This window comes from Tenrec ecaudatus, chromosome 13 (assembly GCF_050624435.1).
Source record: "Tenrec ecaudatus isolate mTenEca1 chromosome 13, mTenEca1.hap1, whole genome shotgun sequence".
In the NCBI taxonomy this organism is placed as follows: domain Eukaryota; kingdom Metazoa; phylum Chordata; class Mammalia; order Afrosoricida; family Tenrecidae; genus Tenrec; species Tenrec ecaudatus.
The window spans coordinates 10737931-10810019 of NC_134542.1; the positions used below are offsets into that span (position 1 = coordinate 10737931).

Consider the following 72089-nt stretch of genomic DNA (forward strand, 5'->3'; position numbering starts at 1 on the left):
ACTGGGAATTGCACTGGGAAAAACTGACATGAAAGAGATCTTTAAGGTGTTAAAAAGCAAATAATATCCCTTTGAGATGTATCTGCCCAAGCTGAGGTATTTAGTCCTGTGACAGCCGGAAAAATGAATAAGTAAAACCAATGAAGAATTGATAACATTTCAATTATAGTGTTGCTGAAGATAACTGAGTACACCTCAGACTACCAGAAGAACCAGTCTGTTAGAAAAATTTCAGCCACAATACTGAATGTAAGTCTGGATTGTCTCCTGTCTCTGTATAGATTATCACGAGGGAACGGGACCTGGAGGGCACATGCTTGATAAAGCAGAGGATCCTTTAAAAAAAAAAAAGTAAAAAGGAAGATCCTTCAGGATGTGGATTGACAAATAGGCTGCAACAGTGAGTTTGGCCACAGCAGGGACTATGGAGATGAGGTAGGAAGCAGGCAGTGTTGTGTTCTGTGGCAGCCACGTCAAGTCGCTAGGAGTCAAAACCCACTAGAAACAGTATAGCAACACAATGTTCACATGTTTCCTATCGACTTTATCACGTTCTTTGAACCCAGAAAGACATTGTTCTGAAGACACGTTCATCTGTTTCCCACGTGTTTTCTCTGCAGCTTATGGCAGATAGAGTCTATTTTCTTTACTGTGATGGCCCTGATAGGAGACGGCGGCTCATAAGAAGGCCAAGAGTTTCAACCACCAGCCACTCCCATGGAGATTTGCTGTCTTGGAAACCCACAGAGGCAGTTCTCTCTGTCCGCTGTGGTCACTATGAGTCAGCATCAACTCGATGGCAGTGAGTTTATAGCTTTGTGGTAATTTTATCCTAACGCCACAATAAGGATAGAAATGTGGGGGGAAATCACTAATCTCTGGCCAAGGGCATCATGGAAGGATCTTCTTGTATTTTCTTACAAGCTTGTCCGGAAGAATTCCAGCGCCAGCTTCCCACCCCAGCTCCAACCTTCTTTGCCAATGGGCAAAGGGATCAACTAACCCTGCTACTGCTTGGCTTCATGTCCTGATGAATGCCATGACCCCTGGTTGACACTGTTTTCTCAGTTCAGGTGAAATGATGTCTAATTCAAAATACTCACTATTCATCGATTGGTTTATCACACTGTGGAGGCTGTGTATCGTGGTCATGTTTGAAGCTATGCCAGCAGTAGTTCAAATACAAGCAGAGTCACTCATGGGGTGCCAGTCTCAGCAGCGCTTCCAGAGCGGGACAGGTGAGCAAGTAAGGTCTGCTGGTCTCCTGACAAAAGTGAGCCTATGAAAACCCAATGGAACACAGTAGAATATTGTCTAATGGAGTGCTGGAAGAAACCCCCTTCCTGCCCAGGTTGGAAGGTACTCACAAGACACAATAACCTCAACAATGGGCATCAGAAGTCAAGAAGCTGGATTTTGTTCACCAGCACTCAACAGACTTCACTTTTGTTTTTGTGCTTTCAGCTCTCGTCCACTTTTTAAGGAGCCTGGTGGCGTCGCAGGGTTTGATTTGAGCTGCTAAGCAGAAAAACGGGCAGCGGTTTGAGACCACCAGCCATGTGTCAACCCATCTTGTGACGACCTTCCTGTAGGGAAGGTGAGGCCTCCTACACCCGGATGCAGTTACTTATAGATGTGGTGTCCACAGTGACTGAGAGCACGTGCACCCCTCTTGTCCAATTTCACAGTCACCCCGGGTACTCTTCTGACCCATATGACCCATGTATTCTTTCCAACAGCCCGAAAGGGAAGAATTCACAATAAATCCTTTTGTAGACTTCAAGGGGCTTTTCCAAAACTTGTCTACTTTTCAAGAACATTATTACATAGCATAGTCCCCTTTCACATTTACGTAGGGCAGTGGTTTTTCAACTGGCTGTGAGGTTGTGGTGTCCAGAGTGTATTGGAGCTTAAATTCTGAGCACTCTGGTTGGTAAAAAGCTATGAATGTCAGGAGAAGCCCAGAATTCATTTTCAGCGTCCCCAAATAGTTTAAGCCTCCACTGAATTTTTTTCTGATCATCAATTAAGTGTGTAAATAGTTTGTGTGCCTAAGAACGTAAAAACCTTTTTCCCGCCTTCTCCAGACAGCCCAGGGAGGGCAGTCTCTCTCTTAGGGGGCTTATCTGGATGTGTCCTTGATGGACATCACCATACTGAGGGCAGTATAGTCATGGGGTTAAATAGTCATGATTCATGCCACATCAGTCTCGTTCAACCTGCCTTGGTCAAAAGACCCTGGATCCATCTTATAAGCCTCTCTATCTAACAATGTGTGTGTCCTCATCATGGTTCCGATTCTGCGTCTGAAATCCCACTTAGAGCTGTGAGGTGTGAATCTGCCATCGGTCATGAATTTGCGACTGTTTTCTTTGTTCCTACTCTATTGATCTAGCTCCCTAAGACACCATTTTTACCTCATGCTAATGACCTCCCTCATCCTAATTTTTTGCCGATGTCTTTGTGTTCCTTGTCTCTATGAAGACAAAAAATTACCATGGCCTGTTGAAAGGACACAACCACTGCACTTGTGTTTGTGTTTGTTTAATTAGTGGACACTTCTGGCAAAGCTTACTAAAGATAGAAAGGAACAAACATCAATAGCCAGGATGAGGAATGAATCAGGGCCAATAATAACAGACCCCAATGAGATAAAAAGAATAATTACAAATAACTAAGAAAGGCTGTATTCTAAAGAATTCAGAAACCTGGAAAACATGGATAAATATTGTGGATTAAAAACATGGATAAAAACAGTCTCTCCCTAGATTATCTCAGACAGAGATCAAGAACCTCAACAAACCCATAGCGAAGGAAGAAATAGAGAGGGTCATCAAATCCTGCCAAGGAAAAAGGACCCAGGGCCAGATGGTTTCACAACAGAATTCTACAAGCATTCAGGGAAGAGTTGACACCAATCCTCCACAAAGTATTCCATAACATAGAAGAGGACAGCAAACTCCCAAACTCATTTTAGGAAGCCAGCATTACTTTCATACCCAAACAGGGCAAAGACCCCACATGTATAGAGAATTATAGACCGATATCTCTAATGAACATAGTTGTTTAAAATCCTTAACAAAATATTGGCCAATAGAATACAAAAGTATATAAAACATATCATCCACCACGACCAGGTAGGATTCATCCCATGGATGCAGGGATGGTTTAACATCTGAAAATCCATCAATATCATACATCATATTGAGAAGAAAAATGATTACAAAAACACATGATAATATCCATAGATGCATAAAAAAAGCATTTGACAACATCCAGCACCCATTCCTAATCAAGACACTCATGAAGATAGGACTGGAAGGTAAGTTCCTCAAGCTCATACAAGCTATCTATGAAAGACCAACAGCCAACATCATAGTCAATGGAGAAAAGACAAGAACAATACCACTGAAAAGGGTACAAGACAAGGATGCCCCCTGTCCCCTCTTCTATTCAATATCGTTTTGGAGGTTCTGGCTAACAACATAAGACAGCGGAAGGACATCAAAGGTATCCAAATGGTAGAGGAGGAGGTGAAACTATCACTATTTGCAGACAACATGATCCTGTACATTGAAGACCCCAAACGCTCCACAGCTGGAGTGCTTATAGCGATACAAGAATATGGAAGGGTAGCAGGATACAAGATTAATAAACAGAGGTAGGCAGGTTTTCTATACACATCAGGCAGGGCCATGGAAGATGGGATGAAGAGGGAAGTAGCCTTCACAATAGCTAAGAATAACCTGAAATACTTAGGAATATATTTAACAAAATATATTAAAGACCTATATAAGGAAAACTTTAACAACCTATTACAGGAAACCAAAAGTGACTCCACAAATGGAAGAATATCCTCTGCTCGTGGATTGGGAGGCTCAACATAGTAAAGATGACAGTCCGACCTAAAGCACTTTACAAGTTCAATGCTATACCAATTCCAATACCATCAACCTTCTTCAAAGAATTGGAAAAAACTGACCACCAATTTCATATGGAGAGGGAAGAAACGCAGTTGGAGGACTCGCCCTACCCAATTTTAATGCCTATTATACAGCAACAGTGGTCAAAAAGTGCGGTACTGGCACAACGATAGACACTCAGACCAGTGGAAATGAATAGAAAGCCCAGGAGTAAAATCATCAGCATATAGACAACTGATCTTCGACAAGGGTCCCAAAACATCAAGTGGGAAGCAGATGCCCTTTTTAACAAGTGGTGCTGGAAACAATGGATATCCACATGTAGAAAGATGAAACAAGACGTTTAGCTCACCCCATGCACAAGAATACACTCAAGGTGGATCACAGACCTATAAGTTAAACCACAAACCCTCAGGACCATCAAGGATGGAATTGGGACTAACCTCAGAGCACTGGGAGCTCATAGGCTCACTGCAATATGAAAGGGGACACACACAGGTGAACTGGAAATCGACAAATGGGATCTAATAAGAATAAAGCACCTGTGCACCTCGAAAGACTTCACCAAGAGGGTGACCAGACAACCCACAGACTGGGAGAGGATTTTCAGTAATAACACATCAGACAAAGGGCTCATTACTAAAATCTACAACACCATCAGGACCCGCAAAAAGAGGAAAATAGTTAACCCCCTAAGGAAGTGGGCAAAAGAACTGACAAGAACTTTCACTAGGGAGGAGACCCATATGGCCAATAAGCATATGAGAAAGTGTTCGAAGTTCGTAGCCATAAGAGAAATGCAAATCAAAACAACTTTGAGATACCACCTAACACCCCTGAGGCTAGCCCAGATCAGCAAATCAGAGAGCAACAAGGGTTGGAGGGGCTGTGGTGAAGTAGGAACCCTCCTCCACTGCTGGTGGTCGTGTGGATTTGTACAGCCACTGTGGAAAGCAATCTGGCGACACTTAAAGAAAATGGAAATTTATCTACCTTACGACCCAGCCATCCCTCTACTGGGCATATACCCGGTGGAAGCAGAAAATAAAACACGACAAGTAATATGCGTTCTAATGTTTATTGCAGCACAATTCACAATCGCAAAGACTTGGAAACAGCCTAAGTTTCCTTCGATAGACGAGTGGATTAGCAAACTGGCACATACACACAATGGAGTACTATGCAGCTCTGAAAAGCAGGGATGCGAACATGAAACATGTTATTTCGTGGGAAGAGCTGGAAGGAATCATGTTAAGCGAGGTAAGCCAGACTCAAAAGGACAGGTATAACATGAGTCCCCTGAGGTAAGTACAATCAGCATGCCAGGAATAGAAGAATAAACACCTATCTCACAATAAACGGGTGGAAGCATAGATAGTTGGAGGGAGGGCAGGCCACACTTAAGGAGGTACATGAGAGCCCAGCATAAAGAAGGGGAAGTGGGGCAGGGGGAGGGAGAGCGGGGTGGGGAGAAACCTAGTGGATGGTATGGGGGGAACAGGGCACTAACCCACCCAGGGGAGAGTACTGGTTGTGTCCCCACAGAACTAGAACATGCATACGGACCCCATCATGACACACACCAAACTAGGAGGGCAATGTAAAGTACGGAAGAATATGCAAAGAGACTGGACCATAAGCCGGGCCCATCCAAAATTAGCTCGACCCACACAATCGAAGGGAGTGCCACAGAAAATGGAAATAGATCATCTGGTGTGGGAAAGGAACTGACCTACCACACCACGCCCAGAAGGAAGCTGAAGCAAAGGAAGGAGGAAGAACGGAGCGGAGCACACCTGGGCCCACCAAGCTCAGAGGACGACAGCCCGGCTCAAAGGGCCCATTGTACAGAGAGGACCATACCGCCGGCCTCACAGCGAGATGTGACATCCTGCACCGACCCATGGTCCTACACGGGACAGCACCTGGGACACAGTGGGGTATGTGACTGAGCTGACCCCGCCACACTGAGACAAACACTGGGGGTGTGCAACGGAGCAGCAGGGGAAGCAGAGCAAGGAGATCCCGAGGGTGTATAAAGGATGGACTTTGGGGCCAGGACGTGGCACCTCACCAGACTCATCCGGAAAACACTCCTAAAGGCCAACAGACCTCAAATTACTAACATAATTTATTTTTTGCTGGCTTTTTGGTTTTTTTTTTCTCTTTTAAATTTTGTATGTTAGTGGTTTTTTTGCCTGTCAGCGTGACAGTGTTGTTGCTGTCGATGCCATGTTCTCATGGGCCACTTGGATGCTGTCAAAGCAATCTGCATTTGTATGCACATATTACTATATCAGCAGGTCCACCTAGATAAGATAGGCTGGACAAACAGTGTGAGAAGAAACTAACAGGACCAACAGTCCGGGAGGGACATGAGAGCGTGGGAGGTAGGGGAAGGGAGGAGGTGTTGGCCAACACAGGGACAAGGGAACAACGAGTGGTTCAAAACCAGTGGAGAGAGGGGATGGGAGGACTGGTAGGGAGTGACCAAGAGCAAGGTAACTGAGAGGAATTACTGAAACAGAACATGGTAGTGGGACACGAGGAAAGCGCAAGGAAATAGAGGAAAGGAGTAGGAAGCAAAGGGCGTACATGGAAGCCTAAATACAAACATGTACACATGTAAATATATTTATGATTATGGGGGAAATAGACTTATGTGCACATATTTATAGGTTCAGTAGTAGGGTAGCAGGTGGACATTTGGCCTCCTCGCGCAGACTCCTTCAATACAATAGCACCCTGCTCAGCTAAACAGTCATTCCATGATAACCCCCTTCCCGACATGATCACTGAAGACAGACGTGTGTATAAGCAAACGTGGTGAAGAAAGCTGATGGTGCCCGGCTATCAAAAAGACATAGCATCTGGGGTCTTAAAGGCTTGAAGGCAAACAAGTGGCCATCGAGCTTGGAAGCAACAAAGCCCACAGAAAAGAAGCACACAGCCTAAGTGAATACAAGGTGTTGAACAGACCAGGTAGCAGACACCAAGGAACAAAAACCATCATTGTGTGATCACCTTCCTCACATAAACGCTGAAGACGAATGTGTGCATAAGTAAGTGTGGTGAAGAAGGCTGATGGTGCCCAGCTATTGAGAGATATAGCGCCTGGGGACTTAAAGGCTTAAAAGTAAACAAGCGGCCATCTAGCCCAGAAGCAACAAAGCCCACATGGAAGCAGCACACCAACATGTGTGATCATGAAGGGCTGAGGGGACCAGGTTTCAAACAACAAAGGCGGGGGCATAAAATCATATCACCGTGAATGAGGGGAGTGCATGATGGGGACCCAATGCCCATCTGTAGACAGCTGGACATCCCTTGCAGATGGGTAGTGGGAAGGAGATGAGTCACTCAGGGTTCAGTGTAGCAACAATGAAACTCACAACCTTCCTCTAGTTCCTGAATGCTTCCCCCCTCCCAATTATCACGATCCCAATTCTACCTTTCGGACCTGGTTAGACCAGAGGATGCACAGTGATGCAGTAGGGATCTGGAAACACAGGGAATCTAGGACAGATGAATCCCTCAGGCCCAGCGGTGAGAGTGGTGACACTGGAAGGGAAGGGGGTGTAGAAAGCGGGAACCGATCTCTGGGATCTACATGTAACCTCATCTCTGGGGATGGGCAAAAGGAAATTGGGTGAGGGGAGACGCCGGGCAGTGTAAGATAGGATAGAGTAATAATTTATATGTTATTAAGGGTTCGTGAGGGATGGTGGAGTGGCAATGGAGGGGGAGGGAAAAAAGGAAAATGAACTGATTCCAGGAACCCATGTGGAAGGCGAATTTTGAGAATGATGAAGGCAACAAATGTATAAGGATGCTTTACTCAATTGATGTATGTATGGATTGCGATAAGAGTTGTATGAGCCCCAATAAAATGATTTATTTTAAAAATAGTAATAATTAGCAGACACTTAAAGGGAGGTGCAAGAATAAATCCTCTTTTGCAACCCAAAACTCATGGTGCAGTATAAGTTTGGATACAGTTAAGAAGGGACATGTCAAAAAAAAAGAAAAGAAAAAGCACACAACGTTCTGTCTATGGCCAGAGTGAGCCATAAAGGCAAGGGTGGTAGATATACGGTCACGACTGATCAGTCCTGGAGAAAGACATCCTGCTGGGTAAAGTGGAGGAGCAGTGAAAAAGGGAACGGCCATCAAGGAGATGGATTGGCATCGTGGCTGCAACAATGGGCTCAAGAATAGGAACAATTACAAGGCTATAGCAGGACCAGGCAGTGTTCCGTTCTGCTCTGCATGGGGCCGCTGTGGTTCAGAACCAACTGGATAACACCTAACATCAACATGTGTTCTCTTTACAAAACATTTGAGATGAGGTCTCATTTGTACCCTGAAATAAGAGACATCTTGGATTGTCATTGTTTTGGGGGAAGATATGCTACAAGTGACTGGTGAACAAAGGACAGGGATTCTGCTTTATGTCCAAAAATGTACAGGACAGTCACTGAACACAAAGAACTCAAAACCCAACCTCAATGGCATTGAGTCAGTTCTAGCACATAGGAACCCTATCAGATAGGGTGGAACTAGCCCCTGGGGGTTTCCCTCGCAATACCTCTTTAAGGTAGTAGAGAGCCTCCCCATGAAGCAGTTGGTAGTTCAGAACTGCTGGCCTTGTGATTAATAGATGATTGCGCCACCAGGGCTACCTACAAAGAACTACCAGTCCCAAATACCCATGTCTTTGAGGTTGAGAAACCCTGCCATAATGTCTAGACTTTCCAGAGTCCTCCCTATCTTTTAGGACAGAAGAATCTAGTTTTTTGAGAGTCACCGAAAAGAAAATTATTCCACAGTTGACTTAGAAAGGACTTATGGAGACCCTGGTATGTACAAAGTACTGTGTTGGGGACATTTCCTAATGGAACCTTTGTGCCAATACTTGTTGTATTCAACCTGTGAGTTGGGAGCAAGGCTGGTCCAGAGGGCAACGGAGAGCACACCACAAACTATGTCAAGAGTTATATACCTCGATGAAACATACAAATGTCTTCTAGTTGTTTAATGATTCCTCCCCTTCCACTATCATGATCCCATTTCTACCTTACAAATCCGGCTAGACCAGGGGATATACACTGGTACAGAGAGGAATTGGAAACACAGGGAATCCAGGACAGATAAACCCCTCATGACCAATAATAAGATACGCAATACCAGGAGGGGAAGGGGAAGGTGGGTTAGAAAGGGGGAACCAATCGATGGTTCTACATATAAGCCCTTCTCTGGGGGACAGACGACAGAAAAGTGGGGGAAGCGAGATGTTAGACAGTATAAGACATGATAAAATAATAATAATTTATAAATTATCAAGGGTTCATGAGGGAGGGGGTGGGGAGGGGAGGGAAATGAGGAGCTCATACAAGGGCTCAAGTAGAAAGCAAATGTTTTGAGAATGATGATGGCAACAAAAGTACAAATGTGCTTGACACAATGGATGGATGTTGGATTGTGATAAGAGCTCTATGACCCAAAATAAAATACTTTTTAGATTATAAAAAGAGTTATATACCAGTTATTTTCAGACACATCTTGAATCATATATATATATAGTTAGGCTGGGTTCTCTAGAGGAACAAAATCAGTGCCACTCAACTATGTTCAAGAAAGAACTTTCTAGAAGGAATTCCATATCCAGAAGGCATCCCAGCCCCGTCCAACTCAAATTCCTAAGCCCCATCCTAGCTAAGGCCCTCTACAGGCTCATGTAGCTGCAGATCAATGAAGGAGGAAGGTGAAGCAGGAAGATCACAGAGCAGTGGGTACAGTGTAACATGAACCCAAGGTCAATGGAAACATGGGAAAGTGACAACAGCATTCAGGGTTGTGCAGCCCAGATGGGGCTGCCTCTCTGGGTAGGCAGAGCGCCAAGCAAGCAGGAAGGTGAAGGAGCAGAGATGAGAGAGAGAGAGAGAGAGAGAGAGAGAGAGAGAGAGAGAGAGAGAGAGAGAGAGAGAGAGAAGCTCCATTTCTTTCTTAGGAAAAGGCCACCCCCCACGAAGGAGGCTTTATTAGGCTGATTAAGAGGTTGAACTCTGCCCCTAGCCAGGAGTGTCTAGTTGACATAATATCTAACTACCAGAGATGGCTCCACAGAGGCAGCCCTGCCATTTGCTAGCTGCTTCTGCCTGTAGCAGCCTTCATCGTTCTTGTTCATTCCTTTCCATAGCTATTTCTTGATCATCCATGTTAGTTCCTGTTAAACAGACAGACATTGAGTTCTTACACCACTGCCAATATATTTATATCACCATTGCTAGTAAAATTAATTACTGATAATAATAAATACTACAATTTCAATATTGCACACTGTACTGCCTCATTGTCTATTCTGGTTATATTTTCTTACTGGTTTTCTAGAGTATGTAGTTTTCCCTCGCACCTATTGTTTTATTTATCTCAATTTGTCTGTCACTGTCGGCTATATTATTTGGCATCTAGATTTTCTTCTTTGATATTAATTGATTAAAAAATGTTTTTTTACTTCCTAAGCACCTAAATTCATTTCTCAGTCAAATTGCAAAATGTTTCCTAGAGAGAGGGGGGGGGGAATGAGGAGGTGATACTAAAGGCTCAAGTAGAAAAAGAAGGTTTCAAAAGGGAGATGGCAACCTATGCACAAAGGTGCTGGACACAGTGGACGGATGGGTTGCTATCAGAGCTGAAAGAGCCCCAACAAAATGTTTTTTTAAATGATTTTGTATTTTATGTACAGTATGAATTGTGTCTGAAAAAGTTTAAAAGATGGATCAGTGCAAACGCCTCCCTGTAATTTCTCCGGAGTGTGGATCTCTGAAAGCAGGGACCAGCTTCACTGGAAAAGAGAGTGAGACCTGCCTTTGCGAGGCAGCCAGACCTGCTGAGAGAGACAGGGCTGCTGGGGCGCTTGGCGGTGTCCACTGAGCATGTTGCTACTTCCTCTCTCAGGTGACTTGATCCTTCAGTAAGAAGACTCTAGCCAGGAAGAGCTCACTCCCTCAATCTGAGGTGTTCCCACCCACTCCAGCCCAGCATGTCCCCTTCCTGAGGCATGCCCACATGCCTGCCTCGGGAGGCCATTGCCATTAGGAGCATCCTTTTCCATGGCCCTGGCCCAAGGGATTTTTAGGGCATATGACTTAGAACAACAAACAAAACGGGTCATCTACTGGACCGAGTAAATATCCAAAAGGGAAAGATCAAGGATATTGTGAGATTCCTTCCTAACTACTGAGTCAGATAGCAACATGGAAAAGATCACGTGTCTTCCTTGTTCCCCCCTCAGAGCTGGTATATAAGGGCCACACAATCCAAGGTGCATCAGACTTCTCCTCTCTCACCTCCTGCATCCTCTCTCCTCACCTCCTCTGAATCCTCTCGACTGACACCATGGGTTGCTGTGGTTGTGGAAGCTGCGGTGGTGGCTGCGGTGGCTGTGGCGGCTGTGGTGGCGGCTGCGGTGGTGGCTGCGGTGGCTGTGGTGGTGGCTGTGGGGGCTGCGGTGGCGGCTGTGGCAGCTGCACCACCTGCAGGTGCTACCGTGTGGGCTGTTGCTCCAGCTGCTGCCCCTGCTGCTGCGGCTGCTGTGGGGGCTGCTGCAGCACCCCCGTGGTCTGCTGCCGCCGCCATACCTGCCGCTGTGTCCCCTGCTGCTGCAGCTCCTGTGGCTGTGGCTGCGGGAAGGGCTGCTGCCAGCAGAAGTGCTGCCAGCAGAAGTGCTGCTGCAAGAAGCAATGCTGCTGCTGAGAGGGCAGCTACGGCCTGGGGTAAGAGACGCTGGGAGCTTTTCTCAGGCCATTTGGCTCATCACGTGTCTGCTTTCTCCCTGCCTTCCCCTCCTGGTGTCGCAGAGTTGATGATTTTGTTGCTCGTGTGTCTAACCCTCTGAAGTTGCAGTTGTTTCTGTCCCTGCAGGATGACAGCATGACTACATCATGTTCTGTTTTCTATTAACTGCTGGAACTTGGCCTCTGGACGGCATGTTTTCTGTGATATCTCGGTCATCCTGACGTCATCTGAAGTAATACATGAAAGACCATGATATATTATCGGTATTAGAGTTGAGAGTATAGCTATCCCATGTAAAGTTTTACTTAGAGGATGAACTTCACAATTATAAAAGGTATCTAGTATTCATTTTCCCAAGAAATTGCTCATAGTTATATTTTTGTTCTGTTATATTATACATTAACTAACTTCCTTTCTAGGTCTTTCTTAAATTTCATAAGGCCACGCTGTTGAAACAGGAAATATAAAAGTGGGATGAGTAATGTTATCATTGGATATGGCTGTCGATGACTGGAAACAAAATGTGAACGAAGTATTGAATCAAATGTGATTTGCTTATTAATCCTTCACCCAATTTATAATCAAAAGTCTTCTTAAAAACAGGTTGAAAAACTTTTCAATTAAAAAATTCATGTTTAACTTTTTGGGGTGAAAGGGGGCCAACTCTTTAATAAAAACAATAAAATCCCTAAAAACTGTCTTGTCTTGCGCCTTGTTTCTTTGTTCTATAAGATGGGGGAGGTCAACTTCCAGTAAAAACTAGCAGCCTAGACGGAAGAACGACAGACAGTCTCTATAACAAATACGGGAGAATATCGATAAGATGGAAAAACTGGGGAAAGAGTGGAAAGCTAAAAGCACTAAACTATCCTTGCAAAAACCAGCAGGTGATGAATTCCTGGGGCTGGGAGTTTGGAAGGAGTCGAGAGGGGTGAGATAGAGCCCACTTCACCATACCTGGAGGCTTCTGTACTGGGACCTGGGCTGGGTCTAATTATCAAGGGCTCTGGAGGACATGGAGGAGTGATGGGCCTATCATTCACTTGGCGGAAGGGAGTGCCAGGGGGGCTCTGGAATGTCTTCCTTCCTTCCTTCCTTCCTTCCTTCCTTCCTTCCTTCCTTCCTTCCTTCCTTCTGTCCTTCTTTCCTTCCTTTCTCTAAAAAAGAAATAAATCGACCTATGAAATAGGACAATGGGGCAGGATTTCGACTCCCACACTCTGAGAACTGCCATCACCAATAGCCCTAGACTGCCAGATAAGGCATTTTGTTGTTTTTGTTGTTGTTATTTGTCCCTTTGCAGGCACCAGAGGGACAACCCTCTGGCCCTAAGATAGTTACCTAACAATTCAACAATGTAGTAGGGTATGAGATGACACACAAAAAGTAATCAGATTCCTGAATACTTACAAAGAAAGCACTGAATAGGAAGTCAAGAAAGCAATACCATTTACTATAACCACCCCAAAGATGAAATACTTAGTAATTAACCTAAGCAGAAAAACAGAATGCTTGTACAAATAAAAACTACAAAACACTACAATAAGAAAACAAGAGAACTACATAAATGGAAAAAGATACAATGTTCATGGATAGGTAGATTTACCTTGTGAAAATGCCAATACTATCCAAATCAATCTTTAAATAAAAAGCAATGCTGACCGAGCTCTCTGCATCTTTACTCAAAGAGATGGAAACATTAATCACCTACTTTGTGGGGAAAGGAAAGAGACACAGGCTATGCAAAGCATTCCTAAAGAAAACAAAATAGGATACTTCTCACTTCTCAATCTCAAAATCTGCACAGTAATTGTAGTCAAAATTGCTAGTACCAGTACAATGATAGAAATATCAATGATAGGTACATAGAGCAGTAGAACACAGTAGAGAACACAGGATGATTCCATCCACCTACAGACAACTGATTTTTGACAAAGAGTTGAAACATATTAAATGGGGAAGAGAGAGTCTCTTCAACATCAAATGGTGCTGGCAAAACGGGATTCCCATTTTCTGAAGATTGCAGCAGCACCCACGCATCACTCTATACACAAAAGTGGACTCAATAGGATGAGACCTAAATGTAAACCTAGAACTAAAACGATGATAAATGAAAAAATAGAGACACACTTAGGGGCTCTAAGGCATGGCAGAAACACACAATAAAAATACACACCACCGAAGACAAAATAGATACTGAGCCCTCTCAGAAATAAGACACTAAAGTACATCAAATATTTCTCCTTAAGAGTCCAAAGAAACCACACAGAGGGTGAAAAGATTTTTGGCAATGAATAATGTATCAGACAGGGACAAATCTCTAAACGTTATAGAAAACTGTAATACTTCAACAAGAAAAAGATGAATCACCAAATGAAAAAAAATGGGCAGAGAACATGAACAGTAAGCTTGCCGAAGAAGCCATTCAAGCAAACAAACAAAACTCAATGCTTTCCAATCAGTTCTGATTCATAGCCACCTTGTAGGACAGGGTAGAAATTCCCCCCTGAGTTTCCAAGACTGTAACCCTTTAAGGAAGTAGAAAGGCTCATCTTTCTCCCTGGCAGCTGGTTAGTGCTTTTGAACTGCTGACGTTGGAGTCAGCAGCCCAACATCTAACCACCAGTGGTCCTCAAAGAAGACATCTCAGCAGCCAACAAACATAGGTAGAAATGCTCCTATTCACTAACCATTTGATAGATGCAATTAAAAACAATAGTGAGATACCACCGCACCCTGGCATTGATGTCAAAGTTTAAAAAAGTTTGAAAACATCAAATGCTAGCGTAGGATGTGGGGACTTTGAAACCCTCATATGCTGCTGGTGGCACTGTAAACCATACAACCTTTGTGGAAAGAGGTGTGACATTTCCTCAAATGATTGGGAATATAAACGTCATATGACTCTACAATCATGCTATTTGGGATTTACCCTACAGAAATAAGCAACAAAGCACAGCAAAAATATACACAAACAAGTTCATCACAGTGCTATGTACAATCAGTGAAGCATGGATAAACACCCTCTGGCATATGCACACAGTGAAAGAGTGTGAATCGCTGAAAAATAAGGAGGAAACTGGAACATCTTATGCTATAGATGGACTAGGAGTACAATACGCTGAGTGAAGCTAATCAATCACAAATATTACATGAGACCACTCATATGGGGGAAAAATAAGAAAAGGTTTCATACCATAAGAAATAGACTTCAGTGGCTACCAGGGCTAGAAGGTAAGAGAAAGGAGGAATTAATAGGTTAGAGGGGAGTTAGGCGTTAACTTGGGTGAAGGGGGAGACAATATCCTAAAAGGAGAGAGAAAAGTGGTGGTGGGGTTGGGGCAAATCGAGAGGAAGGCAGGTAAGTTGGTTCAGCTGTGGAAGGCAAAATGGAATAAGCGGAGAAGTAACACCCAACCACATTCACAATAAAGGTAAATTTAATGAATGAAGAGGGAAGTCAACCATTAGAACAGAAGACAACGCATGGTACTTCAATAGATGGAGATGGGCTTCAATGAGTGGGTGACTGGCCCCGTGCATTGCTCTAATGAGTTTGACAATTCTCTGCAGCTTACACACTTGGATTGTGGAAGGACGCAGTCCACAGTTGGAGCGCTGGCTCCATTTGGGGCCTCGGCATCAGTTCACAAGCCATTCTGGTTTTCTGTGTTTCTTCCCCAAAAATTCTAAATATGAACACACCTATGCTGCCATGCTTGCACAGTTTATCCTCAGCACGAGTACAATAACTAATACAATAAAAAGGTGCTCACAAAAGACTAACTTACAACAGATCAAGTCCAAACTTACTCACAAGCAAATTCAGAAACATAATAGTCCTATTAATGGTTTCTGATATTTAATCTTTATAGGAGCACACAGCCTCAACTTTCCCCTGAGGAATGGCTGGTAAATCTGAACCATTGTCCTTGGGTTAGCAATTTGATGCTTATCCAACAGTGACACTTGGGCTCCGTACAACAAACAAGGCTTTTAGATAAAGGAAATTTCCTGCTTCTTTCCGGGCGAGCACGGGTGGCGCAGTGGATTATTCAGGAGGCTGTTAGCAATAAGGGCAGCAGTTTGAAACCACCAGCAGCTCCACAGAGAAAAGTAAAGTTTCTACTCCCATAAACAGCTACAATCTCGGAAACCCACCGGGGCAGTCTGCTCTGAGTCAGCATTAATTCAAAGGTAGTTTGCTTTGCCAGTGATTACCTAAAAAACAATCATCGTAAGTCAACAGCTTCTGGCAATCGTAGGGAAAGGTGAGAGGCCTATCACATTTCAATCTTCAGGGTGGATTACAAGTCAAAGAAAGTAAAACAAAAATCCTCACAAGAGGACCAGTAGCCGCGTGGAGAAGGTCCAGCATTTCATTTTGCATGGATGTACCATCAGTGCTCATGGAAGCAGCTGTCAATAAATGACACTGGGAATTGCAGTGTGAAAAGCTGACATGAAAGAGATCCTTAACGTGCTATATAGCTAACAAATTCCCTTTGAAGATTAAGTAAGGTGTATCGGCCCAAGCTGAGGTATTTAGGCCTGTGACAGCCGGATAAATGAATAAGCAAAACCAATGAAGAATTGATAACATTTCAATTAGAGTGTTGCTGAAGATAACTGAGTACACCTCAACGTATCAGAACAAGTCTGTTGGAAGAATTTCAGCCACAATACTGAATATAAGTCTGGATTGTCTCCTGTCTCTGTATAGATTATCAGAGGGAACGGGACCTGGAGGGCACATGCTTGATAAAGCAGAGGATCCGTTAAAAAAACAAAACAACAACAACAACAAAACACTGTAAAAAGGAAGATCCTTCTGGAGATGGATTGACAAATAGGCTGCAACAGTGAGTTTGGCCACAGCAGGGACTATGGAGATGAGGTAGGAAGCAGGGAGTGTTGTGTTCTGTGGCAGCCACGTCGAGTCGCTAGGAGTCAGAACCCACTAGAAACCATACAACAACACAACGTTCTCATGTTTCCTATAGACTTTTTCATGTTCTTTGAACCCAGGAAGACATTGTTCTGAAGACACGTCCATCTGATTCCCACGTGTTTTCTCTGCGGCTTATGGCAGATAGAGTCTCTTTTCTTTCCTGTGATGGCCCTGATAGGAGTCGGCGACTCATAAGAAGGCCAACAGTTTCAACCACCAGCCACTCCCATGGAGATTTGCTGTCTTGGAAACCCACAGAGGCAGTTCTCTCTGTCTGCTGTGGTCACTATGAGTCAGCATCAACTCGATGGCAGTGAGTTTGTAGCTTTGTGGTAATTTTATCCTAACGCCACAATAAGGATAGAAATGTGGGTGGAAATCACTCAATCATCTGGTCATGGGCATCATGGAAGGCCCTTCTTGTTCTTTCTTACAGGTCGTCCCTGGATCTTAGTCTGCAACGGAATTCTCGCTTTAGGGTTTGCAAAGCCCCATCATGATGTGCCACCCCTTTACTGCTCCCAGCCCCCACCCCCACTGCAGTTCTTTTTCACTCTCATTTATTCAGCAAACATGTGACTTGGTGGCACTATGGAATGGCAATTGGGTTGTTAACTACAAGGTTATCAGTGCAACGCGACTAGCCACTCCTCTGGAGAAAGGTGAGCCTATGTGCGCCCATGAAGATCTTCAGCCTGGGAAATTCTATACGGAATCGCTATGCATCAGAATCAACTTGACGGCAATGGGTTGGGCTTGGTTTGGATACCTGATTACACCATCTGTATCTGCATATTCAAGTCGATTTTTAAGTATGTCATTAAGTATCAACCAGGAGATCCTGATTGCTTTTATTCACTAAACTGTCCACGTGGGTATTTTTGCATGCCACAGTGTTTGTCACATGGTAGCCCAGCCACATAGACAAACTGACCTTCTTCCTGGGAGATGCCTCTCCGCTCTCTAGAGCACCACCCTGGCCAGGGCTCTTGTTCTTGCCCCTGCGGCACACGCCACCGATTCTTTCTCCACTCAAGAGCTCATGGGCAACCAATTGCTTTTGGTTCAGTGACTCTGGGTATCCCTTCCATTGTCTTTGAATGCATCCTTCAATGTTTCGGAAGGGAGGAGCGGAGGAGACTGGGCTTGTTTATCTTGTTTATCTTTCTATTCCCATCAACAGTTAAGAGGCTCAAACTCACAGGGACAGTTCTATCCTGTCCATGGGGCTGTTATGAGCTGGCATCGGCTTCTTGGCAGTGAGTTTGTTTGGGGGGGGTGTCAATATTTTGCCCATAGAATCCTTCAATATTTCCTCTCAAAACTTGGGTTTTTCTGTTTTGCTTTGTTTCAATTCTTTCAGCTTGAGCTACACCAACATGAATGTGATGCTTGCTCCCTTCCGTTTTCCAGCTCCTGATATTTGTGCACATTTCATGATAACATGTTACTCCAACTTCTCAAGCCATCCTTGGAAACTGTCTAACTCTTTTTTTGAACATTTTATTAGAGATTCATACAACTCTTATTACAGTCCATACATATACATGCATCAATTGTATAAAGCACATCTGTACATTCTTTGCCCTAATCATTTTCACAGCATTTGCTCTCCACTTAAGCCCTTTGCATCAGGTCCTCTTTTTTCCCCTCCCTCCCCACTCCTCACCCCCTCATGAGCCCTTGATAATTTATAAATTATTATTTTGTCATATCTTGCCCTATCTGGCGTCTCCCTTCACCCCTTTTCTGTTGTCCGTCCCCCAGGGAGGAGGTCACATGTAGATCCTTGTAATTGGTACCCCCTTTCCAACCCACTCACCCTCTAACCGCTAACCTCCCTTACACCCCTGGTCCTGAAGGCATAACCCACCCTGAATTCCCTGTGCCTCCAGCTCCTATGTGCACCAGTGTACAACCTCTGCTCTATCCAGACTTGCCAGGTAGAATTCAGATCATGGTAGTGGGGGGAGAGGAGGGGGAGCATTTAGGAACTGGAGGAAAGCTGTATTCTTCATCGGTGCTACTTCGCACCCTGACTGACTCATCTCCTCCTCTAGACCCCTCTGTGAGGGGATCTCCAGTGGCTGACAAATGGGCTATGGGTCGCCACTCTGCACTTCCCCATTCATTCACTATGGTAAGATTTTTTTTTTTTTGATGATGCCTTATACCTGATCCCTTCAACACCTCATGGCTGCACAGGCTGGTGTGCTTCTACCATGTGGGCTTCGTTGCTTCTGAGCTAGATGGCCGCCTGTTCACCTTCAAGCCTTTAAGGCCCCAGACACTATCTCTTTTGATAGCCAGGCACCATCAGCTTTCTTCGCCACATTTGCTTATGCACCCGTTTGTCCTCAGCGATCGTATCATGCAGGTGTGCACCCAATGATATGATTTTTGTTCTTTGATGCCTAATAATTGATCCCTTTGGAACCACGTGATCACACAGGCTGGTGTGTTCTTCCATGTGGGCTTTGTTGCTTCTGAGCTAGATGGCCGCTTGTTTATCTTCAAGCCTTTAAGACCCCAGATGCTATCTCTTTTGATAGCCGGGCACCATCAGCTTTCTTCACCATATTTGCTTGTTCACCCGCTTTGGCTTCAGTGGTTGTGTCGGGAGGGTGAGCATCATAGAATGCCAATTTAATAGAAGAAAGTATTCATGCATTGAGGGAGTGCTTGAGTAGAGGCCCAAGGTCCTTCCGCCACCTTAATACTAAATCTATAAATATAGGCACATAGATCTATTACCCGATCCTCATATATACATTTGCATATACATGTCTTTGTCTAGACCTCAATAAATGCCCTTTGCCTCCTAGCTCTTTCCTCTATTTCCCTTGACTTTCCTCCTGCCCCACTATCATGCTCCGTCCCCACCTGGGTTACAGCTATACCTCTTCGTTACGTTACCTTATCCTTGATCATGCCCTACCAGGCCCCCCACACCCTACTCACCACCAATTTGGATCCCATGTTGTTCCCTTGTCCCTGAGTTTGTTAACACCACTTCCTTACCCTCCACCTCCCCCTATCACAAGTCCCCCCAGAACTGTCGGTCCCGTTGTTTTTCCTCCAGATAGTTCATCCAGCCTATCTTATTTAGACAGACCTGTGGAGATAATAACATGCACAAAAACAAGACAGAGGAAAACAAAGCAACAGTATATAACAAAACAACAACAACAAACCACTGGCAAAGAACAAAACAAAACACATTAAGAAAGAAAAGCTTGTAGTTAGTTCAAGGATCGTTTGTTGGCCTTTAGGAGTGTTTTCCAGTCCAGTCTGTTGGGGCACCACGCCCTGGCCCCAAAGTCCACTTTCAGCATTCCCTGGGGATCTTGCCGCTCCATTCCCTTGCTGTTCCGCTGACTCCCCCAGTGATTTGCCTCGGTGTGGTGGGATCAGGTCAGGCGCAATTCCTACACTGTGTCTCCGGTGCTGTCCCCTGTAGCACCACGGGTCAGTGAGGGCTGTTTAACTCTTTTACCTCATCGTTCCTCCTTTTCACTGTAGCAAGTTTCAGAGCCTCTTCTCACATCCATTTTGGTCAGTACTCATAGATTTTTCCAGGTACATCTTAGCAATTATATCAGATTTGGGTCAAATGACAGAAGTTTGAGAATAGAAAATGCATGATATTACGGCACCGGCTCAAGATTCCTTGGAAGATTTCAAATGAAGCTTCAATTCAGCTAACCAGCAACTGCTGGCCGTTAGAAAGGAAGTAGTTTTTAACCTTCCAGGAAGATTTCCCATTTCTACCAACAGGAGTAAGTAAACACACATGCAAGTAGCAAGCCCCTGCTGTGGAGTTGATAGGGACTCAGGACAGCCTAGAACTGCTCCCAGGGTTCCCATGGCTGTAGACCCTTGCAGCAGACTGCCAAGGCCTTCTGCTGTGGAATAATGGCTGGTTTGAACCTCCAACCTTTCAGTTAGCAGCCCAACACTTACCCCACAGCACAACTTTAGATCAACAAAAAGCGCTCCACTTGAACTCATATGAATTTGTAAATGCCTTTTTTTAGCAGAAACTCTTCTTCAGAAAAGTTATTACTTCAATAAAGGAATTGTTCCTATTAGAAGATTCTCAAAACTCTAGGTACTTCTCTCTCTCTCTCTCTCTCTCTCTCTCTCTCTCTCTCTCTCTCTCTCTCTCTCTCTCTCTCTCTCCTTCTCTCTCTCTCTCTCTCTTTCTCTCTCTCTCACACACACACACACACAGAGAGAGAGAGAGAGAGAGAGAGAGAGAGAAATGTGCGGTGATTTAAGCAATGGTACTCGCTTTCTTCTTTCTTTGTAGGCAGAATAGGGGCCCGAGCAACACCTTTCTTTAAGTTTTAGGGAAATGAAGGGATTTTAGAAAATGACGCCTGTATAAATAGAACAAAGGATCGCCTGTGGGTTCAAGTCATCCTAGGTATGCATAGGGACGCTGGATATCACATTACCTTCCCTTGCTCCTCAAAGATGAAGACCGCAGTGGGTTACACCCTGGACCAGTAGCCACAAGATCAAGGGGTTCGAACCCACCAGCCACTATGCTGGAGAAAGACGAGGCTGTGGGATCCCCAAAAGTTTTCCAGCCTCAGAAACCCTAGGAAATGAAAGAACTCGGTCCCCACGCCTTTTGCAGACTGAGTGGAGTACTAGCTCAGTTCCGGTCCCGCCTCCAGGCATCCGATTAGCATATGCAAACGAGGGGCGTGCCTTCTGGTCCCGGCCAGCAGGTGCCCCTCCAGCCCTGAATCCCGCGCCTGGCTCCCCGACGGCGGGGCGTGCAGGTCCTGGACGCGGTGGCCCGGGTTGTGAGCCCGGTGGCGGGAGCGACGCCTTCCAGTAGGTAAGGTCACTACTGCAGAAACACCGCATCCCTCTTTGCCAGTTGCTGTGCTCGGGGCGGGGGAGTGAGCGGAGCTCCTTCTAGTGTCCCCTGGGTCCCGGGCTGCGGCGCGGCCGCGCGTCCACGTGGAGGGATAGCGAGTGCGCTCCCCGCGGCCCCGGCGGAGGACGAGCGCCCCCTGCCCACAGCGGTGGCCACAGCTTTTACCCAGCGGAGAGCTAAGCAAGAATCGCCCAAAGGTCCAGGGAGGACCTGAAAGGGGACTTTGGGTCATTGGCCTGAGTGCCAGCACTGCCGGAGACTAGTTCATTCCATCTCACAGATCCCCTCCCCGCAAAACGCTCTGCGGTCTGGGCGATTCTGTCTCATAGAGACCCCAAGTGACAGGCTAGAACTGCCCCTGTGGATTTCCCAAGATTTTGAAGATCATTACAAGCACAGAGAGCCTCCTCTTTCCCTCTCTGACAGGCTGCCAACCGCGTGGGTGTGGTTTAACAGCTCAGTGGCATAGCCCACTATGCCACCACATACCCTGCCACCCTAGATGGTAGACATGAAAATGAACACACGTTAAAGATCTGCGCCCATTGATAGGAAAAGATAAGACTGTTGCAACCAGATCAGAAGTGCATTGACTGGATCCGGAATATTGAAAAGCGAAAGTGATTTTCAGTTAGCAGCCAATTGCAAGCCACTTGCAGTTAACTTCAATTTACAGATGTGTAATATCGCCCGAGCAGGGGATCGATTGTGAGGATGACGCAGGGCTGGGCAGTGTTTTGTGGTGGTGTGCATAAGATCTCCATGGGTTGAAGCCTGACCACTAACAACAATAACAAAAATAGCTCAAACAATGTGTCAGGTTTTTTTTTTAGGTCACATTTATCCCCACCTCAGCGCATTTCTGTGGCTGCAATGCGTGACGGACATCTGTTCAAGCTGTCAACTGGCGTGTGGTTGTACTAGGCATATTTCTCCTAAGATTAGATTAGATCTAACCAGCAGCATTAGGAGAATTAACACGGTCTGGAAGGGGAGCATGAATTCATCAGCAAATGCCTTAGATGCAAGCATTTTGCATGCATGATATTATTCACTGATAGGATGTTATCTGAAGTGTGTATCTCCTAAAGAGTGTCATAACCACTCTTGGTCTTTGACTCAAAGCAAGCTTTTTTTCTAGCGTGCGTACTTAAATGTGGGCCTAACTCAACCGGTAGACGTTCCTTGGGTGTTTCATTCCTCTGTAGACACCCCGTGGGGGAGGAGGGGAACATTGTGAGGGGTGAGACACAGGATTATGAATCCTGATGGCATAGTGGGTTGAGCTGCTAACAGCAAAGTCAGCAGTTGGAACCTACCAGTCGCTCCGTGGCAGAAAGATGAGGCTGTCTGCGCCCATGGAGGTTTGCGAAGGGCCAGAAACCCAAGGGAGCGGTGCTACTCTGTCCTACAGTGCTGCTGTGAGTCAGCGTCAACTCAGTGGCAGCCAGTGAAATGGGATTCCTTCCATGGGCGCCTGCACAGAAAGGTGTTTTGGTTCCATCTACCTTTCTTGTCATTTGTTTTTCAGAAGACTGTAAATCTGAGTGTCTTTGTATGCTTTAATGGGATTGTAGAGAGGGTGGCCGCAGAAGGCGATGGGCGTTGGTGTAGATCACGCTGCTGAGAAGGTGCTGCGATCACCACGCTGCTGAGAAGGTGGTGTTGTGATCAGCTTCCCCTGGTTGGCAGCAGGAAGGAGCAAGGCTTGGATCTCAAGGCAGGAAACTGGGGACCCGGTCCCAGAGGTAAACAAACTCAGAGCAATACCGGGTAAGCCCTACTTTACAGCCAGCTAGCAATGGGAGAAAGCCAAACAGGGTGGGGTGGAGTTAGCTGAAGGCATAATGGCCTGGTCAGCTGCAGAAAGTTAAAATGGGACCAGGTTTGTCAACTTGTCTTCGTTTGGACCCAGTTTCCAAGAGCCTGTCTTGTTCTCAGCATTGCCCTGTTGTGGGATTTGGAAGACAAACCCAGTGTCCCAATCACTAGGCTGTGGGGATTTGTCAGTACATGGTCTATACTTTCAGGGAGGGTAGGTAGGATTGTTTTTTGTTTTTCTCACATTAAGGCATCACTTACATCCATACATCCAATCCCAAACCACCACCAACAACAACAACCAAATCCATTGCTATCAAGTAGATTTCAGCTCTGTGGGCAGAGTAGACTGCTTCGTGGGGTATCCCCAAACTGTAAATCTTCATGGGAACAGAGAGCCTCATCTTTCTCCCACAGAGTGGTTGGTAGGTTTGAACTGCCAGCCTTGCTGTCAGCAAGCCCACTACTTCACCCTCTGGGCCACCAGGGTTCCTAGCTGTCTGCATCCCTGTGTCAATTCTCCCCCCCCCCCAGGGAGTTCTCTGCCACCCTTGCCACTCAGTTACCACCCACCCCAACCTCAGAGGTGGATTTTGATTGTGTTCCGTAGTTGTGTCTGTTCTTGGACTTGGCGTCAATGGAATCATACAGAATGTTCTTTTTGTGTCTGAATTCTTCAACACAGCACAATGCTTTGGAGATTCATCTCGGCAATGTGTTTTCCTTTGTCTTTACTGGGGTAGTTTGATTAGGATGAAATGCACCAGGTATGGTAGCCTGTAAACCGGTTTTGGTACATGGATAAAAGGGTTTACCCGAATCAGCTCTGGCAGAAAGCATTTTCATCGCCCCCACAAAGAGCTCGCTTCTGCCTCCTGCCCCCAGGCAACCCTTGAATGATTTCTTCACTGTAGACGACTTTTCTTGTTTTTTAAACGAAAAACGTTGCCATGATATGGGTTCTGACTCATGGCGAGCCTGTGTGTGTCAGGATTGACCTCCACGTCACAGGGTTTTCTGATTTTCAGAAATAGTTCCGAGGACTTTCGTTCAAGGCCCACTATTCTATTAGCAACCATTGTTTGTTCTGGGACTTAGTGTGTACGTTAACTAACGCACGCATGTTTGTGTCTGGATTAGTCTCTTGCATAACAATGTTTTTAAAATTCATCAGATTTGTTGACTGTGCCAATGGTTCCCTTCTTCTTAATGCTCTTCGTCTTCCTTTTCAAGAATATTCTATCTTTCAAATAAGAAAAAACAAACACCGGAATCATTGCCATTGAGTTAATTCTGCCTCGCAGTGACCCTATGGGACGTGGTAGAACTGCTTCTGTGGATTTCTGAGGCTCTAACTCTTTAGGGTAGTAGAAAGTCCCATCTTTCTCCTACAGAGGCTGGTGGTTTTGAACTGCTGAGCTTGTGGTTAGTAGCCCAACGTATAAGCCACCAGGGTATAATCCAGTCCTCATTTAGCAGGGTTTGTGGTTTCCCAGGTTTCTCTGTGCAGAACAAATAGACCTGTGGTGCACGTTCTAATCCTGTTCGCCATATAGTAAGGAGCTCTGGTGACACAGGAGGTTAACCCTGGGCTGCTACTGCAGGGTCAGTAGTTCAAACTCATCAGCTTCACCTTGGGACAAAGAGGAGGCTGTCTGCTCCTATAAGGTTTTACAATCTCCAAAACCTAATACAGAGCCCCTACGAGTCCCAATTGACCTGACTGTCACTGTTTGGGGTTTTGCTGTCGTTTCTTTGGAATCCAGAAAGATGTGCAAACTTTGTTCCGAAACTCTTCCTCAAGACCCCTCATCCTGCCATACGGCTATTGTTCTTCTTTTGGATGTATTCATTCCTGAGTTACAGGTGAGCGATAAACCACACTGGTTTCGATGAGAGAGAGTTCTCCCACCAAGAAATACTAGCTATCAGGACTGGGCATCCCTAGTCCATATGAAATGTGCTGTGTGAGGAACAGGTCATGGAAGAGAGGCTTACAAAGAATCCTTTAGATTGTCATGGCAAAATACACCAATTTTCCATGTGAATCAATAGGAGAATATTTCCATGAATTTGGGCACTGGGATTTGTTTGGATTTTTTTGGCCAAGTTCTTCCCATGCTGGTGGTCGAGAGCACAAAGAAGTGCTCCCATCAGAAGGTCAAAGACCTAAGAAGTTCAAGTTCATTGACAAAGGAGGGTTAGACTAGTTCACTGAAGGAATTTTATTTAGAGCAGTTACCTTCCCCTGTGAATGAGACTATCTTTTCCGCAAACCTTTGGAAATCATCAGTTTTGTGTTACGTCTAAGAAACCCAAAGAGATAAGCACCAGTAGGTTTTGGCTTTGTTTCCCTTTGCCAGCCATGGATTCCCCGCCGAGTCATTCCTGGATTTATCCTACCGTGATCCTCTGCCTGTTTGGATTTTTCTCCATGATGAGACCTTCAGAACCCTTCCTCATCCCGTATTTATCGGGACCAGACAAAAACCTGACAAGTGAGCAGGTAAGTTCAGCAGCATGTGCGTCTCTCAGTGTGGTTTCCATGTCTGCGGGACTTGGGGGAGGGCAGGGAGCCAAGAGCCCCATCCATTGGGGGGAGATTAACATGGTGACCTCAATGCGTAATGATTTTCCTATTAGAACTGCTCAACTACTCTTCCCTTACATTCAAAAACATGGCTGAGAAACACCCAAGTATCTTTACACCTCAGAGTCCTGACATGAGTCTTCATGCTTGGCAACATTTCAGGTGTCCCATTTCCATGACTATTTCCATTATATGAAACCTAGCTTAAAACCACCAGCCACTCCTCAGGAGAAAGATGAGGCTGACTGCCCCCGTAAAGAGTTACAGTCTAGAAACTCCAGGGGTCAGCTCTACTCTGTCCTTTAAGGTTGGTAGGAGTCAGGATTGACTTGATGGCAGTCAGTTTTTGAGTCTGAGTATAACTAGTCCCTGTGCATGGGAGAAAGATAAGGTTCTCTGCTTCCCTGAAGAATTCCAGTCTTGGAAACCCACAGGAGCCATTCTACCCTGTCCTGCAGGGTTGCTATGAGTCAGCATCAACCCGATGGCAGGGAGTTTGGAGTGAGTCGGTAAGCTCTATGCTGCTGAAGCACAAGCAGACTTGTCTCTGTTAGAGAATGGTAGCATTTCTTCAGAGACATCTCTTACTGTTTTTGGAAAAGTGTTTCCCAGCAGATAAGACGAGAACAACATTATCTCTCAGCCCTACTCTCAGGCCCAGAATACCAAAAGATCAACTTCCTTTCCTTGTATTACAAGTCAGAGGAACAAGCATCACCATGAGGGCTCCCGTTCGGAGAAACACTGGTTGGTTTCGAATGAACTGTGTTTAAACATGTCGCTGCCATTGGTGGTTGACTGCAGACAAGTTCTCCTCTTTGTCTAGTGAGGGGGGCTTCCAAAATAAGATCCAATCAAAACAGGGGTTTCCTAGGGAATCTGTGGACCCTGATTAATTCAAGGCAGAGAGGCCAGCTCAGAAGGGGATGGTGACTGGGTATCCAAAGGATGGATTTTTCTCAAAGGACACAAGACAGCTGCAGAGTTTTCTCAGGAAGAAATGTTAGGAAAACAGAAACCCACACTGATGAGGAAAAGGCCAGAGAAATTGCACTGAGGAATTTTTTTCCCCCAAACACGAAGAGGCACCTGCTTCTTTTTGGAAGACGGCAAGGGTTGTCCTGGGCAGGTGTTGTTGGGAACCCCTACCCCATCCACCCTACAGCCCTGCTCTTGCCCCTGTCTGACTTCTTGGTTCCTAAAATTCTAAAGAACATTCACCAGAGGGCAATGTGAGCCCTGGAAAAATACCAGAACTGTGTGGCGTAAATCACAGATGCAGGATTCCCGGGCAGGGCTGGGAGGATGGGAGCAGAGCGCTCCGAAGGGTGTGTGCTCCCACATGGAGGCTGTGTCAAACAAGAGCTTCCCAGGCTGACATTTTTGCATGATGACAAAGGGTTTGGTGATTTTTGTAGCCGTACCGTTTGATTCGAAGAAGCAATAAGAAATTGCACTGGCCCAGCTGGAGAATCCCATGGAGTGGCTATAGTCTCCAGCCGAGTCATGAAAATGCTGGGTAGAAAGTGACCTCACCAGGCCCAGCGACTGACCGGTGCTTCTTTGCTAGGTGGCCAGTTTCAAGGACACAAAGGTGAGCATGTTCTGCTGTGATGTCCCCAACACATGGGGACAGCTGTGTTTCCAAGTGGCCTGGATTGAATCTTATCACAATGAAGACTCAAACAAAAGGCAGATCTGATTCAGAGGCAGCCCGAGCATCTGCTCAGATAGGCACCTGTGGGCCAGTAAAGAAACTCAACTGGTAACTGCAGCTAGTCACGCTGGGCCTTGTGGGCCTGCGACTTTCTACAACAGCCTCTGAGAAGAAATCCACATCAAGAGCTAAGTGGATTCTGACTCATAGTAACTCTGGCACAGGGTAGACTTGCCCTATAGAGCTTCTAAGCCGACTCCCCCAGCCTTTGATTGGAAGGTAAGGGTATAGCCACTGGGGCACCAGAGCTCCTTACAGCAACTGCAGTGAATCTAAATTTCAATAGAGAAGATGGTTTGGTGACTTTGCAGGCTTCTACTCTCAGCCACCATGCAATCCCAGTGAGCATTGGCCCTTCCTCCTGTGAAAATTGGGTTCCATGCAGTTCCGACGAACCTCTGTGAGCTGAACAAGATACACGCAATAGAATGGGTGGGGAGGGCGGTATTGGAAACCCAGCCAATGGGTCCAGGAAGGGGATGAAACACACAAACTCTGCCACTCTCTGATCCTCCATGATCAGGTCATGGAGGATTGTCATGGAGGATTGTCATGTGGGCAAAGATGGAGATTCTTCTAACGTGTGAAGTCTCTTGACTTGATGTTGACCATCTTTTGACCAAGATGGCATATTAGGAAGCATTTCCCAGGCAACAGAGCCTGGACAACTCAGAAGCATTTTGAAGAATGTGTGACACATTTAGTCATCTGTGATCATTTATTGATCAGATTGAATGCTAACCTAATATACTCTTCTAGCCAGAAACATGTACATGAGCATAGAAACTGGATGTTGGGGGGTGTTTCTTTGCTTGTGTTTGGTTGGTAGGGCTCTCTTCTCTTACTTCTCCACAATATGAAGAAGACTAACTAGGTGCATGCAGATTTGCACATTGGGCAAGGCACACTAGTGGAGTAGGCAGCCTTGCTGCTTCCTAGAGCTCCTGAGTCACGTGATCCATTCTTACAACTCTGCAGATCACCAATGAGATACTTCCCGTTTGGACGTACTCTTACCTGGCACTGCTGTTTCCTGTGTTCATCCTCACCGATTACGTCCGCTACAAGCCAGTCATCGTTCTCCAGGGGATTAGCTTCATGGCTACCTGGCTGCTGCTCTTGCTTGGCCAAGGAGTGATGGCGATGCAGGTTGTGGAGTTCTTCTTCGGAATGGTAACCGCCACCGAGGTGGCCTACTACGCCTACATCTACAGCGTGGTCAGTCCAGAGCATTACCAGAAAGTCAGCGGCTACTGCAGGAGCGTCACCCTGGTGGCCTACACAGCGGCCTCGGTGCTGGCCCAACTCTTGGTCTCCCTGGCAAACCTCTCCTACTTTTACCTCAATGTCATGTCCATGGTGTGTGTCTCCATGGCCTTCCTTTTCTCACTTATTCTGCCAATGCCCAAGAAGAGCTTGTTCTTTCATGCCAAGCCCAGCAAAGACTCCCTTAGCACAAATGCTGGTGGTCCAGACATTCAAGAGGAGACTTGCATTACAGACTTTCCCACCCTCTCCAGGACTGTGGAGGCCAGCCAGTTGAGTAGTCCAAAGGCCAAAAACATGGCTGTGAGAGTCTTTGTACAGTGGGTCCAAGATGTGAAGCAGTGCTATGCCTCAAAGCGTCTGTTTTACTGGTCCCTGTGGTGGGCTCTTTCCACAGCGGGTTTTAACCAGGTTTTGAACTACGTTCAAATGCTCTGGGATTACAAGGTCCAGTTTCAGAACTCTTCCGTCTATAATGGGGCAGTAGAAGCCATCGCAACTTTTCAAGGTAAGACAACATTGATGTCGCTCCCTTTTTTTGGCAGTAGCAGATGAGCTACCATGTCGAGTTGTCAGCCACCCACACTGATTTCATCCAAAACTGGAAATCAGACTCACTGCCATGACTTGATGATGACTCATCGCAACCCTCCAGACCAGGGTAGAACTGCCCTGTGGGTTATTGAGATGTAAGTCTTGGAAACAGAGCAGAAAGCCTCCTCTTTCTCCCACAGAGCACCCTGTAGGTTTGAACTGCTGACCTTGTGTTTAGTAGCCCAGTGTGTAGTCTACTATACCATCAGGGCTTCTGTTCACTTACTCCTCACTGCAAATCCCATACATATGAATTTCTCCACGGTCAGTGGGTGCTGTTCAGAAGGCACACAGGTGTTTGCAGGGCTAGAAGGCACCAGAAAATTTTAGGAGGACAGGACACTTTAGTGAGTGGTTGTTGCATCGTTCAAATGAGTAATTCCAAAGTTTGGGACTAAGCCTCAAATGATTCTGTTCTACACTAAACCTACAATTCCCTCTGATCCTTGGAAAGTGTTGATAAAGCCCCTATTCATGTGCAGAGGAAAGAATTTAAATTGATTTGCTGGCATCTAATAAAAACAACTCACTGCCTTCAAGTTGTTCTGACTCACAGGGACCCTGTGGGTTTCTGAGACTGTAACTCTTTATGGGAGTAGAAAGCCTCATCTTTCTCCCAAGGAGCAGATGGTGGTTTCAAACTGCCAACCTCAAACTGCCAAAGAATAACCCACTGCACCACTGGGGCTCCCAAGGTCACTTGGAGTCAGAATCGACTTGATGGCAGTGAGGTTTTTGGGGGATTTTATTTTTTGGATAATAACAACCACATATAGAAGTAAAGAGTTTTATTTATTTTCAAACATGAATGGGATTGTTAATGCTTCCTTATGACCCCTGGTTAATAAACAATTTGACTTAGTTTCACAGTCCCCACTTCGGACAAAAATACCCCCCAAACTTAGCTTTAAGGAGGTTTGCTGGAGGATGGAGGACATGGGAAAATCAGGTGTCCACAATCAGGGAACAGCCAGTCTTTGAAGCTGTCTCTGATGTAAATATTTATATCTTGAAAAATGGAAATGACAGTGGAGACCTTTGAAGATATTTTCTAGGAAGTGGATATTCTCCCACACCCTTATTTACCAAAAGTTTCAGAAAACCTATTCTGATTTATTTATTGTCTCCAATTTCAAAGGCTTTTGACATTCTTCTTACGTTGTAATTTTAGAAGGGAGGTGAGACAGATTTTCATTTTCTTTTGCCGTAGTTCTTACCTAATTCACACTAATCAACTTAATTTGAAACATATTGTCAGGTTATGAAGTGAACCCTAATTACTACAATGTATTGTGCGTCTTCGCATATATGTATATGTGTCATGCATGTGTAGGATATAGGTAGACAGTGTTATTAGTTACTGAATCTCCAAACTCTACAAGTATTATATTCCTGACTTTCATTTATCGACTCTCTGGTTATCTATCTGATCATTCATATTTACAACCACAGTAAAACAATCTGCTATCCAACTTAGTAGCGTTGGCAGTAAAGAATGCCAAGGTTCGGGGCACCAGTCACACTGGCTGTGGTGGTTAATGTTATGTGTCAACTTGGCTTGGTCATGATTCTCAATGGTTTGGCAGCTGTGCTATGATATCATCGTCTTCCGCTTTGTGATCTGCGGTGATCACCCTCATTTCCACGTAACAGCCTGGCCTTTCAAAATTAACCATATCAATAAGTGAAGGGTGGGTATGTAAATCTATACCCGGAAAACCTTGAGGTCATGCCTTGGCCACACCAAGATGGAAATTGGAAAACAGATGAATATGAATTAAGAGTCATGGTAAAGATGAATAAAATGGACTACCCAACTGAACACATTGAGTGTTGCCCATGACTGGAAAGCCCTTTGGGATTGGGGGATCATGTTGATGCTTGCCATGTGCAGTCATTATGTTGATCTATCTTGCTTCTTAGCGGCCCTGGCTGCCTTTGCCGTCGGTTATGTGAACGTCAACTGGGACCTGCTGGGCGAGCTGGCACTGGGGGTCTTCTCCGTGGCCAATGCGGGTGCCTTGCTCCTCATGCATTACACCGCCAACATCTGGGTGTGCTATGCTGGCTATTTGGTATTCAAGTCAGGCTATATGCTACTTATAACCATAGCTGTGTAAGTATTACCTTTCTTTCAGCTCCTAGAACGAAACCAACACGGTCTCCGCTTTCCTGTGTTGTTCTGTGGTTCCTCTGAGAGCAGAGGAATTTTAATTCATTGCGATACTGAAAGTAGAACTACAAAGAACTCTGCCATTGAGCGGATTCTGACTCATTGCAACCCTGTGGGGCAGAGTAGGTCTGCTCTGTAAGGTAGCTGAGGCTGTCCATCTTTAAGGAAGCAGACTGCTCGGCCTCATCTTTCTCCTGTGGATTGGCTGGGGTATTGGAACCCCAACCTTTCAGTTAGCAATCCAACCCTTAACCCACGCCTTAAACATGACTACTTAAATGTCTGGCTACGTCTTATTAAATTAGATGCAACTCATCTAGATTTTTAATTTGCTCTTTGAATATTGCTAAGATTAAGCAACAAAGAAAACAGACCCAAAAAATCTGTAGGTTTATAAATGGGAAGCAGCGCTACATTATTTTAAGCGATCTGCCACACCAAGGCAGGATGCGCGCTAACTTGGAATGATTGCATTTTGGTTCCAGCCTTCATTTCACTTGTAATGAAGTGCTTCATAATCCAAACCACCTATTTTTGCATAAGATGAAAGATTCTTAGGAAACTTACAGAGTTTGATGCTGAAGAAAAAAAAAAAGGAGATGCAAAGGTTACAAGAAAAGCTAAATTCTAGAGATCTTACACATGCACTCACACACACACAGCACTGAAATATGTAAGTGCTCGGGGCATAATAGAACATAACACAAATAAAGAAGATGCAACGTGTTGGTAAGTTCATATATTTATCAAAATGTCTCCATTTCTTTTTGAGGCAAGGATTTTATTAAAGGGAAGGGATTGCTTTCTTGCATAATTTTGAATATATTCATAATCAAAAGATTTTACTTGTATCCCAAAGAAGAACTCTAAAAAATGTACATTTTTTCTCCCCCAAAAACCAAACTCGAGTTGATTCTGACTCATAGCAACACTCTCAGACAGAGCAGAACACTCCCTGTTTCCAAGGCTAGAAATCTTTCTGAGAGCAGAAATTCCTGTCCTTGTCTAACAGAGCGGCTGGTGGGTTTGAACTGTTGACCTTGACTGGTAACCCACTACACTACAAGGGCTCTTGGAATTTTTTGCTATCCTTTTCATAAATGTGTTGTCATGAGATATTTAAATCTATCTGAAGGGTTGAAATGTATTATAAGACTCACAAAATGGTACAACCACTTATGGTTAAGAATTTCCAAAGAATAATTCGTTTATTGAACATGGACGCTGTCAATTTAGACAATTGGAAAAAGAATGAATAAAATTAAAATAAGCCCACTGCCCTCAAATTGATTCTGGCTCTTAGCCATCCTATACAGAGCAGAACTCCTCCGTAGGGTTTCTGAAACTTGTAAGAGAAAAGACTGCCTCGTTTTTCTCCTACAGAGCAGCTGGTGGGTTTGAACCACCGACCTTGCTATTAGCAACCTAACAGTTGAGCCACTGTGCCATATGAGCTCCTAACAACAATAACTCTCAAAAAAATCTGTCAGATTGGGCAATGTTTTGTGTTTCATTAAAACTCACTGCTAAACCAGATCTGAAGTCAGATAACTTACTGCCCTCGAGTCAATGCTGACTCATACTGGCCCTATAGGACAGGGTACCCCTGTCCCTGTAGGTTTTTGAAACCATAAAGCTTTGCAAGAATAGAAATCCTTATCTTTTTCCTGTGAAGCAGCTGGTGATTTTGAGCTGCTGATCTTGCGGTTAGCAGCCCAAGTCATAACCCACTACCCTATGCCGCCAGGACCTTAAATCAAATAGCATCGTATATTCTCCAGTTCTGAGAAATTACAGTCATTAGGCTAAATTTCTGGAAGCATTACAATGGGTTGGTTCAGGAATGTTGCCATTTATAATGAAAATATCCAGCCTAGTTTTTAAGAGTGTAGTATATTTATCTGTATAAAAAGTAAACACAATGGATCTGGAGTGGCCATAGATTCAACTTAAAGAAGCCTTGGTGATGTCGGATTATCAAACAAGCTAAAGTTTACTTGCTGTTACTACTGCTCAGCATCTGTTCAGAATCATTCTTTTTCACCATTTTAGCCTGGTAGCGTGTTTGGAATTGATTCAGTGCCAACAGCCTTTTTAAAAAGTTTTCCTGGTGAAATGAGTTGAGGTTCACAGAGCAGATCATTGTTTCCAGTCTGTTGTATCTCACTCATTCCACTCCCCTTCATCAAGCATCCTTGATCCCACTTCTTCCCTGTGTTTCCTGTTTCCATTCCTCTTTCCCCAATCAAGAGCCCTGGTGGCGTAAGGGTTATGCATTGGTTTACTAACAGCAAGATCAGCAGTTCAAAACCCCTGGCCACTCTGTGGGAGAAAGCTAAGGCTTTCTACTCCGGCAAACAGTTCCAGGAGCAGTGCAACCCTGGCCTCTAGGGTTGCGATGAGTTGGAACTGATTGAGTAGCAGTGGGTTTGGTATTTTTTATTGTTACTATTTTCTTTCCTTACCTTTGGAGCTTTGTCCTTGGGGAAATGCCGCCTTGTCGTCTCCAATGGTTAAGAATTCCAAGGTATAAACTGTTCCTGTGAGTTTCCAAGTCTCACTATTGACGGGAGCAGAAAGCCATCCTCTTTCCCTCCAAGAGCTGCTAGTGGTTTTGAACTGCTGTCCATGCATGTAACCAAATAACCGCAGGGCTCCTGAGGACCCAGTGGCCACTGTTTAACCCTCTTTCTTTGCGCTGTCTCTTTGTCTACACTAGAGATTGGGACAAGAATGGCTAGTAAACACTGCTTACTCTTTGATTCCTGTTTTTGAATAAGGAATATGTGTACTCCCCACCCCCCACCCCCATGGATTCTTGTTAAATGTGTTTCCTGACCATTTCATGCATGTCCTGGTAGATTTCAGATCGCAGTTAATCTCAGCGTGGAGCGCTATGCACTGGTATTTGGAATCAACTCATTTGTTGCCTTGGTGATCCAGACCATTGTAACCGTGACTGTGGTAGATCCCAGGGGGCTCAACCTGCCCATCAGCAGTCAGGTAAGTCGCCCTACTTGTCTTTCTACTGATGTCGTGGGTGAGAGTGCAGATTTATGAGGTAACTTCTTCAAAGGTTCACACACACACACCTAGGAACTTTTCTTCACATTTTTAAAAACTAAGTGTGTTAGGCTGGGTTGGCTAGAGAAATAAATCCAGTGATCCTCATGTATGTGTAGGAGAGAGCTTTATTTCAAAGAATAATTGTTTATTAAGAAAACATCCCAGCCCAGTCCAGATCAAGTCCATAGGTCCAGTATTAGCCCATATGTCCAATACTAGTCCAAAATTCCTTCTTCAGACTCATGCAGTCACATGCAATGATGCAAAATACGAAAAGCTCACAGACCAGGGGTGCCAATTCTTGTGGACCCAATGGGGCGGGGGGGCAGAAGTATCTCAGCACTGGCACAGGTCTCCACATGGCTCATCTTGTTCTCTGAATGTGGCTCTTCAACAGGATAGTGAAGCAGAGAGAGAGGAAGTTCCCTGAATCCTCATGAGGAGGCATCATCAGGCTGTGACCTTATTGACAGGCTAGACTCCACCCCTTCACTTTTAATACCCTCAAGTTGACACGGAAATGTATATCTACCACACCAAGTATATTTATGTGTCTCATTTAAACATATTCAATACATATCAATACAATACTAGTCAAAAGTATAACTAATATTCATTTATTTTAAAGACCGTACACATTCTGGATTTGTTAAGATCCCCTGTGTCCATCCACCCTTAACGCATTATGTTTGAATACCAGGTTGATTATATCACAGGTATGCATATGCTTCCTTAATATCAACAGTGAGTAGCAGTTGAGAAACATGGACTCCCAAAGACCTTACAATTATAGTCGAGAAGAGCATTATATTGCAAACCAATAGAGTTTCGAATGAGTTTGCATCATCAGACAAAAATATATACATTTGACATGAGCAACTAATTTTTATTAAAGCAGTCTTGCATGCATGTCAGCAGTCCAGACAGAACAGGACAGACCAAGAACATCATGCTTGCTAAATTGGAGGGGCAGTGAAAAAGAAGGCCCCGATAAAATGGACTGACGCCACGGTTACCACAATGGGCTCCGACGGAAGAACAGTTGTGAGGACTCACGGGACTGGGCAGTGTCAATTCAGCGGTACACGGGGTCACCGTGAGTCAGAGCCGGCTGCAGGCACCTAACAGCAATAGCAAACATACATTGTTCTGTGGTGTTTTTCTTTTGTAAGGATCCCTGATTATGGGATATGCTCATATAGTGGGCTATTAATCACAAGGTTTGAAACCAGCAGTTTGAAACCACCAGCTGCTCTGAGGGAGAAAGATTAGTATTTCTATGCCTGTGAAGTTTCAATTTCAGAAACCCTCCCCCACAGGAGCCATTCTACCATGTCTGATAGGGTCACTATGAGTCAGCATCGACTCAAGGGCAGTGAGTTCTTTGTGAACTGTTTCAGATATACATTTTTATCTTTATCACAGAGATATATGAAGAAGCACTTTGAAAAATAACTTTAAAATTACTGATATGGCATCCAACTCTTATCCTGAATGTTACAACACAGGTTTATGTTTAAAAACAAACAAAACATTAATCATTAATGTATTCTACATAAATGATAACATCAACCTTTTATACAAATTTTTCATTTATTTTAGTTCAAAATTCTATGAAATAGGGGTTTACTTTGAGCAATTGTTTAACATTATCCCCCCGCCCAAACCTTTAAATTTCTAGACTAGGAAAATTTAAACCCAGCAGTTCCCTAATAGTTACAGGCCGAGTCCCCCAGGGGGTGTAAGCAGGTTGGTGATTGGAGCTCCTTCCGGTCATACCAAGTGTCTCTGTACGGTGATGGCCTAGAAGGGCTCGTGGAGCCGTTCCACCCCTCCATCACACAGGGGGTGGCCAGGAGTCCTCTCAATGGCAATGGGTTTGGTCAAATTGTGTTGGTACAACACACTCTGAAGGGCTTCAGGACAATAGACACAACTGGATTGGAATGGACTGGATGGCCATGCGTTTGAGTTTAGAGTTTGATATTTACTTTTGCTCCTAAAGCTATACCTGGTGACAGTGCCTCCATCAATGTCCACCCCCCATGTGTGTCCCCTGATCATCGTCCAGTTCTGAAGCTTCCTGAGATTTTCACCAGAGAGGCAGGCATGCTGACCCTACTTGTTGCTCCACTGCATACTTGAAAACGAGCTCAACCCCACGTTACATGTGTGGGTCTGAACAAAGAGGGGCAAGGCAGGTTCAAGGTCACCTCACTATCAAAAGTTTCTTCTCAGAGACATTGCATGTATTATCCTTCTGGTATAATCTCGGGTGGGTAAGTAAGATTTAGGTGCTAAGAGGTAGGATTTAGGTGCTAAGTGGTAGGCACTGCACCACGTACACTTTCATCCTGGGTTCTTCTGAACATGGGAGAGAAAGGCTTTATATGAATCTAAATGACTCCTGTGAGGTCCTGGGTCTCGGCTACCCCACAAGCCAAGCAAACAGCATCCGGATGCATTACCAATTATATCACACCCCACTGCCGCAGCATCAGCTCTAACTCAGAGATCTTACGTCGGGTTTCTGAGATACATCTTTATGGGAGCAGGCAGCCTCATCTTTTTCCCAAGGAGTTCCTGCAGGTAATTTTGAACCACCAACCTTGCAGTGCCACCCACAGAGTCACCAAGGCTGCTTACCAATGACACAGATGGTCAACTTTTAAAAAATATTTAATTAAGTAAATATTTTATTTACTTTTGTGGCATTATACACAACTCAATACACTTCCACTCACAGTTTTTACATGAGCAACAACAGTTCAGTGACATTGGCTACACACTTTGCATTGTGTCACCATGGGTTAGGCTGGGTAGACTAGAGAAGCAAATACAGGGACATTCACATATGTATAAGAGAGAGTTTTATATAAAAGAGCAAGTGAATATTGAGAAAACATCCTAGCCCAGTACAGATCAATTCCATATGTCCGACATTATCCCATCTGTCTGATACTTGTCCATAAATTCCTCTTCAGACTCACGCAACACATGCAGTAATGCTGAATGCAGGAAGTTCACAGGCCACTGGGTGGAAAGTCCTGTGGATCCAGTGGCAGTGCAAGCATCTCAGTGCTGGTGCGGGTCTCCGCATGCTCCTCCAGCTCTCTGAGTGTCTCAACAGCAGGAAAAGGAAGGTAGATAGGGTGGATCTGGCCTCTGGTGAGCTACATATCTCCATTGTACCTCCGCAGCAACCCGATTGGCAGGCTTAACTCCACCCCTCCACTCCTCAAGTTGACACCTGATTATGTAACTACTGCACACTATTTCATCGCTACCTCTTTTGTTCCCTGTCCAACAATGTCAGCTCTCTTCCTGCTTAAACTTCTCATCTGTGCTCCACCTTAACTGGTGGTCATTTAAACTGCAGATCGGAGCGCAGTGCTCAGGGAAGACATTCTTGATTCAGTGGGCTTCACTGTTGTCCACTTGAGCAGTGGCTTCCTGGGATACTTTCCATTCAACGTGTAAAGAGCCATGGTGGTGCAGTGGGCTGAGCGCTGGGATGAGGATCAGCCATTCTGCTGCCCTTCAGAGAAAGACGAGGGGGTCTGCTTCCTTAAAAATCACAGCATTGCATTGGAAACTCGACAGCATGTTATACTTAGCATGCAAGGGCAGTCCCTATAAAGCACTGTGTGCAGACAGCAGTGGCTTGACGTGGCTTTGGGTTTTGGTGGTTGTGGCTGTTACATCATCTCCTGTTAACTTGAACGAAGGAGTGGAGTCTAGCCTGTCAATCAGGTCATAGCCAATGAAGCCTCTGGGTGGGCATGGCCTTCTCCTGAGGATTCTGGGAACTCCTGTCTTCTTCCCTGGAGGTGGGCCACACACTCTCCCTGAGAGACATTCCTGTTGATAAACCGTATGGAGCTACGTTGATAAAGCCAGAGCCCTGGGGTTGGAGGAGCCACGTGGAGACCCACACCAGTGCTGAGCTGCTTCCACCACCCCTGGATCCACAAGGCTTTCCACCCACTGGCCTGTGATCTTCCTGCATTCCGCATCATTGCATGTGCTGCGTGAGTGTGAAGCGGAACTTACAGACTGGTATCAGACATATGGGCTAATATTGGACTTATGGACTTGTCTGGACGGGGCTAGAATGTTTTCTTAATCTACACTACTCTTTGATATAAAGCTCTTTCTTAAATATATATATGAATGCCTCTGGATTTGCTTCTCTCATCAACCGGGGCAGATACAGTGGTTTAGTTTACCAGTGGCTTCATGGGAGAGTTTTCATTCAAGGCTTAAAGAGGGTGACAGTCAGATTTCACATGTGACTGATTGTTCTCTTTTCTCCCTCCAGTTTTTAGTTTACGGGGTTTACTTTGCTGCCATTGCGGGAATCTTCCTCATGAGAAGTGGATACATCATCTACTCGGCCAAGTGGGGAAAGCCAGCCCAGAGCTCTGCTCCACATCAGAATCTCTACGGGCCACACGCAGAGGACCCAAGGCCCGGGAGCACCGTGTAGAAGCCCTGGCTCATCACTGAGGGCTCAGAGGGAGCCTTCTGCTGGCCCCAGAGTTCCCCCGGAGCACCATCAGCCAGATGGCCTGAGCTCACGGAGCTCACCGCAGCAATAAAACCTCAGCTGGTCAAGCTCCAACCTCCCGAGAGAAACAGCCCGTCGGGGGATCCAAACCAAGAGTTCGGACCGAAAAGTCCTGATTGATATCACTTGGCAAGGGTGTTTGAACGGCCTGGAAACCATGAGGCGACTCCAGCTGCGGACAGGCCCCGTTGCCGGGAAGGCTTGTAGCTCGTTTCACACACTTTTATGATGTCATGTCAACAGGCTGCTCAGAAGTCATTTGTGGCCACATGAGCCATCTCCCTTCCTCATCCATCAAGTACATTTATGCACAACTCACGACTCTGACAGCATGGAGCGTTGGACTCAGACTCTCAGCTTACAGTCAGGGGTCAAACCCACCCGTCGTCCTGAGAGCACGGAGGTTCTCTGCTCTCATAAAGATTTCCCAGCTCAGAAACTCAGTGCCCTCCCAGGGTTACTATGAGTCAGAATTGACTCACTGACCCTGGATTTTGGTGGGAGAGAATGACAAAGTTGGGTCCCACTTCAAAGACCTCCTCTTCACCCCTCACAATAACACATTGCTCGGAAGCTAATAGGCGGTCATGGTCATTTTCGTGTGTGCTTAGGTAGTCTCTGTGGAGGAACTCGACCTCGGCAATCACTCCAAATTCACTTATGTCATTTTCCAGAGACGCTGGCGGAAGCCGATGAGCCTTCTGCCCACCATTACCTCAAGCCAAGATGCAGTGTCTGCATGGTGTCCTGTCTCTCCTAAGAGTGAAAGAACGAAGTAGGAATTTACAGGGGACCGAGGGGAGAGGAAACAAGCCAAACTCACTGCCATCCAGTACACTGCCTCCTGGGGGGCCTAGAGGACAGGGTGGAACAGCCCCTGGGGGCTTCTGAGACTGAACCTCCTTGAGGAAGTTGAAAGGCTCATTAGCCTAAAAGTACTTTTTACAGAAGAAAGGAGCTGCGGGGCAGACTTGTTTTGTTTTGATGTAATGGGTTTCCTGGTGGAAGACTGGGATGCATGTGTGCAAACGCATGACAAGGCCTCGCCCCTCTTTTGCTGTGGGTTTTCCGAGCCGTGTCTCCTTTGTTAGGGAGGGGGTGCACTTGGTAGGTGAATGGCCTTGGCACAAGAAACTCCATTTTGAATCAGGCGCTTCCATGTTAGTTCTTGAAACGTATTCCTCACCGACCTCCCCCTCCCTTCAGTAAACCACAAATGTCCAAAAGTGCATGTTCTTACTAACAGGATGCTTGCTCAGCTAGTTTGCCCAACTCCCACCCAATTCCCGGAAAATTTAACGACTGTTAGCCTTTTTTACAATCCCTTGTGTAGGCACATTACCCCCCACACCCCCGCTGTGCTTGCCAGCAAGGGGGTTATAAAAACACAGCTAAAGTTTCCCACTGCGCGGCTTCAATAACTCAATGCCCGGAGTTGCTGATCCCGCCCGCAAGCTTCTCAATAAAGCCTGCTTCTAAAACTTTGTTAATTGGATCTCTGGTTCTGTTTCACGCCCAAATAAACCTTACATTTGGTGCCAAAACCCGGAATAGGTGTGTGGCTCCCCCCTCCTTTGGGGGAACCCGGAGAGCCCCCCTATCTCCCCCAAATCTCCAGGACCTTGTCTCAGCAACGTTCTACAGGATCTGGACAATTTCTGGTTCTGTTTCGTGCCCAAATAAACCTTACAGTAGGGAAGGGGTCCCCTGAGCGTTCTGTTCCTGGGAATAAGAAACGCAGATTCATTATATTTGGAATTCAAATAGATCTCAACACCAACCAACTACGGGACCAAAAAGAAATCCGCTCCACTCCCTGGTTCCCCGTGGCATAGAAGACGGGCTAAGAGCTCAGGCTCTTGCTTCCTCTAGTGGCTGGAGGTGATCTGCCAAAATGGTTCGCTCCTCACTTGACCCACAAACACCCCCCAAAATCATGCGAATCTAGAGGGTCAAATCTTGGGGTCATTTTAAGAACACCCATGAAACTGCCCGGGTCCCACCGAGTATTTGAAGGGTGCCCTTTGCCGAAGCAGTGTGTGCCCTTCCTACATAACAATGGTGGAGTGGGTAGGTATGCCCAGACCAAACAGTGAGGTTGGACCTAGAGTTAGTGCCTCCACCCCCCCCCCCAAAAAAAAAATGCTGGCTTTTGGCTGCCCATGCGTAAAAATGCAGAAAGGAATTCTGGACTTAAGGGTTTAGATGTGGATTCTCCAGTCAGTGAGAACAGGCAGGTACACAAAGCCCCCAAGTGCACTGCTGGGCTCACAGAGCTCGTGGTCTGTCGGCTACACCCTACGTGCGCTGCCCTGCCTGCCACATGGAAGGGATCACGTTGTCCCTAAACCAGAAGAAGAGGCTGCACAGAAGAAAAAGATACCCCAGAAGACAGACACTGAAGAAGCAAAAACGTATGGCTTGGGAGTACATGAAGCTTAAAATAAAAGCTAATACATTTAAAAAAAAAAAACAAAACAGAGCTCAGGCTTGGAGCTGAAGGTTGGAGCAGCCGTGCTCAGCCCCTGCGTGGAACATTTAAAATCGGGCTGGCAATGAAAAGAAGCCTTCACTGTTCACTTACAAAATCAAAATAGCAGTCACTTCCTGAGGGTATCTTGAAGATTATATTAGATTTATTGTATAAGAGTAGTTGAAATTAAGTTCTAGACCATTAAAAAATGGAAAGATGATAACAAATGGCAGGTGATGGGTATGATCTTTGTAACCATCGGTACCTGGAGCAGGAAGGCCAGAGAGGAAAGAGTTGATTCTCAGTAGGCACAATGTGGAACCAACACACACCCCCACATGTCCTAGAAAAGGAAGCTGAAGCATGTAAAGGTTTCCCATCATGTAGAAGGTTTGATTTTATGGTTAATAAGCAGCTTCTCTGTTGTTAAAGAGGCTCATCCAAAAACCAAACTCACTGCCATTGGGTCCATTCTGACCCATAGCAACCTGATGGGACAGGGTAGGATTACCCATGTGAGTTTCAGAGCCTATAACTCTTCATGGACCTAGACAGAGACTGGTGGATTTGAACTGCCAATCTTGTAGACATCAGTTTAGAACATAACCCACTTCACCACCAGGGATCCTCGGGCTCATAAGCATAAGAAATGAAGTCCCAGGTCAAACAAGCAGGGAATAGTGAAGATGCCATCTGAACTCCAGTTTGTCTAGCTTCAAAAGCTGTCCTTCTGTCTGACCACAGAAATTCTATTCTTCCACGCTCTTCTTTATTTCAATGCAGCCCACTGTCCTCGAGTCTGTTCTGACTCAGAGTGACCCTATAGGATGGCTTAGAACTGTCCCATAGGATTCATGTATATGGTTGCTAACCACAAGGTTAGCAACTTGAAACTACTAGTCACTCCAAGGGAGAAAGATGACACGTCTATCCCCGTGAAGAAGGAACAGTCGCGGAAACCCCCAGGGGCAGTGGTCCCGTGTCCTATCGTGTCGCTAAGAGTCAGAATAGATTCTGTGGCAGTGCCAGAGAGAATTCTTACAAAAGCCAGATGCTTCATCTTTCTCCCCGGTTCAAGCTTCTGACTCTCTGGTTAGCAGCTACGTGCTTTAACTACTGTGCCACCAGAGTTCAGTGTACACCAGCGAAGAGTCGTATGTTAATTCATGACAACATACAAACACAAAAACATCCACTGCCATTGAGTCGATCCCAACTCACAGCTACCTTTTAGGACTGAGTCCTGTGGGTTTCTGCGACTTTCTCTTCACAGGAGTGGAAAGCCTCAGTTTCAAACTGCTGAGCTTGCCACCAGTAGCCCAACACATAGGCCACTACGCCACCAGACCAGGTGGCACTACTGGGGAGGCAACTGCAACAGAGTCGGCAGTTAACAACCCACCAACCCCTCTTCAGGAGAAAGGTGAGGTTTTCTGCTCCTGTACAGAGTCACGGTTGATAACCCAACCAGAGAGCTGGGGCTGTCTGCTCTCTTTAAGATACACAGCCTGGAAACCCGGTGCATGTATACTGTGAGTCAGAATCAACTTGATGGCTGTGGAGTTTGGGGAACTTAATGACCTCCAGAGGGCCCCATTAAACAGCAAGCTTTCAATTAATTGGAAAGCTTGGGAACATGGGGAGCTGTGGGTTTTAAATATATACTGTGGATGAACTCAGGGTTAGCCAGGAAACATTTTGATCTAAAGAATCATGTTTTGAAAAGAATTTCTCATGTAACCATCCTGACTGGATTCCTTCAAAGGTGATGCTTGTCCTTTTAAAGACCAGCAGTCAGAAGAGTGTGCTGACGTTCAGAGAGGGGCTCTAATTTTGTATCAGAGTCCCAGATTCAGGAGCCACAGAAGAGGATCATTCAAGCTAACCTGCCCGTCTCAGAAAGAAAGTACTGATGGCTGAGCGGAGCCCCAGGCTGAGCTGAGCCGAGCCCCAGGTGTGAGCCTTTGGAAAACAAACGTTAAAGATTATCAAGTATTTGTCCTTCCTCAAGGTGCCCTGCTTGGACATTAAATAAGGAATGACGGTGCTGGCAAAGTACCCAGGCACTGCCAGAACAAACAACTCTGTCTTGGAAGAGGTACCGCCAGACTTCATCTCAAGTACCTTGGACGTGTTATCAGGAGCAACCAGTCGCTGGTAAAGTTGAGGGGCAGCAAAAAATGAAGACCCCCGATAAGATGGATCGACACAGTGACTGGAACAATGGGTTCCAAAGCTTGTGCGGATGACACAGGGCTGGCAGAATATCATTCTGTTGTACATGGTGCCGCTATGAATAGGACACAGAACAACTGCAACAGTGTGCCCCGAGGGGCGGGGGGTGCGGGTGTGGTGTGTGTAAGTCATCTGCTACAGAAAGATGGAAACCCCATGTAGGTTCAGGATAATGGGCTTTTGACTCTTCCCTTAAGGCCCGTGGATGGCACAAATGATTAGTTTGCAGTAGACTGCTAACTGAAAGGTTGGCAGTTCAAACCCAGCCAGTGTTATCATCAAGAAGGGTTACTGCCAAGCAAACCTGTGGAGCAGTTTTATACATGGAGTCAACATGGGTCAGCATCCACTCAATAGTCATAGGTTTGGCTTCCCTTCGATGCAACAATGGAATAACTTAGTAATCATTACGATTCTTCATGTGAACATCAACCCTCCAATTTTAGTGTTGCCATTGTAAATGTGGAACATTTAAAAACAGGGATGTATTTTCCCCCTAAGGAGCCCTGGGTGCACAATAGCTAAGCACTGGACCCTCAGCCACTGCGGTGGGTGGATACGGGCCCAACTTAGAGATCTGCTCCCATAAAGACTGTGGCCTGGGAACCCAATGGGTCATACGGATCTGTAATAAAGGGTTGTTATGGGTCGGAACAGACCCATTGACACTAAACCATCTTAAATCTTGATTTAAAAAATGACTAGTTTTGAACTCTCTGGTTCCTAAGATAACCCTTTTTTTGAGCTGCTACATTCCTCTTCGCCTACTCTGTCAACTTACAGAGTATGGAAACTTTCATTCTGATGTTTGATGCTCAAGTGTTTAATATAGAGATATGTCATTAGCTTCATTTTTAAAGTCAATTTTGCCTATTATAAAATACACCTCCTCTCTGAAATACACATCACCTATTTCACGTGGTGAACTATCACTGTCACGCTGTGAAGTTCATGAACAAGAGCTTTGAAACTCCCATTCCTGCATGTAATTTCCTAGTGAGCTTTGATTTTTGCTGGATGCAGTTTCTCTTCATTAGGCTCAAGAATTCCATTGCAGTGATGCTAGTTGAGCAACCCATCTTGGCAATAGATGCTCTCTGCTGTCTCATATTTAATTGTCGCTCTTATTTAATTACTGAAAACTTTATTTGAAACTCACATAACATATTCCAGTGAGGGCACAGATTTCAGCTCAAATTTCCTCCAAGCCTATTTTCATTACGACTTTCATCTTTAAAAATAAATGGTTTCTGGGAGAAGCGATCACAGTAGTCAATCTATAACCTCCTCGCAGGGGGATGAACAACAGAAAAGTCGATGAAGGGAGACAGTGGCTAATGTGAGACATGAAAAAAATAATACTTTATAAATTATCAATGGTTCACGAGGGAGGGAAGATGGGGGATGTGTGGTGGAGGATGAGCTTACACCCAGGGCTCAAGTAGAAAGAATATGTTTCCAAAATGATGATGGCATTATATGTACAACTGTGCTTGACACAAGGGATGGATGGATGGATTGTGATAAGAGCTGTAAGAGCCCCCAATTAAGTGATTTTTAAAATTAAAAAAAATAAATGGTTTCTCTTTTCCGTTTTTTGGTTCATCATTCTGTTGCCTCATAGTACCTTAAGTAGAACGTAAGGAAGCAAGAGTTAAGAAGGGAAGCCAAATTCCTCTGGGCATTTGTGACCGTCAAATGGCAAAGACACTTACCGTATATACTAATGAATAAGCCGAGTTTTTCAGCACATTTTTAGTGCAGTATTGTGGTAAAATTGGGTGCCTCGGCTGATATTCGGGTCGGCTTATAGTTGAGGATATACGGTACTTTGAGAGAAGGCAGAGACCATTATTTATGAGGAGCCCTGGGGCAGAGTGGTTATGAGTTGGGCCACTAACCACAAGGTCAGCAGTACAATAGGACCAGCCTCTCTGTGGAAGAAAGACAAGGCTTTCTACTCTCAATAAGAGTTCCAGTCTCAGAAACCCCACCGAGGCCATTTTATCCCGTCCTACAGGGGTGCTGTGAGTCGGGCGGGATCCACGCAATGGCAGTGAGTTTGGTTGTGGACTTGAGACTCTTCTTGCCTTCAAGTGAGCAGCTGCTGGCCACCATGACCACCTTCCAGTTGTCCGGGTGGCCTTTCCGACTCCTGGAGACCCCCCAGATCTATCAGATTCACTGTGGTTTGGGTGGAAGTTTATGGAACAAAATAGCTTTCCTTTCCACAAGGTATGCCCCTGTGTTCAATAACACTGCTCACCATTCCCCCACCGGGACAGCACCCCTCCTGCTTCTTCCCTGGCTTCCCTGTATCCACTCCCTTTTTCAAGTCCCTTCTCGCCTCCTGAACTTGGCCTTTGCACAAGCACTGCCCCTTTGGTCGCATGTGGTGGATGGTCCTGAGGTGCTGTGTTAGTCTGGGTAAACTAGGGAAACAAGTCCACAGAAACGCATATATATATGAGAGTTTTATATAAAGGGTAAGTGTACATTAAGAAAGCATCCCAACCCAGTGCAGTCTAAGCCCATAAGTCCAACATTAGCCCATATGTCTGACACCGATCTACAAAGTCCTCCTCCATCTCATAATGACGCCAACTGCAGGAGGAAAGCCGAATCAGTGAGCATGTAAGCATCTCAGCGCTGGCAGGGGTCTCCACGCGGCTGCTCCAGCACCCAGGGCTGCATCAGGGTAGGTCCATGTGGCTTCTCCTCAGGGATGTCTCGCAGGAAGTAAGCCTTGCAAGCTGAAGCAAGGAACTGGCTAAAGTAGCTGCACCCTGCTTTGACCATCAGAAAGCAAGAGACCCGAGAACTAGAAAGGCAAGGCTCGCTTAGCCATTTATCTCGCCGCCCTTCAATTAATCCCACATGTGTTTATCGGCCAGGTTGGCACAATAAACCTTAACTATTTCAGTGCTTTGGATCTACTGAATTGACACGGGTACAAATTGGAAAGTTCATACTACTGAGTTTGGTAGTTTCTGATATTACCAAATAACCAAGCTCACAATCCATGTGTAAATATATTATCAGAGCCAACTCGTCCTTCCTCAGAGATAATGATATTACATCCGCAGGATTTTACTAAAGGTCTGGCTGGTTGTTTCCATCAGGAGATAAAGGAATGTGATTACATTTAGAAAAAAAAGTCATCAAAATAGAATAGATCATTACTGTCTGGGTCCAAATGTCTCATTTCACCCTGAGCTAAGTGCATTAGCCAAAGGCACAATTCCATCTTGCCGCCTGGCACTGGCCACCATCTGGGTCCCTCTCAGCTTCTTTCCTCCACGCCCAAACAGGGTGGCATGGACCAAGAGCTTTTACAGCTTCCTTTAATGTGAGTACAGTGGGTTTTTAAAATCTAGAGAAGCCATTTCTGTACACAGACGCAGGATGCCCCCATCATTGTTGCTTCGAAACATACAGATCGTGTCTGAAAGCAAGTACTGACTAAGAAGTTACGTGGGCAGCCCGGGACAGGAAATAAGGATCCCAGCATGCAGCGGTGTGCATTCTGGCTGCCTCAGACTTGTGGCCACCCACATGCCTCAAAGTAAAGCTACATGCCACAGGGTTTCCTTGAGTGTCACCTGACAGCAGCAGACTGCCAGGCCTCTCTTGAGCATGCCACCGGGTAAGTTCATGCCACCGACCCTTAGGTTAGTGGTTGAATAGAAACTGAACCACCCAGGACCTTATACTATGATATTTAAAAATTCTAACTACCAACCTAGCCGGGAGGCAAGCTGTAGGCACTCCTGAAGCCTACTACATGGAAACATATCAATCTGTGGAAATCTATCATTTGACCCCATCTGGCTCATTTAAAATGGTACCCCACTGGCATTAGTGGGTTATGCTTTGGGCTGCAAACCGCAAGATCAGCAGTTCGAAACCACCAGTGGCAGAAAGACAAGGCTTTCTACTCCTGTACACAGTTACAGCCTCAGAAACCCACACAAGCAGTTCTACCCTGTTCTGTAAGGTTGCTATGAGTCAGAATTGACTCAGTGGCAAAGAGTTTGGTTTTTTGTTGGTTTGTGGGGGCATTTGGGTTTTGGGTTTTTTTTAGCTCATTTAAAAGGAACCCTGAAAAAAAATTTTAACAAATAAAAGGAACCCTGGTGGCACCAGGTTTTGAAACCCTTTGAATGAGTGAAAGACAAGAATGTGGCCTTGGAAGAATGCAGTTTCTCTTGTCGCTTTTCTCTCCTGGACTTATTCTCATCTGTCAGCAAACGCTGTTTTTAATCATCCCGAATAACCTTAAAGAACTGGGAGTTTGGAGAGTCCAGATTTTAAAAGCTGCAGCTTGGAAGAAGGCAGACGCTCGGCAAGGCCTTGGCCTTGCTATTTCTATTAATAAGTACTTATCTAAGTGTGCTAACGAGCCCTGGGGATGTTCTGGTTACACGTTGGCTGCAATCCCCAAGGTCAGCTTTTCGAAACCACCAGCCACTCCTCAGGAGAAAGATGGGGCTTTCCACTCCTGCTAACCGTTACATGCTTGGAAACGCACAGGGGCATTTCTGCCCTGTCCTCTAGGATTGCTATTGCGATGAGTCGGCATTGACTTTGTGGCTGGGAGTTTGGTTTTTGGCGTTAAATGTGCTTTGTCTAGAAAGACCTTGACGGCCAATGTTTGGCTCCAGATCTGTCTTTGGTATTTTTCCAGGGAAGCCTCCATTCCTCACTGATCAGGTAGCAGCGCACAGGTTTGGATCTTGCAAACTGGTCATTGGATCAAGAGAAAAATGGCAGAACTTGAGACAGCCCAGAAGCCTTTGAAAATGTCATGATCATAAGCTATTTCACCTGAAATTAATTGAGTGCTTGATAGGCACCCCCAGGGTACTGCCAATGATTTGCCTTCACATACTGACCTAAAGTCTGACGGTTTAAGTCCAGCCAGGAGCACTGAAGACCTGAAGATTTGCTTCTGTAAAGGTCACCCTGAGGAGCAATGCTGCTCTGTGGTACTTGGGCTCACTGTGAATTGGAATTAATTCAATAGCAATGTTTGCTTGTTGGTTTTTAATGAACCAGACATTTTTTCCAGTGTATCCATTCTTGAGTCTCCACTGGGCTACAGCCTGCCCTGACTTCTTTCTGATTATTGACCAACAATGTGGAAGGGGTTGCCCTCGGGTTTCCTAGCTGGCCCAGGAATCCCTGCTCTTCTCAATGCCACCCATAACTTGTGAAGCGCCACCCAGTCTTTGCATAGTCAATCAAAGACAAGCAAATATCTTTCTGGGATTCATGATCTGTCTGACATCCGGGATGATACCCCTCACAGCACCTCCTCTGCTGACCCTGGCTTTAATCTCTGGCAGCTCCCCGTTGACAGACTGCGGCAACCCTTGTGGGAGGACCCTCGGCCAAGTTCACTCGCATGTTATAGCGATACTGTTGATAATTTCTGCATTCGATTGGGCCACCCTTCTTTAGAAAGGGTACAGATATGAATCTCTTCCTGTCGGCTGGCCAGGTTGCTTTCTTCCAAATCAAGTGCCTCCCATGTGGCATCAGCCTGTTGAAATATTTCCATGCCTGGAGCTTGGGGGTTTGCTCATCCCTTCAGTGTGGCTTGGGCTTCGTTCCATAGCGTTGTTTCTTGAATGCTGTTACAGCGATTCCATCTATCCCTTCCATCTTCTTTCGACGATTCTTGCATCACTGAATACTTTACACATAGAATCCTTCAACACTGCAATTCCAGACCTGAATTCTTTTCTTTGGTTCTTTCAGCTTGAGATGTGCTGAGCGCATTCTCCCTCTTTAGGCTTTCTTTTATGTGTGAAGCACGGGAACTACAGAACCTTTAGTGGTGCTCATGCGGAACGTGTACACGGACCAAGAGGGAGGTACTCAAATAGGACAGATGAATACTGCATGGTACAGCATTGTGAAAGGTGAACATCAAGGTCGCATCTATTCACAATACTTAGTCAATCCGATGAGGAGGACATAATCCAAGAAGCTGGACTATAAGAAGAAGAACACAGCACAGGATTGGACGAAAGCTTATTAACAACCTGCATTATGTAGATGACCCGACATTGCTTGCGTAAAGTGAGGAGAACTTGAAGATCAAGGACTGCAGCCTTCGATTTGGATAAAAACTTAATGTAAAGAAACAAAATTCCTCACAGTTGGACCGATAGGTAACATCATGATAGATGGAGGAAAGATTGAAGGTCTTATGGATTCCATCTTGCTTGGATCTGCAACCAATATTTATGGAGGCAGCAGTCGAGAGACCAAATGACATATTGTATTGGGTCAAAAGAAGTCAGTGGTTCGATATTGTGAAATATTTATTTCTAACAACAAACAAATGAAATTTTGTCTTGACGCTTGATGTAGCATGGGTAACAGTCTTCATGCCGGGTACTCATATGTGGGTGTATCTGCATGCGGTGGACCCACCTGGAAAAGGATAGAGTGAGCGGTGTCTCGGTTCCTATGAACATCAGAAATATGTGTTTTCTGATGGTCTTAGGCGACCCCTGTGAAATGGTCGTTCGATTCCCAAAGGAGTTGTGACCCACAGGTTGAGAAACACTGCCATAGGGTTTCCTTGACCACAGAATTTTATATGTGGAGTTGCTGGGTGACACAAAGGGTCACCTGACTACTACAGAAAGGACGGCAGGTGAAAGCCACGCAGAGGAGCTCTGGGAAACCAAACGGAGGACCTGCCTCCACATTCTGAATGGTCTTGATAGCAATGAACAACTCTCTTTTCAGAAAGCAGACTGCCAGGCCTTTCTTCCTAGGAACCACTGGGAGAGTGTTCAATCCAACAACCTCTTGGTTAGAGGTGAATGCTAACTGCTTGACTCTCTGAGGGATTGACTCAACCAGGTGCTAGGATAGGGAGATGGGATGTGTGTGGGGTGGGGAGTGGTGAGGATGGAAACTTGGCTTCTTAGAGAAGGTGTTAACTCATTGCCATCCCGTTGATTCTAGTTGACAGTGACCCTACATGAGGTTTCTGAGGCCCCTGGTGGGTAGTGGTTACACGTTGAGCTGCTGACATCAACGTCAGTAGTTTGAGACCACCAGCAGCTCCACTAGAGCGAGGAGGCTTTCTACTCCTATAAAAAGTTTCAGTCTCAAGAATCCACAATTGACCATTCTATTCTGTCCAATAGGGTTTCTGTGAATCCGAATCAGCTCATTGGCAATGAGTTTGGTTTGGTTATAGGATCGCCGAGTTTATAAATCTTTACATGAACAGGTAGCTCCATCTTTCTCTCCCAGAATTTCTGGTGAGTTTGAACGGCAGACAGGGTTGGCAGTTTCACGCTTTTACGGCAATGTCACTAAGGGCTCCTTTTGTTGACATTATCCAAAAAAATCTCCACACTCACTGCCATCAAGTCAGTTTTGACTTGTTGTCACCCTATAAAACAAGGTACAACTTTCCCATGTGAGTTTCCCAGACTATAACTCGGTATGGGAAGAGAAAGCCTCATTTTCTGCCATGGAACAGCTAGCTGGAGGTTTCCAGTGGCAGCCCAACATGTAGCCACTATGCCACCTTCGTTGATAGAATAAACCAACACCAAATTCACTGCCATTGAGCTGGTGCTGACTCAAAGACACCCTACAAGACAGGGTAGAGCTGCCCCTGAGACTATAACTCGTCACAGGAGTCAAAGGCCCCATCTCTCGCTTTGTGGATATGATGGTAGTGATGTATTTTGAGTAAAATAAAACGAGTCTCTCCAGACGCAAAGCTTCCACATTAGCCAAACCCACTGCCTTTCTATTGATTCTCACTGATAGTGACCCTGCATTACGTTTCGGGCACTAACATCTTCATAGGGAAGGATGACCTCGTCTCTCTCCCACGTAGCAGCTGCTGGGTTTGAATCACCGACCTTGTGACCAGAAGCTCAGTGTCCACCTGCAGGCACCAGGGCCCCTTAGATGCAAAGGCAGAGCTGACTTTAATCTGTGGTGAGGGGACACTGACTTGGTGATGTCACACACTCCGGCCTGCCTCCTGAGGATCAAGCACTAGGGAAAACTTTGCTTCCCCAGAAAACTGGATCCATACCTCCATGACCTTGGGCAGAATTGATTAATTAATATTTAATTCCCTTCATCCTTGTCAGGCTTTGTGGCTCAATGGAGGTGTGGGATGGCGATCTCTGCTTGGTCCTGCAGGCCGGCATGCTGCGATGGGGCTGGCTGCAGCTTGGCATGGGTCCCTGTGTAGCAGAGGGAAGAAGTGCACACTCACTGTCCTTGTTTGGGGTTCTGCTGTCTAGCTAACCCGCCCCCTTTGTGTCTTGCGTGCAAGACCAGCGTGGGAAGTCAGCCGAGCTTGGCTTACTTCCTGGGAGGAGCAGCTGATAAAAGTCATCTTTCTGGTCTGTGCCTTCAGACAAGGGTTTCACCAAGTACTGGGCCCCTTGGGCCTGATTGCAGGCCAATTAAGGTGATGAAGCAGTGCTTAAGGGCTGGCAGCGGGCCCAAAGGTCAGCACTTTGAACCTACCAGCTGTTCCCCGGGAGAAAGATGTGCCCATGTGCTTCTGGGAAGTTTTACAGCCTTGGAGACCCAATGAGGCCACTGGTGTTATAAGGTTACCATGAGTGTGAATCGATTCAACAGCACTGGGCTTGGGTTGGGTTGGGATGCTAGGAAAATGTCCATTTTATTCATCCTTGACCAGGATAACAAAGCATCCTTTATTCTTTTCAAGCCTTTAACTTGAAAATAAATACATCAGAGGTGGGAGAAGGGCTGGAAGGGCAAAATGGTGTTGCTTTTTCCTGGCTCTCCTCTCTCAACACCACTCCCCACCAGCCACACCCGTGCCAGCATCCTCGACGGCAGGGGCCCAGTGCCGATGCTCTGAGGATGTTCCCTGGGTCTTGAGTTAGGCGCTGCCCCCATCTCGTAGCAACACACACAGACCCCTTTTCTCTTGACGTAGCCCGTTGAAGGATAGCCTGCTGACTTAGCGCTGTTAGAGGCCGGTTCGTTTTTACTTGCAGCTCCTGCAGAAAGCACGGCGTGCTGCATTGCCAGGCCTTTCTCCCGTGGAACCGCTGGGTAGATTTGAACCTCCAACCTCTCAGTCTGCAGCTGGGTGCTTAACCACTGCACTACCAGGACTCTCTAAGGTGGGTTCTAGAGCCCCCATAACCTTTTTTTCAGTTCTCCTCTCCCAGCTCTCCAGGAGCCCTGGGGGCACAGAGTGTTTAGCCTGTAAGGTCATCCGTTTGAATCCACCGAGTTTGAATTCACTCTGCAGGGAAAGATGAAGGCAGTCCGCTCCGGTAAAGATGGAGTTTCCTAGGGAGCAGTTCTCCGCTGCCCCGCAGGGTCACTACGCGTTGGAACCAACTCCACAGCAGTGGGCTCACAGCTCTCAACTTCTTTTGCCCTTGTTTCTGCCACAGCCGAGAGTTATTTTCTAGGACAGATACTCGCCTTGCTGGCCACATGAACAGCCGCGGCAACTTTGGATGTTAAAAAGCAATCACCCCGTTTCTGTAAGGATGTCTGAAGTACCGCTCACAGGTCCAGCCAGGCGTGTCAGCACACTCTCTTCCCCAGTGCACCACTCTCTGCTCATCAGCCCTTCTTAACGCCGCTCTGTTTCTGGGCAGGAAGCTGAGCTGGGCGGCCAGCATGCCTCTGCTTCCTCGCCACCACGATATGGACTGGAGCATACTGTACGTGTGGGGACCAAGTTTGTGAACTTGGAATGGATTGCTGTCGAAAATTTTGACCAGACCCTGGTGGTGTCGTGGTTACATGCTGGGCTGCTACCCATCAAGGTCAGTAGTTCTAAACCACCCACCCGTGCCTCGGGAGTAAAATGAGGCATTCTATTCCCGTAAAGAATGGCAGTCTCTGAAACCGACAGGGACAGTTCTATCCTGTCCTGAAGGGTCACCACTATGAGTCAGCATGGACTCCCTGGCAGTGAGGGTTTTTGTTGTTGTTGTTGTTGTTTGTTTGTTCTGGTTCTGGTACGGTGATGCTGTCCATTGTAAGTAAGTGTTGGGCTGCTAACTGTGGGTCTGCTGTTCAAACCCATCCGCCGCTCCTCAGGAGAAAGATGAGGCTTAACTACATAATGCTATCTAGCCGCAGAAGCCCTCCACAGAGCCGCTCAGTGGCAGCGGGCCTGGGGTCCTGTTTCACATCGCTGGCCACACAAAGACAGGTGCACCGGAACACTGTGTTCCTCAGGCTCCCTCCGACAGTCTGACTGACGGTCCACGAGTGAGAGGGATGCCCAAAGAGGAAAAACGAGCACATTGCCATCGAGTCTCTCAGCTCACAGCGACTCCATAAGACAGAGGACACATGCCTGGTGGGTTTCCAAGACTGCAGGTGTTTATGGGAGCAGAACGCCTCGTCATTCTCCTGAGGGGTGTCTTGGGTGTCGAACTGCTGGCCTTGCAGCCCAGCGCTCGGGAGTTAGAGGCACATGAGGGATGCGAATGAACGAGGCCCTCAGAAGATCAGATGGAGGCTGGAGCAGAAAGAGGGTAATTTCAAAATTGTAATTTGCACAGGATTCATATTTTTATTCCCCATCGGATCAGTTATGATCCTTGACATGAGCGGACTGGAAGTTAATTGGTTGCCGGTGGCCTCTGACTGAAGAGGGCCTGTGATCTCTTCTCCAAACAATCAGGTTGGGATATTATCAAATCACTGTTGCTGCTACTGTTGTTGGTTTGGGGTTCTGTTGAATCCAGTTTTGACTCGTAGCGACCCCATGATACAGACACTGCCCTGTGGGGTTCTCTTGTTATGGAAGCAGACCAGCAGGCCTGTCTCCCTCAAAGACTGGGGAGAGGGATCAAACTGCCCAGCCCTCAGTGAGAGCCTGAGCACTTAACAGTCATGACACCATGCCTCCTCCTACTCAATGAGTATTACTGCCAACTCTCTCTCACTGCCATCAATCTAGGGTGACTCATAACGGTCCTATTCAAATACGATTCAAATTCACTGCCAATGAGTCAATGCTGACTCATAACAACACCACACACACACACACACACACACACACACACACCCTTTGTGGGTTTCCAAAAGGTAACGGTTTACAGGAATTTTTAGAAAGCCCAGTTTTTCTCCTTCAGAGCTGCTGGTGGTTTCAAACTGCTGACCATGGAGATCACAACCTAAGGTGTCACCACTCCACCACCAGGTCCCCTAGAGATCCTATAGAACAGGGTAAAATGGCGCCTGTGAGTTTCCAAGACTTTAACTCTTTACAAGGGTAGAGAATCTCATCTTTCTCTCTCACTGGTAGTTTTGAACTGATGATCATCTGGTTTGTAACCCATCACTTAACCCACCCTGCCACCAGGGCTCCTGTTATGGCTGTAATAAAAGCCAGGCATCTTCGATCCAATCTCTGCTGCTCAGCCAGTGGCCCCTGCAGCAGGCTAGACTCTGGAGAAAAGAGGAACAAGTGGTATCCCTTGTTCCATCCCTTTGAAGGCGGGGCCGGTTCTCAACACAGATGCTCCTGCCCTTACCTTGAACTGTCCACGGGGCAACCTTCACACATGGCGATGAAGCCCCATTTGACCCAAAGCCTGGCAATACCAGTTGACCCCAGTATCTGTCACTCACAGTAGTCGACAGGGCCAGCGTGGGGGGTTGTTTGTTTGAAAGTTTCCTGGTTTGATTTTTACTTTGTATTGTGAATTGCGAACTGGGGAAAAGCTTACAGAGCAGATCATTGGGTTTCGATTCAACAATCCACAGACATTTTCTTTCAGCTCTTCCATTGCCATCCCCTCAATGTACCAGCACTTACCCTCTTCTCTCCCTGTGTCTGCTGCCTCAGTGGCTCCATATTCCTGGCCCTTTGCACTTCGTCTTTAGATCTGACAGAGCAGGGTTCCACTCCAGATGTACAGGGTGACTCACGGCCATAGGCTTGGCAGGGAGCGGGGGTCCCACCAGTCTCTATCCAACCAGTAAGCTTGGTGCCTTGTAGGATTTTTCACTTTTGCCTCACTGTAGCCAGGACTGTTCTGAACATGACCGCTTTCAGGGCAGTTGGTAATGATTGCCGGGCACCATCTAGATCCTCTGATGTCAGGATTATCGAAACTGCTGTTTGTCTAATTGTATCCAAGCGTCTTTGAATTTTCATCATCTCTCTTTCCTCTGCTGAGGGAAAGACAAATAGTTGCGTCTTAGATGTGGCCCGTCTCTACTCACCAAGGTGGAATGTAGACCATTGTCTTTGTGAATCATGTTATGCCAATTGACCTCGGGGTCCCAGAAACTATGGTTCTGACCCCTCAGATTCAATGACTCATTCCCTCAAAGTGTTTGGTTATGTCTGAAAATTCATAACATTGCTCCCAATTCAGAAATTGCCCTTTGGACAATTGATCAGCTGCTGGGAGGGTTTAAGCTGTTTCCAAGAAGCGTTTCTTGGACTGATTTCAGGAATGTATGCTTCATTTGTTACCAGGTTGGGGTAGATGATTGTTTCATGATACTCATCATTTTATATGTCAACCTGAAGTCATACACATCTGTTCCACCTTTGTGGGTAGCCAGAAAAGAAGGAGGAAGAAGTAAATGAGAATAAAATGGAATAACTTGACAGGAATCAGAGGAAGGACTGAGAAAGTCATGCTCCAGTCCCTCGGGGGCAGGAGAGAGTAGGAATTTATGAGCCCACAGAACTGGATCCTTCCCTATATGACATTGGACAAGTTCCTTCATCTCCCCGAGACTTAGCTTCTCATCCACGGCATGAAAACTCCCTCAACTTTGCAAATGTTCAAAAAGATAAGAAACCAGCTCTGGAAATTGCCCACAGTAAGGTCACCTGTGAGAGCCTGAACCCGCATAAATCAGAAAACCATCAGAGAAGGATGCACAACTTTTCCAGTAAATGTGACAGGAAAGCGGCAGGACTGAACCTTGGTGGTGCCCCTGTGGTCATCGTGTCTGCTCTAGCATTGAGGGCAGAATGACTGTTCCCAGCAGTGGTAACTCTGTCCTTGTCAATACCGTCTCGGGAAGGATTTCTTTGGTTTTGATGGGGAAGTGCACATTTGGAGTGCAAAGTAAGCATGTAGAGTCCTAAGAAATGCAGAACGATGGGTACTTCCAGTGACATTATAGGTGGCTCTGGCAGTGTACTGATTCCATGTGTGGCTGTGATCAATATGGTCAGCAGTTCAAAACCACCAGCAGCTCCAAGGGAGAAACACTGGGCTTTCTGCTCCCAGTCTCAGAAACCCACAGCAGGTCGCTATGAGCCAGCATTGACTCAATGGCAGTCGTTTGGGTGTTTTTGGTTGATTCAAATGAAGGTGGTTGTAGTAGTTCTAGGCTGCATTCTCACAAGTTTCATTCCTGGCCAATGCATCTGTCATCCAGTCTGCAGGCGCACCAGGCAGTGTCTGTTCCACTGTGTATAGGTCGTCCTGAATCATGAGCCAATCATTTTAACATCATATTACTCAACTTCTCAGCACCATGTAATACGATTGAGCACCCTCTCTTGCTTCAAACATTCTCTTCCCTGGATAGCTATAGAAACCAAAAGCCCTCTTGATTTTCTTTCTCCCGACTTCGTTCTAGGACCCTTTGCATGGGTGTCTAAATCAAGTAACTGAGTAATAAAATACAACCCATCTTCGGCTAATTGCTCTTCTACTTAAGATGTTAAACTGTTTTCATTTGGTTTGGAGCATGGACAACGGGTCCTGACAGAGGTGGAAAGGTGCAGGAAATAATCACAGGATCTACACTGCCCCACACCCTGCCTTCTCAAGCCCTGGCGGGTGGGTCATGGTGGTAAGCCACCGGAGGGTTCCACTGGAGGTCGGTGTATGTTCCACTGTCCAGCTCCACCCACACGGGGTGACACCATGAGAAACCCCGCTGGTGACACCAACTTTTGTGGTGCCACTGCCATGAAGTTCCTTTTGTGTCCTTCCAAACTCCAGACTCACTGCCACTGAGTTGTTTGCATCTCATTGTGGCCCTGCAGGCCAAGGTAGAACTTCCCCGGTGGGTTTCAAAGACTAAAGATCTTGATGGGAGAAGAATGACTATCTTTCTCCCAAGGAGCAGCTAATGGTTTCCAACTAATGACCTTGTTGTAGCAGGAGATATTTCAGATGGATTGAAGAACAAGAGGAGGGGATGGTCTCATCAACAGTGATACCTTCACCAGAAGCATGTCTGATTTCTTCTCAGGAGGTATGTCTGTGATAGAATGGAGAGAACGCAAACTCCTGCCACTGAAGAAGGCTGTTGGGTCAAGAGCAATGTGATGGTTAATTTTATGTGTCAACTGGGCTGAGCTGGCTGAGCGATGCTGTTCAGTTGCTTGGTCAAACAATAATCTAGACATAAATAACATTAACATTTAAATCGAATGTAACTGAAGCAAATTGCCCTTCATAATATAGGTGGATCGTTTCCATTTGAGTGAAAGCCCTAAGCTGATAGCTGAACTCAAAAATCTGAAAAAAGTCGAGCAGCTTCATTGTTCCCCTTCTAGGTGGAAGAAGAGCTTTCCACATCTCTTCTCTCTCAAGATCATTGCTCCCATTTCTCTGGTTTGCTTTATTCTAGAGCCTTTTCAAATCCATTTCACCTCCTTTAGAAAGAAACCGCAGCCTTCTTCCATTCTACAATGGTTATTTCTGACTTTCTCAAACCAAATTCAGATGGGTAGAAGTGCTAAAGCAAAGGCCAAGGCATTTCAGAAATTCCAGGCAAGCCCTGAGTCCTAGCTCGTGCTGTCCAAAAGAGCAACATGAGTGATGTAACCATTAAGAATGGTCTAAGACAATGAGGCCAGTGATGAACATCAAAGACTCAAGGGAACTGTTAATCTAAAAAAGAAACGAACCATGTGGACCACCACCTTTACTATCCAGAGACCAGAAGAACTAGATGATGCCCAGCAATCACTACTGACTGCTCTGATCGAGATCACAATAGAAAGTCCAGAGCCGAGAAAAACAGGGAAAATGTAGAAAAAGTCGGAAAGCACAAAAAAAGATATGACATAAAATCACAAAACATAAGAAAACCACTAACCGAGATGAATAGCAACTGTGATCCTTAGATACCCAACATGTCTGAAACTTAACCTACCCCAGGGATCAACTTTCAGCCAAACAGTCTCCAAACCAAACTCACTGCTCATAAGTTCATTCCAACTAATAGGCACATGATAGGACTGCCCCTGCCCCTGTTTGTGGGAGTAGAAAGCCTCGTCTTTCTTCAGAAGAGCGGCTAGTGGTTTCGAACTACTGGTCTTGCAGTTAACAGCCCATCACACTACCCAATAGGCAACCAGGTCTCTTTGCCAAAAAAAATAAGCAGGCCTATAAAGTAAAAACAAACGCATGATAACATGTCCATGGGCTTCGGACATGTTATCAGGAAGACTAGTTTCTAGTGAAGTCATGCTAGAAAAAGAGTCACTGAAAAAGAGGAAGCTCCTTCAGGAGAACGAGGTGATTGACACCTCGCTACAACAATGGACTCACACCTGGTAGCAAGTGTGAGGCTGAGGCAGGCGTGCGCGCGCACTGTTTCCATTGTGCAGAGGGCTGCTGTCGGTCAGCATCTAAGACCAGCAAAAACATACAGAGAACAATGACATCAGGGAGGATTGTTCACCTCAGTACAATCAACCCTACAAGATGAAAAGGGCAACATTGGTCCCCAGAACACAGTTCATAAGGCAGGAAGCGCTGGGAATGAAGGAGGAATGGAAGGGGGGAATCCAGGGAGGGAGGGTGCTGAGACACCAAGAAGATTGCCACCAACATCACCAAGCCAAGTTTGAGAAGTAGTTGATGAACGTGGCCCTGCCCACCAGTTTCTTATGTGATGTCTTAATAATTGTTGAATGGACTAGCCTGTGAGATCACGAGGTGTCGAAAGGATCAGGCATCATCAGAACAAAAATCACATCATTGTGAATGAGGGGGAGTGCGGGGTGGAGACCCAAAGCCCATCTGTAGGCAATTGGACATCACTTTACGGAAGGGTCAGGGGGAGGAGACGAGCAAGTCAGGGTGCAGTGTAGCAATGATGAAACATACAACTTTCCTCTAGTTCCTAAATGCTTCCCCCCCACCCCTAATATCATGATTCCAAATCTGGCTAGACCAGAGTATGTACATTGGTACAGATAGGAACTGGAAACACAGGAAATCCAGGACGGATGATCCCTTCAAGACAAGTAGTGAGAGTGGCGATACCAGGAAGGTGGAGGGAGGGTGGGATGGAAAAGGAGAATCAGTTACAGGGATCTACATATAACCTCTTCCCTGGGGGACAGACAACAGAAAAGTAGGTGAAGGCAGATTTTGGACAGTGCAAGCTATGACAAAATAATAATTTATAAATTATCAAGGGTTCATGAGGGAGAGGTGAGTGGGGAGGGAGGGGGGGAATGAGGAGCTGATGCCAGGGGCTTAAGTGGAGAGCAAATGTTTTGAGAATGATGAGGGTAACGAATGTACAAATGTGCTTTACACAATTGATGTATGTACGGATTGTGATGAGTTATATGAGCCCCTAATAAAATTATTTTAAAAGACTTGTTGAATGAAAAATAGCTTTGCTCTGTAAACTTCAGCTTAAACTAAATCATAATGAATATATGTGACGCGGCTACACGGTCCATGAGTGCTCACCGACATTGCTGGGAGGAAGGCCAGGGCAGAGTCCAGGTGGGAAATGAGGGCCTGGAGCGCTGTATTTAAGTCATTTGGATAACAAATATACTCAAGAAGATCAAAGGCATAAATCTAACATGAACAGTTAACACTTTGTCAGTGGATCCCCTCTGATGTACAATGGACCTGATCTGGTTTTTAACAGAATTGCACACCTAGAGTTTTTCCTGGCTGTGACCTTTCAGAAGCCGATGGCCAGGCCTTCCCCCTCCACCCACCTCTACACCTCTGGGTGGATTTCAACTACCAATCTTGCTGTAGTAGCCAACCACTGAACTATCGTACCACCCAGGGACAGCCTGTAATTTCATAGAGACAGTCTCATCTTCATTGTTGCTTGGTGCTGTGCAGCCACTCTGGCTCAGTGACCCTATATAACATTGCCTGGTCCTGCTCCATCCACCCAATTATTGTTACATGTGAGCCCGTTGTTGCAGCCACTGTGTCAACCCTCATCCATTGCCATCCTTCTGCTTTAGGAAGCAGTGTCCTGCTCTGGGTATCTCTCCTGGGAACATACTCAAGGTCTCCCTGGTAGACAGCCATGAAGTTGTGATTTAAAGGCTCATAAGCACAGTTTATGCTTTTGTATGGTCAGTTCATCTTTATTAAGTGTTTTTGCAAAAATGCAGTTCCTTAAAGAAACAGTTCCGCTGGCAACCTTTGAAACTCTGGGCTGATCTTTTCCATCTCTCTTTCATGGCATTGTCGGACAGGTGTTGAACTGTTAACCACCAGGTCCACAGTTCAAACTCTTCCAAGGAAGGAAGAGGAGCCTGTCTGCTCCATAAAGAAACCTCACACTGAGTCACTAGGAGTCAGCATCCACTTGTCAGTGGGTTTATTCCCTTACAAATGTAACCTTGAAATTAATTACACACTTTTGTCCCAATGATTACAGCTCAAATCAACAGAGCTCAGCATCATAAGATGAAATGCATTGGTTTAATTCAGTCGTCTCTCTGATTTCCTGGGTCAGGGGGACTTCCTGGGGCCTTACACATTCCCATCCTGGAGAAAGGAGGAAGAGGCAAGTATTGTGGGTGGTAGGTGCTGCCTTGGGTCGTGCCCATCTCACAGTGGTGACGGAACTCAGAAAGGTGACTGGATTTCAGTGAGGTCAATCAGCTGTGAGGAAGTGAACTTTAAAAGTTGATTCAACATCCGTATCCTTCTTGGGCACTTCACCCACCAATGCCTAAGCCCTCAGGTACCAGCACTCTCTGGACACAAGTCCAGAACAGACCAGTGTTCCCAGAATAAAGTCCATGGCCTCCTCCTGGTGATGTAAGACATTTGCTGTTTAACCTAATTAGGAGAACACCAGTGCATTTGTTTGGTAACATTTTAACTGATTTTCCAGTGACCTTTGAGTCAGCAGGATAAAAATTAACTAAAAACTGCCTCCTGCTGAAAATATTAAAAATTAAGCCACTTGTATAACCTGAAAGTATAAATTCTGGTTTTATTTATTTTGAACAGTTATAACTGGTCCATTCATTTTTAAAATGAGGGGGGAAAGAGACATGAAATTAGGAAAACCAAGCCCATTGCTAGTGCGTCAGTTCTGGCTCCTGACGACCTTGCAACACAGAGGAGAGTGCCCCACTGAGCTTCCCAGGGTGCCGACATCTTTCTCTCATTGAGTGGGTTTGAACCACCAACCTAGTGACTATCCTTTGACCACAGCACTTCTAATTCCAGGGCTCTTGGGACTCAGGAGGGGAAAAACATGCTGAAAAAAACCCAGCCAACATTTTCATCTTTCATGTTGAGTTCCTTCAATCTCAGCAAACCAAGAAAACCAAACTGACTACCATCAAGTCCATTCTGACCCATAGCAACCATATAGGACAGGGTAGTACTGTTAACCCCTAGGTCAGCAGTTCAAACCCACCAGCCCCTCTACAGGAAAAATATGAGGCTGTCTGCTCCTATGAAGATGGATAGTCTCAGAAACCCAAATGCAAGGTCGCTAAGGGTGGGAATCAATAAAATGGCGTTGGGTTTGGCTTTGTTGGGATCTTTGCATCATTTATTCAAAATAAATCACAGCTATCATATCAGCAAAGGGAGGGGGGACTTTCTACTCCCGTAAAGAGTTACAGTCTCAGCAGCTCACAGGCGCAGTTCTACCCTGTCCTGTAGAGTCACTTTGAGTCAGCATCCCCTCAGTGGCAGTGGGTTTGGTTTTGGAGTTAAAGAAAGGCACCACCACTTGTCTGTCACTTTGTTTTGCTGTGTGTGCTGCTGAAAGCTATGTCATTGGTGTTTACAATGCCCCCAGGGCCACCCAAAGGGAACAGGTTTCAGCAGAGCTTCCTAAGAACAGACTATGAAGAAGGAATAGCCTGTCCACTTAGGTGGAATAAGCCATCAAAAACCCTATGGATAGCATGAAAATATTGCCAGTTACTGAAAAACGAATGACTCGAAGCAGACCATTGTCAGAGACAGTGACAGAAGATGGGCCCCGCAGGTCTGAGAGCACTAACATTAAAACTGAGGGGGCGCTGCTTTCTCAAAGTGCTGTCAACCAGAATAATGCGGTTGCAGTGAACCCTGTGGGAGGAAAGCCTCTGGGACTTTCAGGAGCTGATGGAGCATGGCTCATAATGAGAAGCAGCTGCAAGCATCTATTCATAACTAGAACTTGGAATGTATGAAGTATGAATCTAGGAAAATTGTGAGTTGTTAAACAATGAAATAAAACTCATAAATGTTGATGTACTAAGCATTAGTGAGCTGTCATGGGCCGCTCTTGGTTTTGAAGCAGAAAATCATATTGTTTCCTGTGCCAGGAATGACCCAATCAAGAGGAATGGCATTTAATTCATTGTCAAAAAGGGCAATTCAAGGTCTATCTTATAGTACAATGCTGTCTGTCTAAGATCACATTAAGTTTATGCACCAACCACTAAAGCTAGCAATGCAGAAATGGAAGAATTCTACCAACTTCTTCAGTCAGAAATTGATCAAACATACAATCAAGATGCATTGATAATTGTTGGCGAAGAAAACAGTCAGAAAATATGGACTTGGTGATAAACAAGAAGTTGGAGACTGGATGATAGAATTTTGCAAGACCAACAATGTATTCATAGCAAATACCTTTGTTTCAACGATACATGTGGGGTGGACTTCCCCAGATGCAATAGAGACAGGGATTTCTACTCTTGTAAAAAGTTAGACTCAAAAATTCGCAGTGAAGGTTCTACTCTGTCCTTAGGGTCACGATGAGTTGACATTGACTCAATGGCAGTGAGTTTGAGTTTGGCAGAAAGAGACTGTAGAGAAGTTCAATATCAGCAGCTAAAACCAGGCCAGGGGTCAACTGTGAAACAAACCGTCAATTGCTCATATATAAGTTCAGGTTGAAGCTGAAGATAAATTAAACAAGTCCACGAGAGCCAAAATACAACTTTGAGTCTATCCCATCCAAATGTTGAGGACACTTCAAGAACAGACTTGATACATTGAACACTGATGACAGAGCACCTGAAGGGCTGTGGGGGGACATTCAGAACACCATCCATGAAGAAAGCAAACGGTCATTTAAAAAACAAGAAAGAAAAAATCAAATTGGGGGTGGGAAGAAATTCTGAAACTTGCTCTTCATTGTAGAGTAGCTAAAGCAAATAAAAGAAATGATGAAATCAAAAAAAATCAAAGAGCACCTCGAGGAGACAAAGTCTAAGACGATAATGAAATATGCAAAGACTTAGAAAACCAAAAAGGAAGAACGCACTCAATATACCTTAAAATGAAAGAACTTGGGAAAAATTCAAGCCTCAAATTGCAATATTGAAAATGTTTGTGGGCAAAATATTGAATGATGCAGGATACCATTTCAGGATATAGCATGTGAACAAGAACCAATGGTGTTGAAGGAAGAAGTGCAAGCTACACTGCAAGCATCGCCCAAACAAGGTTCCAGAAGTTGATGGAACACCAACTGAAATGTTTCAAGAAGCTGATGAAGGGCCGGACGCTCTTGCTCCTCTAAGCCAGGACATTTGGAAGACAGCTACTTGGCCAACTGACTGGTACAAACTCATATTTGTGCCCATTCTAATGAAGGTGACCCTACAGAACGCTCAAGTTATAGAGCAATATCATTGATATGCACTTGAATTGTGGAGGTAGAGAAGAAAATTAAAAGTACCATGGACTTCTAAAAAAGACAAATGTATCTATATTGGAAGAAGTAAGGCCAGAGTGTTCCTTAGAGTCAAGAATGGCAAGACTTCGCCTTACATACTTCGGACATATTGTCAAGAGACCAGCCCCAGCAAAATAGTGGAAGGCCCTCGAGAGATGGAGCAACACAATGGCTGCATTAATGGACTCAGGCATAGAAACAATTGTGAGGAGGGTGCAGGACTGTGCAGCCTTCCATTCTGCTGTGCACAACTCAATGTAAAGAAGATCAAGATCCTCACAACTGGACCAATAGGTAACTTCATGATACATGGAGGAAAGGTTGACGTTGTCAAGGATTTCATCTTGCTTGGATGTATAATCAATGCTTGTGGAAGCAGCAGCAAAGAGATGAAACAACACATTGCACTGGATAAATCTGCTGCAGGGATCTCTTTAGAGTGTAGAAAAGCCAGGATATTACTTCGAGGACTAAGGTCTAACTTGTCCATGTCATGGAAGACCAAAGAAAAAGTGAGGCATTGAGCTCTGGTGCTGGTGAGGAATACTGAAAGTTCCGTGGACTGCCAAAAGAACAGCAGCTCTGCCTGGGAGAACTAGAGCCAGAATGTTCCTTAGTGACCAGGACGGTGACGCCTCCTCTCATGTGCTGTAGATATGGGGTCAGGAGAGACCAGTCCCTGGAGTAGGACATCAGGCTTGGGAAAGCAGAGGGGCAGTGAGAAAGAGGAAGGCCCTCAAGGAGGTGAATTGACACAGTGACCACACAATGGCTCAAACATAAGAACAGTGGGGAGGGTGCAGGACGGGAGGGGGGTGCATCCTTTTGAGCATGGGGTTGCTATGAGTCAGAGCCAACTGGATGCCACCTAACAATAACAACAGCAGCAGCAAACAACAAAGAAAGGCACGCCATTAGAACATCAACCAACAAAATGCCAACACGTTGTCATTTTACAAGAAATGAAGATCCCAGTAGGGAGGGGCACCCTACTGGAGCAGAAAGTCCACATCTGTGGGGGTTTGTTGGAGCCACTTTCCACAGGATCCTCTCCGTTTGTGATTCTGGTTTTGGGGGGAAGGTTTCAAAAATTATGGTGGTGATGAATTTGCTGATTTAGTCAAGACAACCAGTCCAGGCATCTAGAGTTAAATCAACAGTCTGTTTGTAAACTGGCGACCAGTTTTGGCCGTGGGATCTATAAGTGTTTCCAAGGTAGAGACATAAAGCCATGGTCCCTTCCGAGCCCACGTGTCTGGTCTCAGAAATTGTGAGTGACGTCTTGTGCCCCCGCAAACAGTCAGAGTGGGGTAAGAAGCAGAGCATGGCATTCTCTGGCTCCAACATCTGTTACAAACTCTGTTCTCGCCTGCATCCTACTATGAATAGCCCACAAATGCCTATTCTCAAACAATCACCACAAAGTTACAATGGGTCTGGCAGTGAGCGAGAGAGAGAGAGAGAGAGAGAGAGAGAGAGAGAGAGAGAGAGAGAGAGAGAGAGAGAGAGAGAGAGAGAGAGAGAGAGAGAGAGAGAGAGAGAGAGAGAGAGAGAATCGGGATCATTTTTAGTTAAGTGACCTTCAGTTATTTGAAAGGTTGGCAGTTCGAACGTCTTAGAAACCCACAGGGCAGTTCTACTCCATCCTTTAAGGTCACTTATGAGTCAGAATTGAGTATGAATGAAGCAGCTGACTTGTTTTGTTGTTATTTATTTATATGCAATTATTGAATACCTCACTCTGGGGATTCTTTCTGATGAACAGACATGTCCCGGGACCTGCCCCCTTAACTGCCAGCAGAACTGATTGGTGCAAACTTAAAATTATCACCTTGACATTAATTACACATTTGACTAATTACGAAGATGAGCAACAATTCAAATCAGCGGCACTCAATATCATGGCTATTTCGCCAGGATATGAGTTTTATATTATTTTTGTTAATTTTATAATGTTAAACTTTAATAATAACAAATAATTGTTGAGAACTGATTATCGAGAACTGCTTATCAAAGTTCACATTGTTGATCAGTTGTTAGAATTTGACCACCATTGTTTGGACTTATTAACAATGGTATTTTTTGGCATTGGCAACTACGAAAACATTTTGTAACTGTCTCTCAGATGATACACATTGTACTGCATGCTAGTGCTAGTTAAACAAGTGATGTCAATGAATTAGCTGTTCAGATAATTTATGTAATTTATTTATTTCATAAATACATAAATCTTCTTGAATTTAACAGACAGTACTTGTATTATTTATATTTTATAGTGGCAGCAAAAAGTCTAGTGCTGGCCTTGAAAGTGACACTTAAGACTTACATTATGGCAAATTCAGAGAAAAAATGATACAAGTTAGTATTGTTATTATTTAGAAAGAAATATAAGATTAAAATTAGGATAAAAAAGAAAATGATTAGGGCAAAGAATGTACAGATGTGCTTTATACAATTGATGTATGTATATGTATGGATTGTGATAAGAGTTGTATGAGCCCCTAATAAAATGTTTTTTAAAAAACGATTAAAATTAAAATAATTTAAAATATATAATTACTTTATAACAATCAAATTAATTTAATTTATAAACTAACAAAATATGTTGATGTAATCATGTACCAACTTGCTATATTTTAAGCAATATGTATATACTCATTTATAATATGATTTCAAATTATTTTTTTAGATTTTTAACATAATGAGTAAGAAAAGAGGATGCATATTCAGTGATGGTCTAAGAAGTGAATTTCCTTTTATTAAAAAAACCAAAAGTGATTACATGGTAAAATGGGAGAAATGTAATGATAAATTTTCTATTTCACACGGCAGGAAGAATGATATTTCAAATCACTTGGAGACACAGAAACATAAAAGATATTTAAATACCGCTGCATCTTCCTCCAAAATACAGGAATTTGGAGGGAAAACAACTTATGGAGACAAAGAAAAGAAATTAGCATTAGCAGAAGGACTTATGTCTTTTCATGCTATTAATCACAATCATTCCTTCAGATCTATGGACTGAACATCACAAGTTGTCAAAAAGTTAATCAACAAAAAATTTGCCTGTGCTAGAACAAAATCTGAGGCAATTGTGTGTAATGTGCTTTCCCCATATGCATTTTCAGAATTAAACAAAAATATAGAAAAAATTAATTTTATATCCATATATTCTGGTGCATCTAATCATAAGGATATAAAGTTATTTCCAACCATTATTAGATTTTTTTATTTGGAAACGAATAAAAATTAGAATTTTAGATTTCATTTCTGTGCCCGGCAAAACTTCTGAAATAATTTTCAGTTCCATTATTAATATTTTGGAAAAAGCAATTTAAAACATAAAATGGTTGCATATTGTGCAGACAGCACGAATGCAAATTTTGGAGGAAAAGCAAGAAGAGATACAAATATTTTTTATAAATTAAACAAAAACCTTAATCAAAACATTATTGGTGTTGGTTGTGCAGCACACATAATACTTAATGCGATTCAAACAGCTGCTGATTTGTTGCCCATAGATGTGGAAAATACTGTTATTAAAATATATTCTTATTTCTAGATATACACTGTGCGTGTTGAAATGCTTAAAGAATTTTGTGAAACTGCGAAAGTTGAATATCAGAAAATACTTGGATACAGTGAAACGCGCTGGTTAGCTCTTTTGCCAGCTGTTGAAAGAGTTTTGAAAATATATGATCCTTTGAAATCCTACTTTCTATCACAGAATTAATGTCCTAGAATTTTAGAAGAGTTTTTTAAAAAAGAATCTTCAAAAATTTGGCTAGAGTTTGCATACAATCAAGCAGCGCTTTTTCAAAATGCTATAAAACTTACTGAAGGTAAAAAAATTTCGAAGTATCAAATGAAGTTAATAATTTAAAATTTCAGTGTCAAGAGCGATTAGAAAATAATTTTCTTCCATTAACTATCCATAATAGTATAAGCCAGCTAGAAGAACAAGGTGCAAAAAATCATGCCGACATCATGCATCACATTAAAAAGTTCTATAGTAACTGCATAGATTATTTAGAAGAGTGGATGGTACATTACAATGATATTGAACATTTTCATTGGATTACATTAAAACAAGAACTTAATTGGAATGATATGCAAAAATCATTCAATCATATTACTCAAAATTTCCCATGTAGTAATATGTCTGAAAATGATCTTTTTAATAAGGTATCATTATTAAAAATATATATTGATAAGGAAAAGGTTAAATCTTGGGCATCAGCAAAAATCACAATAGAGAACAAATGGTTAGAAATATTTCATCAATTTGAAACAAACCATGTTCCATACAATAATGCACTAAAAATTTTGGAATACGCGCTGTCCTTACCAGGAACTAATGCTGTGACTGAATGAGTTTTTTCCTATGGTAAATAAAGTGTGGACATCAGAAAAATCACAATTAAATGTTGAGACTTTGAAAGCCATTTTATGTGTGAAATATAATTTAACAAATTCTTGTGAAAATTTTCATGACCTTTTAAACAACGACAGCAGTCTACTAAAAATTTTACTTAAATGAGAAATATGCCAAAGAATAAAATAATACTATATATAATTTTAATGTATTATATTTGTAAATTGTACTTATGCTGAAATTTAAAAAAATATGTTACAATACTATTTTTGCCTTCTATGAAAATTTTTGTTGCTCCATATAGACCAAATTTTTAATCAAGAACACCCCCCCACCTCAATCAATGGTATCCTGTTTACCAATGTTAAAATCTGGTCACCTTATACGTTAGTCTGCTAGCTGCATGGTCAGCAGTTTGAACGGGAGAAAGATGGGGCTTTCTACTCTCAGAAACCCAGTTCTATCTGGTCCTATGGGGTCTCAGTGAGTCAGAATGGACTCGCTGGCAGTCAGTTTGGTTTGGGTTTGTTACCGAATCCCATGCCGATGTAGATCAAACACACGTGAAGATGATCAGGTCCTTCTAAGACGGACTTACCTTTTTAAAACCTACTGTGGTTCTAACTTTGAAGAGGGGTAAGCTCTGAAGAACCCTGCCCTACATAATTGCCATGAGTCAGAATTGATAGCAGTGAGTTTGGGTTTGTTTTTTTGTTTTAAACATTTTATTAGGGACTCATACAACTTTATCACAATCCACATCAATTGTGTAAAGCACATCTGTACAATCTTTGCCCTCATCATTTTCAAAGCATTTGCTCTCCACTTAAGCCCTTTGCATCAGGTCCTCTTTTTTTCCCCCTCCCTTCATGCTCCCCCTCCCTCATGAGCCCTTGATAATTGACAAATTATTATTTTGTCATATCTTGCCCTGTCCGACATCTCCCTTCACCCCCTTTTCTGTTTTCCGTCCCCCAGGGAGGAGGTCACATGCAGATCCTTATAATCGGTGAGTTTGGGTTTTGCTGTAGACCCTACAATTCAAAGTTCAAAGTTCACTCACATCCAGACGTGTTTCAGTTTTTGAAAAGCTAATAACTTCTCACTCACAGGCAACAGTGGTTGAGCAGCCCGGACTGCTTTGAGGGCCCCCGGTAAGAGTGGAAGGTTAACTGGGCCATGATGGCCGCTTTGCCCAAGCTCAACAGCACATGCAGATCCAGTGCCGTGTTAACAATTTCAAAAGAAGAGGACAAAGGGCAATTGCTGCTCTTTTTCTAAGGCCTTCAGGTAGAAGCCACCTGTCTGGATGTTGCCTGGATGGTATGCCTTGTTATATACCTGGGAATTCCAGCTTCCCCTGGCTTTCCATTGCATTGGCAGAAATTCATGGGAAGTACCAAGTTGAACCCACCATGGCACGGGGGCAGATCCTGGATGTGTCCGAATCACTCGCTGACACTAGTATTTTTGTCCTCGAGTTCTCCTATTTCATCTTTCAGTTTACAAAGACTGCTTTTCTCTTGGCACTTCCTCATCCCTGTGTTGCAAGAGCCCTGGTGGTGTAGCGGTTACGTATTGGGCTGTGATCCTCATGATCAGCAGTTCAAAACCATCAGCAGCTCTGTTGGAGAAAGACTGGGCTTTCTACTCCAGTAAACAGTTATAGTCTCAGAAACTGGTGACTGTGACTCAGCATTGACTCGATGGCAGTGAGTTTGGTTCGGTTTGCTTCCCTCTGGTCATCCTTTCGGATTATGTCCTCTACAAGCCCATCACCGTTTTGTAAGGAATTAGTGTCATTGCTACCTGGCTGCTGCTTACATCTGGTCAAGGGCTAAAAGGCATGTGAGCTCTGGCCTGATATGCCTACATCTGCAACGTGGTCAGTCCAGAGCATTATCAGAATGTCAGCGGCTACTGCAGGAGCGTCACGCTGGTTGGTGGCCTCCACAGCACCTCAGTGCTGGCCCAACTCTTAGAACCCCGGGAGAACCTCTCCTACTTTTACCACAAAGTCATGCCTTTGGTCTCTGTCTCTGTGGTTTTCCTTTTCTGTTTTGTTCTACCAAGGCCCAAGAAGAGTTTGTTTGTTTTTTCCATGCAAAACCCAGCAAAGAACTCCCTCAAACGCCACTAAGAAAAGGTGCTGGATCAGAAGAACCTCATAGAGATCGCCAAGAATTTACCACCATTTCCCAGAACCTAGCTGCCCACTGGTTGAGACCACCAAAGCCAGAATGCGTGCATTTGAGTGTTTTTGAGCAGTGGCTCAAAGATTCCAAGCAGGGCTACTCCAAAAGCATCTTTTGCACTGGCCCTGGAGGGGGGCTTTTTCTACAGCAGATTTTAACCAGGTGTTGCGCTACAGGTATGGGATTACAAAACACCATCCCCAAAATTCTACAACATCTACTGAAGTGGCAGCAGCTCTTTCAGCCTCTGGTTGTAGGTCTTCAAAGCTTTATCTTATCGGTATGCGGACAATGTAATACTCTGAGTTACTCTCCCCATGTAACTGTGTCACTCTATGGTAGTAAATTCGACCTGTTTGGAAATAGCTTTAACCGATGTATCTCTGTCCTGTGGAACCCCAAGAAGAGTAACATAACTATGACCCAAACATTGGGGTTGCTGTTAGCTGCCATCGAGATGGTCCCGACTGATGGGGACTCTTGGCACAAGAGAATGAAACACTGCCCAGGCCTGTTCCTATTCGTGCGCCCACTGT

The 72089-nt window shown here is 45.0% G+C and overlaps 1 protein-coding gene and 1 pseudogene across 1 annotated transcript; both read left to right on the forward strand.

Annotated features, from left to right (window-relative positions):
* The first annotated feature begins 7844 nt into the window (after positions 1 to 7844).
* On the forward strand, positions 7845 to 7936 carry LOC142425279 (small nucleolar RNA SNORA40; annotated as a pseudogene).
* A 17819-nt stretch (positions 7937 to 25755) lies between these two features.
* SLC19A3 (solute carrier family 19 member 3) lies at positions 25756 to 40788 on the forward strand. The gene is made up of 5 exons (XM_075529196.1): positions 25756 to 25892; positions 28672 to 29467; positions 31477 to 31669; positions 34588 to 34729; positions 39114 to 40788. The coding sequence occupies exons 1-5, from the start codon at positions 25821 to 25823 to the stop codon at positions 39279 to 39281; spliced, it is 1371 nt and encodes a 456-aa protein (XP_075385311.1). The 5' UTR covers positions 25756 to 25820; the 3' UTR covers positions 39282 to 40788.
* Positions 40789 to 72089: the final 31301 nt, after the last annotated feature.

Coding starts and splice junctions, on each gene's coding strand:
- SLC19A3 (XM_075529196.1), top strand. CDS start 25,821: ATGATGAGACCTTCAGAACCCTTCCTCATCCCGTATTTATCGGGACCA. Junction 25,893..28,671: donor AAAACCTGACAAGTGAGCAG/GTAAGTTCAGCA, acceptor ACAACTCTGCAG/ATCACCAATGAGATACTTCC. Junction 34,730..39,113: donor ACCTGCCCATCAGCAGTCAG/GTAAGTCGCCCT, acceptor TTCTCCCTCCAG/TTTTTAGTTTACGGGGTTTA.